Here is a 72,089-nt window from a genome sequence, read left to right on the forward strand (position 1 = left end):
TGTCGATGATGTTCCTTCTATAGGTTTATTAGTTCTTAATACTTTTTTGCTATTTTCAGTTAAATTTGAAAATCGTAGTTTTACTGATCCTATTAGTGTTTTTTCTATATATTCCGGTGCATCCGTTATATTTATATTATTATCTAATAATTGTTTTGTCATATATCCTATCCATAATTGTATTTTTTTCTGTATCTATTACGCAGTCTAGGTCTAAAAAGTTATAATTTTTATGAACTATTTGTTTTAGTGTCCATTTGTCATATTCATTCTTTAGATTATATTTTTTAAACTTATTCTTATAATATGTAGGTTTTCTTATTTCTGATGTTCTAGGTATTATATTTTCATCTTCTTTTTTATCAAGAGTATTTATTTCTGTGTTGATATTTTCAAAGTTTTCTTCATTAATTACTTCTTGTTTTTCATTGATTTCTAAATTTTTTGTATTTGTTAATATTTCTCTATATGTTTCACTATCTTCTGAATCATAATTATCTGTCTCTTCAACGTCTATATTATTTATTTCTAATTCCTTATTTTTTATTTCTAATTTTTCCTTAAATTGATTTATCTCATTTAGTAATTTTTGTTCTTTATCTTTTTCTTCCTTTTCCTTTTGTCTTTGTTCATACAAATCTTTTAATATTTGTAGTTTTTTTTTTCTAATTAAGCAATCCTACTATTTTTAGTTTCTTCTATTTTTGTATTTATTCTGTAGTTTGTTGTTGTTTTTTTTCTATTTCCTTTTTCCTATCTATTTCTTCATTTTCTCTTTCTATTCTTACCATAGCTATCAATTTATCTTCTAATTTTAATTCTTCTTTTTCTAGCATTAGATATAAATGTTCACCTATTTTTTTATACCTTCTTCCTAGATTAGAAAATACTATTTTTATTTTTAATCCTTCATGATTTTCATATATTTTTTCATCTATTATAAATTCTTCTTTGTTCATTTTATTGTGAATAGTTCATGTTGATATATATATTCTAAACTATCTATTTGTGATTCTGATTTTGATATTTCATCTTTTTGTGTATTTATTGAGTTTTCACTATCTCCGACAAATATATTATAATGTAGTCTTTCTATTCTTATTTTTAATTCTTTACGTTTTTCAGAAATAATTTATTTTAATTCTTTGTATTTTTGTACTTTATTCATTCAAACCATATTTATTATATCTTGGTGGATATTTAAATCTAATTTTATCATAATTAGGTGGTATGTGTCTCATTTTTTAGATTTTAAATGGATTATTAATTTTGCTTCAATACTAGATATTAAGGTAATTAGGTAGACTAATCTTTGTGGGTTTTTTTTTGTTTTATTTAGACTTATATATTCTGAATAATTACTAATTAATGATTCTTTGATTTTTATAAAAGCTTCTCTATTTTTAAATGGTCTTCTCATAATTAATTCAATCCAACATAAATTCAAACATATATACTACTGCTGTATTTTTTAAATAACTAGACTTTGATACCATTTGTAGGGGGGTGCGGATCTATGCGGATAACTAACTTATGAAATAGATCTATTATATGTATAATGAATCTATTTTTCTTTGTGCGTGGATATTTCTTAAATTTTGTTTCAATATCTTTTAATGATTTATTCTTTTTGTAAGATGTATTCATTAATTTGTGTGGTTTATTATTTTATCCTGTAGTAATTGCAGAGTTACAGATTTCTGTCTAATAATTTATCCTAATTGTACTATAATGTATATCTAATTCTAGATTTTCAATGTTATTTATTATCTTGTGTTGTTCTTCTCGTGGCGAGTTTTTTTTTAAATTATATAAACTATCACATGTATTTTTTTCTAAATTTCTAAGGTTTCTTCTATCCATATTAATTTTTCTTTTAGATTCTCCATTATTTTTCTAATTCGATTTCTATAATTAATTTCTTTATTTAGATTATCTTGATTTTCTCTAGTTTTTCTAATATATTCTAACATCTCTTAATCTGAATAATATCCTTCTGGGTAATTATCTAGGTATAACTGTGCTATCCAATTTATGGTTTCAATTTCATAGTCTAATACTTTTTCTAATATTATTTTCTTAATATCTATAATTTCTATATCTCTAAGTATATATAAGATTAAGACTTTAAGATTATCTATCATTTAAAATTGACTAAATATTTTACTATAATATTTTGTAGTTGTTTGTTTTAGTCTTAGTAGTTCTTGCATATTTTCATTAAGAAATTCTATATATTTTATATCTTTAGTTTCCATGTATTTGTCTAAATTTAGTTTCATCTGTTTTTCTATTAACTGTATGTTTCTCATATCTTTTTCCAAAAATTCTATGTAATTTATCATGGTAAGTATTTGTAAGAGTAGTTAGGTAGGTATGGTATGTAATTTATTCTAGTCATATAATATTTATCAAATGCTTTTTCTAATATGATTTTTCTTATATCTACTACTTTTATATTTTTACGTGCATAAAAAATAAGTATTTTAAATTTATCTACCATCACATCAGATAAATAATTATTTATTTTCATAAAATTGCTATTTTCAAAATATTCCCTTCAATCATGTAAATAACAAAATATGATTATCTTAGATTACTATATACTAGATTATTCTTAAATAACATGTTCTTCGGTCACTATTAGCATGGTAATCTGGATACTTTTCCTTTAAACAACGCCTCTACTCTGGTTACTCTCCACCACGGCTTCTTGCCTTATTGGTTTCACCTTTAGGATGACAGAGTTCGTAGGGATTTTTCTCCGTTTCGACTTTGCTAATAAATATCTTAACATATTATTCTTCGAATAATTCTACTATAAAGTAACTAATATGAATTTATTTTATCATACCTGATTGTTGAGAATTATGAATTTAGCTATTCATAATCATAATAAATATACTTGTTCGGGTAGGTTTGATACTTCTGAGGTTTGTTCCTCCATAGCTTTTTCCATTCAAATATATCTGTTTTTTAATTAACTAAGCAAAATATTTGTTGCGGACAGGAGAGAGTATTTGTGCTTCAACACATGAAGGCTTGCCTTGCAATGCCTTCGGTTCCTCTCATTTATAGAATGAATTTTTTACAAAAGTATTTACATTACTTACACGTTTTCTAAAAAATCCTAAAAAGTCTCCTTATGAGACAAGAATTAGTGCCATAGCCTAAAAGGCTAAAAAGGCTACAAGAATTAGTGCTATAACTTTAAAAAGTCAAAAAGGCTAAAACAGGCTAAAAATTTATACAACAATTTTACGTAAAATTTAATATCTTGTCTTCCATTATTACTCCGTTGATATCTTCTCGTTGTCGTATCTGCTATTTTTCCATATCTCCATTTATCTTATCTTCCAGCTGGCATGCTTATCTTCTTGATTCTTTTATTCTAGGTGGACTTCTGGGATAATATTATCTTCTCCATTACATCTTGAACATTGATGGTCTGGATATTTATGTCCAATTATCTTACAATATCTTGTCAATAATCCGTCTAAAATAAATCCTTTCTTAATTGCTTTTGCAGTAGATTGTTTTTCTGGGTTAAGTAATGTCATTATCCATTGCCTAACATCTTCCATATCTGCTTGTCGTAGTTCCTTTGAATTTGAATAAATCATCTGATGGTCTCTCGAATAATAGCTCCATATTGGGTTTCCATTGGTATAATTATTTGCTAATTCTTGAATAATTGTATCTAGTCCAATGAGTCGTTTATTTGCGTAGAAATTAGGTATCTCAATTCTGGGTATCTCTGGTTGCTGCGTAATATCTTTCGGTATAATCATATCTCTGGTTAGTCCTATTTTTACAACTTGTATAACTGGTTTTATTTCATCGTATAATATCTCTGCTGGTGCAGTATAACACTTTATATAAAATAGATTTCCTTTTGTTATCCTTTTATAGGTGGTGAATATTTTATGTAATTCTTCCATAGCTGTTAGTTCTTCTCTGTCTTGGGTGTATATGGTATTTAATAATCCATAGTCAAAACAAGTTTTCACTAGGCTTGGGTTGGTTTTGGGTAGTGCAATTAGCTTGTTGTAACCTTGTAATTTTTGGGTTATATAATTTGTGTTTGGTTCTTTGATATTTGTAGCTCTGGGGTTAAGGTTTAGGAAAGTGTGTACTCTATAGATATTTTCTATGTATTTTTGGGTTGTATAGTTGTAAACTTTTTTATCTTGGTTCAGACTATCTTGGTATATGGTAATTTGTGGGGGTATGAACAAGGGGTCATTTTGTGTTTTTGGTATAAATGGTTTCTCAAATATCTTAGTCATATTCATGTTCTGATATCTTTGTCTACTAACTCCTCTGCTTGTACCTGCAAAAGTAGATTGATAAACGTTATGGGTTTTATGGAGTGTCCTATCGTCTCCTTCTAGCTCTGGAACTTTAATGTCTTCCGATCGACATAGCTCTGCACACTGCTGAGTTAGCTGATTCGTAGCTATAGACTTCAGTTTATCTTTATTAGTCTTTAGCTTTTCTATCTCATTACCCATACTGTCCACTTTCATTGAAAGCGTAGTTAGGGTGTTGAGTATTTTTCCTAGAGTATCTTCTTCTATTATATCAGTCTGTGTAGCTTTGTCTTGATATGTAGTCTGCAATAACATTTTTGTTAGTACTAATTACTTCAATTATAAATGTGAAATTTAATATATTCAAGACTAGTCTTCGAATCTCTTTTGTTGTAACTGAATTTTGTATTTCTTTGTTAACCACCAGCGTACCTGTGTATTATCTGTTCGTACAATAAATTTGTTATTACAATATATGGCTCAAATGCTAACAAACATTTATATAATGAACATAATTCTTTCCTATTTATTTCCCATTTTATTTCTGTTTCATTGAACGTACCTGAGTAGTATCTACAATGGTGTTCTAATTTTTCTGCTTCATATCGGTATTTAAGTACTCCTCCATAACTATATTCACTAGCATCTGCTTCTACTATATATATAAATTTTTTATTTTCATCTGGAAATTGTAGTTTTGGTAATTCTTTACAAAGAAATTTTATTTTCTGAACTTGTTTTTTATCTTCTTCATTAAAGTTATATTCTACATCCTTTTTTAATTTTTTCTGTAGAGGTGTTAAAGTTTCTGCTAATTTTGGAATATATTCTCTAACTTGGTTTACTAATCCTAAAAATGATTGTAATTTCTATTTTGTATCTAATTCTTCTATCGAATTCATTATTTTTTGTACTATATGTTGTTGCATTTTTACACTATTCTTATCTATTTGTATTTCTAAAAATTCTATCTGATTTTTCATAATTTCAGCTTTCTTTTCGCTTAGACTTATTCTCGATTTTTCTATTATATCTGTAAATTGTCCTAATAATTTTAAATGTTCTTTTTTAGTTTTTGTATATAATAATATATCATCTATGTATACTATACAATTAGATAATTGTTTAAAATAACTATCCACAAAATGTTGATATCTACCTGGTGTATTTTTATATCCAAATGGTAATACGTTCTATTCATAAAATCCTTGTGGTACCGTAAATGCGGTTAGTTCTTTAGATTATTCTTCTAACTTTAAATGGTAAAATCCTGATTTACAATCGAATTTGCTAAAATAATTATATCCCTGTATTTGCCTTATTATTAATATCTTATTTGGTATTGGATAATTATATGTCATAGTTTTTGCATTTAAATTTCTATAGTCAATAACCATTCTACTTTTTCCTCATTTTTGTTCACTATGTTTATTTACTATAAATGTTGGACTATTATGTTTACTATTACTTTTTTGTATATATTGTTTTTCTAATAATTCATCTATATGCATTTTAAATTCTTTTAAATCGTCAAAATTATATGTTAATGGTTTCTGGGTTATTATGCTATTTTTATCTATTAATTCAATTTTTATAGTAGTTTTATGTTTTTCCCATCCTTTTAATGGATCTTCACTATATAATTGTTCTAATTTTTTCTTAATTATTTCTATCTTATTTATTGAAAATATAGTTATTTCTGTTTTATTTATCGAAAATACTACTAGTTCTATTGTATCTTCAGTATTTTTTATATTTTCTAAGTTTTGTGTAATTTTTTCACTTCCTTTTATCCAATCAGTTTTCTTTCTTATTTTATTGATAACTGTTTTAGCTCTCACTTTCTGTTTACATGGTGTTGTAAACCACCAGTCTGTTCTAGTTATTATATGTGGGTATAAGTTATCTAAAAATGGCATTCCTAAAAGTATATCTTTTGATGTTAGTTCATAATTATAAATTTCTTCTATTGTTAATATCTTATCCCATACTTGTATTTTTACATTCCTAGCTTTATAAGTAATTAAGCTTCCTTCATTATTAAATCCTTTAACTATTATTGGTGTTTTTAATTTATCTCATTTACTTTATGGTAAGCAATTATATCTACATAAATTAGCTTCTGCTCCTGTATCTATCATAGGCGTATAATATCAACTGTAATATCCTTCTACTACTATCTTCATTAATACATATATTTTCATTTTATGTTAAGGCTCTTCTTAAGAATAATTTCTCTTTGTTATATGTTAAGGTTAATTGTGTGTGTTCTATATTATATGGTTTTACTTGTTCTAGCCATTTTATTCCTAATATTATATCTGCTTTTTGCATTTCTTCCTTTTCTTCAAATTCTATTTTTATTTTTCTAATTCCTATTATTATTTCTTTTTTTGCTATATTTTTACTATTTATTAAACTTCTTGGTAGATCTGGGCACATATCATTATCAGTTTTTATTTCTTCATTTTTTACTAGATATTTTGCTATATAATTTTCTTCTTGTCCTGTATTCAAGAGTATTAAATATTCTTTTTCATTTATTTTTCCTATTATATAATATTGGTTTAAATTACTAGTTGAATTTATTTCATAACTTGTTCTTTTTTATGAGCTTGATGATTCTGGTTTTTCATTAGCTATTCTTTTCGTTGTACTTATTCTATCATTTACTATTTCTAAATTTTCTTCTATATCTATGTCTCTATAGCTATAATCATTATAATCTATTGTTTTTACAATTTGTTCGAATGGACTTTCTATTCGTATTTTGTTAATTTTATTTTTTCCTGTTATTTTATGTTTTGTTGTTAATACATATAAATTTTTGCATCTTGCTGTAAATATTTTACTTCCTGGGGTTAATTCTATTCTGATATTTTCCAATATAATACTAGTGATTTATCTATATTTTTATCTGTTACCGCTACTGAATAATTTGCACTTATTAAAAATTTGAATTTTTGGTATATTAGATTTCCTTTTACGGCAGTTATTATGCTTTTTTCTATAGGTCTTATAATTCTATCATCTGCTAAATATAATTCTATTGGTGTATCTATTCCTTCTCTAAAACATGCTTTTATTAATATCTCTGTACCTCCAAGGTGTACATATTTTATTGGGTCTCCTTTACTTTTTATATCATTTATCTCTTTATTAATTATTCTTTTTGTTACTAGTGGTATACTAGCTTTGCCTTTTGCATATCTACAGTCTTTTACATGTTCCTTTTGGCATACTACATAATATTCGTCCTTTTTCCTAGTAAAAATATTTTTTATTGTTGGTATTTTAAATATTTTTTCTACACTTAAATATAATTTATAATCTACATAATCTATCTGCATATATTCTGTATTATCTATTTTTATTTCTGATATTTGTTTATTTTTTGGATTTTAAGTTAATTTACAATCTCTAGCTAAATAGCCTAATTTTCCACAATTATAACGAGTGCATTCTTTTATAGATTTCTTCTTTCTATATGGTCTTTTGTATTTATAATTTTTTACATAATATCTTTTTCTTGGTTTCTTGTATTTATATTTTGATTTTTTATATTTCTTATATTTCTTATGTCTTTTTTTTTCTTATAATATCTTTCTTCACATCCAAATTGGGGGCTATTTTATTTTTGCAACATGCTAAATTTCTTATCAATGTTTTTTCCATTTTTAATTCTTCTCTATATTTTTCACATAAGTTTCTATACCATTGTTGTAAAAATTTTATTCTTGCTCCTAAAGTATCTACTATTTTTGCTTCTTCCCAACTTTTTATTATCTTTGAACTAAATGGTTCGGGTAATTTATTAAAATATAATTTTCTTATCTCTTTACTTTCTTCTATATTATATGTTCCTTTATAATAATATTCTTTGAATGCGCAAGTATATTCATCTATATAACACATATTACATATTGCTAATTTTAACATTAAATTCCTATTTGTATCTTTTTCTTCATCTTGTTCTTCTTCTATTGTTGTCATACTACCAAATTCATCTTTTATAGCTGTTTCATATTTTTTTAATAAGTTACAATTTTATACATATTCATTAGGTAAATTAAGCTATTAATGAACATAGATCTATCCAATAAATAATTTAAGCCAAATACAAGTCGATAAATTGACTGTGCTAAAACCACGAAACTCAAGGGATGCTTAACATCTTTCCGTTAGTCAACAAAATTTCTTACCCGAATTTTTAGTTTGAAGACTAATAGTAGTCATTTCCTTTTCAATGGGGATCCAAATAAGGTGACTTGAAACATTATAACTCAATTTCATTTGACAGCTCTCTCTGTAGAATCAAAATAATCCATATTCAAAATCGTCGCTTTAAGTGAAAAAACCCTTTTCTTTGCTTCTTCGCTTCGATCTAGAAAAGAGGTGTGACAATATTTTCAATTGGATATTGCTTGTTTTCCTTCTTCTTTGATCCGTGAATTGCTATTTTCCCTCTTTATCATTCTTGTACTCTTTTTCACAATCTTGTCATTTTTACCCTTTTCAATTCTTGTTTTTCTTCTTCTTTGCTTTATTAGAAAGGTTTTTTGAACTCTTTAAACATTGTTTCTTTTATTTTTTTTTGGAGAAAGATAAAATCTTTGATTATGGGTGTGTGAAAAGTCTAGCTAGGATTTTTTGGTGTTATTTTTCAATAAAATCTGAAAAAATAGATCCAATTTTTGTTATTTTTCTGTTCAATAGATTTTTCATTAATTAAGGATTGAAACTGTTACTCCTAGAGATTCTTAGAATAACTCTTTCTATTTCTATTTAGGGTTGAGATCTCCGATATTGAATTGGAACTCCGACTTTTCCTTCTCGTTCTCTTTAACTCTGGCCAAAAAAAGGTAAGTTGATTTTCCCGTAGTTTGTTAAATCAAGGTTATAAATGTACATTGTAGTATTAAAATTGTTTAATCTCACTTGGGTATGATCTTGTTTGAATTATATGGTGTGATAGGACATGAGATGCCACAACTTATTTGATTGAATTATTTGACTTGTACTAGAAACGAATAATTAAAATACTTGTTTGACTTGTGAGTTAACCATCTAACCCCTTAATAAACTTTCCAATCCTCTCAGACTCAGTGAAGATTCTAGCGGTTGAATATCTAGATAAGGTGTGAAAACGTGTCTTATACTCAGCATTAGACATGGAGCCCTGGTGATCAAGCTCATCCCTCATCGAGTCTCTCAATTAAACCTCTCCAGGAAGGCCTCAAAAAATTGAGTCCAAGTTATAGTAGGAAAACCCAAAGGCCTACAACTAGTAAAAGACCTCCATCAATTCCTAGCCACATCCGTCAACTGATAGTTAGTATAAGCAACTCCATGTGACTCAAGGGATCCAAGATTATGTAAATTATTCTAGTAATCAATCAAAAACTCATAGATATCCTCTCTAATAGCTCCACTAACTTGGACAGACCCAAGTGAATAAACCTCTCAAATCTCTTTTGATCATCAAAAGAAATAGCTTTACCTGAATCAAGTAGAAGGATAGTAAATCTGGTGATCTTTGGCATATTAATACACGTAAGTGTCATTATCTACACGTGTTTAGCTAACTTTTGAGGATAACATGATATGCTTAATCAGGTATTAAGGGAGTAATTATGTATCTATATGTTAAGTTACATTTTTAGAGTGCTTAAGGTGCATTCAAAACAAGTCAAGAGTCAAAATGATCAAATAGAGTTGAGACGAGAAAACAAGTGATACTAGATTGAGCTATGCTTGTTCTAGTGTATCTTGATGAGCTCTATTGTGTTGTATAGACTAATGATTGTTATATGATGTTGTAGGATACCATTAGAGGTATTATTGAAGCTAATTTAATCCTACAAACAAGTCATAAGAAGTGGAGAAACAAGGAACAAGAGTACAAGGAGATAGCAACAAAAATAAGACGATACATCACCCTTAGGGAGGGGCCTTGTGCCGCACCCCCCAAAGGATGGGAGGGGACCTTGTATTGCACCGCCAAGGGAGAGAGAGAACTACCTCAACCCTGATATAGACCTGAACCTCACCCCTATCCATGCAATTGGCTAGTGGCGCAACCCCCTCCCCTATTCTTTGGACATCGAAAAGTTTATTTTTTACTTCTTTAAGTTGGGCGCAAAGTTATAAATACATATGTTTTGTATTTGGCAGCCTCTAGAAAACTAAAATACTATATAAGGTGTAATTATCCACAATTACACATCACTTTTCGAAAACCACAAGATTGGAGAGAGGAGAAGGCATCAAAGGGGCTCTATGCTAGGGTTTTTCTTCTTTACTTTAGTTTTCTTGTAGTTTTTACTTATGAATTCAATTAATTTGATTCTCTGTATAACTATGAGTGACTAAAATCTCTCTTTCTAGGGTTGAGGCTACGAACATGAGTACTTATCATTCAATCAAGTTGGTCTAAAGTTGATTATTATATTTGGATGTTCGTATGTTCTTGTAATTACTATTCTATTGACATACCTCTGAAGTCTCAAACCAAACAATAGGAGATCGATAATGCCTACCATACAGTGCCTTAAAAGGTCCTATCTCACAGCTAGAATGGAGGCTATTAATGTTATCAAATTCCACTAAGGCCAAATGCTGCTCTCACTGACCTCCAAAGTCCATAACACATGCGCATAGCATATACTCCAAAACCTGAATAGTACGCTCCGACTGACCGTTTGTCTGGGGTTGGAAAGTTATACTAAGACCAATCTGAGTACCCAACTCCTTCTAAAATGTTTTCCAGAAGCTAGAAGTGAAAAATAATCCTTTATCTAAAATAATGGACATGGGTACCCTATGAAAATGAACTATCTCCCAAACATAGATACGATCTAGTCTCTCGACAATGAAGAAGATCTAAATAGGTACGAAATGGGTCAATTTGGTCAACCTATCCATGATGACCCAAATGCATTTAGAACCATAAGAGGTATGAGGAAATCTACTTACAAAGTCCATAGTAATCCGCTCCCAATTCAACCCAAGAATGGGTAATCTCGGAAGTAAACCACTCAGTCTCTGATGCTCACCTTTGCCTACTAACAACATAAGCAGTGAGCTACAACATATGCCTCACCCATCTTCGTACCACCCCAACAATAATACTACTTTAAATCACGATATATCTTAGTCATCTCTAGGTGGATGGAGTACCTAAAATAATGTGCCTCCTCCAAAAAATCAGTATTACCCATCCACCAACTCTTGGTATACAAAATCATCCTCTAATCTTCAAAACACCATCAGAGTCAAGAGATGTCACCTCAGCCTTGCCACTCAATAGCCAAAAACTATTATTATCAAATTGATGATCTTGAATTTGCTCTATTAAAAAAGATCTAGCATCAACAAAGGATAAAACACATCCACATGTCAAAATATTAAGCCTAACTATATGGTAATCTAAACACTGAACCTCTAATGCAAAAGGCCACTCATGGCTAAAGAAATGAGATAAACTCCCCATATTAGTCGACTTTCGGCTTAAGGCATCCGCAACCACATTGGCCTTATCGGGATAATATAGAATGGTGAGATCATAGACCTTATGCAACTTAAGCTAACATCGTTCTCTTATATGAAGATCCCACTGATTGAAAAAATACGAAAGGCTATGATGAATCAAGAAAATCTCAGAAAGAACTCCATCAAGGACTGATGCCACAACATAAGCACAAACACTATGGTTGTAAACTCTACAACATGGGTAGGGTGATTTCTCTCATGAGGCTTAAACTAAAGAGAGGCATAAATAATCACCTAATCCTTCTACATTAATATTACACGTAAACCAACACCAGAAGCATCACCAAATATGATAAAACCCACTCATTGGAAAAAGTCAAAAGAGGAGCCAAAGTCAATAACTCTTTGATCTTTTGAAAGATCTTCTCACACACATTCGACCACTGAAATACCATATTTTTCTGAGTCAACTTGGTTAAAGGGGCTGCAATAGATGTGAAACCCTCCAAAAAATGCCAATAATAACCTACCAAACCAGTGAAACTCTAAATATTAGTAGGAGACTCACGTTAATCCCAATTATGAATTGTTGTTATATTGGTCGGATCAATCATAATACCATCGTTGATCACCACATGACCCAAGAAAGAGAAAGTGTCCTACCAAAACTAAAACTTAGAAAACTTGGCATGCAATTTCTCATCATGCAATCTCTGAAGTATATTCCTCAAATATTTCACATGGTTGGCCTTACTCTTATAATAAACTAAGATTTCATCTATAAATACAATCACAAATGAGTCGAGATACAGTTGAAATACCTTGTTCATTAAGTCCATAAGCATTGTAGGAGCATTGGTTAGTCCAAAAGACATAACCAATAACTCATAATGATCATATCATCTGAAAAACTATCATAGGAACATCTAAATTTCTATTCTTAGACTAGTGATACACGAATCTCATATCAATCTTGAAAAATATCGAAGCACACTACAGCTGGTCAAAAAGATCATCAATGAGTTAAAAAGGATATTTGTTCTTAACTGTCACTTTGTTCAACTTTCTATAATCTATACAAGAACCATTTTTTTTATTCACAAACAAGATAAGAGCACCCCAAAGAGATATACTAGGTCTAATTAACCCCTTACTAAATAAATCTGGTAACTACTTCTTTAATTTTTTTAACTCAACAAAATGCATCATGTGGGGAGGAATGAAAATTGGCTTAGTGCCCAGATCCCCATCAATAGCAAAATTAACAACACAATATGGAGGAATATTAGGCAGATCCATAGGGAACATATCCATGAACTCGTAAATAACCCAAATAGAATCTATTAGAGGTGGTGAGGCACTAGTATCGCACACATAAGTAAAATAAGGTAAACACCCGTTCTCTACCATGAAACGAGCATGTAGAAAGCATATAACACCCTTCAGACCTAAAGTAATTATACTTTTTCAAGCTAACCTTGAAATACCTAACATAGCTAAGGTCACGGTCTTTGCATAACATTCCAAAAGAGCATGATAGATAGCTAACCAATCCATACCTAGAATAATATCAAAATCAACCATATCTAGGATAATCAAGTCTCACAACCCACAAAGGTAACCACACAAGATTTGTACACTTGATATAGTATTAAAGAATCTCCTACAAGGGTAAAAACATATAGAGGCATAGCAAGGGGCTAACATCTAACATCAAATCTAGAAGTAAAATATGTAGACATACAAGAGAATGTAGACCTACAGTCAAATAACACAGAAGAAGATCTATATCAAATTAGGATGATACCTATAATAAATACATTAGAAGCCTCAATCTCTGGTCTTGCAGATATAGCATAACACTGACCACGCTCGCTCCCAAATTGAGTAACCCCACAACCACCACCACGAGCTCTCCTAAAACTCCCTCTAACACCTCTAGCACTACTGACACCACCTCTAACACTCTATGAACCACCTTTGATTAATGATATAGGGGTAAGGAAAAGGTGAAGCTGAGATCTTAACTGAGCAGTTCCATATACACGCCAAGCACAATCCTTGGCCACATGTACAAACATATTACATACAAAACATCTTTTGTAGCCTGACTCAATCTGAGAAGGTATGGATAAACAAGAATAATCGGCCTTGCCTTAAACTTTAAACTGGGAACCTCTACTTGCATGGCCTAATACCTGGCTACCAAAAGTCACAAAACTTAAAGATCTACCACCTTATCCCTTCAATATAGCTTGAATAGGACCATGGTAACCATAAGAACCTTTACTAGATAAATATCTACTTTAAGAAGCATGCCCACTAAACTCACCCTGATGGCACACCTTCTTTGTGCCTCCCTGAGTAGCCTGGATAATAGACTTGGTAATCTTAGCATGGTCAATAATACTCTAGAGAGAAGACTCTAAAACTACTATCTAGGTTATCTCCAGCTGGTTGAAATGTAATAGAACTAAAGTTTTGGATCTTACCCAAGCTTAAATGGTGAAAAAAGCAAAAAATACCCAACTCAAAGCTTAATGTCCAAAAATAGTGAAAGATCATGAAAATAAGAGGTCACATATAGCGGTTACTGCTTAAGCGGCTAACTAGCCACTTAAGAAATTATCGCTAAAGAGTTACTAAGCTACTAAAGTGTCTAATGCTTAAGAGATTTTTGGCCGCTAAAGCGGCTACTACTTGAGCAGTCTTTGGCTGGTAAAGCAATTGTCTCTTAAGTGGTCTTGATTCATGGGGTTAATAACATGATTATAGTCTTTCGAGCATTTAATAATCTATCCAAATTATCCTTACAACTACATTAATTAGTAGGGATATGTGAACTAATTCAAACGCATTTGTATGCCATTCCATATTTGAACCAAATGAAGAGAATTAGGTATATTCCTATTCTAATCATGAATTCTATATTTAATTTCTCTAAAAGACAAGAACCCACTCCATATGTTCTATGTTCTAATCTTCCTACTTTCAAGATTATAATAGAAATATAAATGTATTATAAACTCCCCGTGCCCCTTTTTTACCTCTAGATCAATAATGGCCCCTACCTTATTCTCAAATAAGAATTCCTTATCGAGTGTTAACTCAATATCTATATCTTCTATAGACCTAATCCTCACCATTTTCAAAGAAAAGAGTAGAATACAAGTTTAGAACATTAGCTATGAATAACCCATATGACAAGAAATCAAATTAGAGAAGCTTTTCCTGTAGATATCTTATAGACTCTCAAAGATAGATACGGACGTCTACATAATGATCTGTGAGACTCTAATAAATATTCTACGCTTACACTTATAAGACTGGTGAACCTAGCACTCTAATACTAATTTGTCAAGACTAAAAAATAAGGTAATGATAGAATTAATCTGAAATGCCTCAAAGTTTGGCCTTTCCATATTTCCTAAGCTTTAGGCTCTCTGCCCTTCTTACGATTCACACCACGAGTTGTATGGTGTGGTTATGGGTCAGGTGACCTCAGTCATAATTTAACAAGTGTGTTATTGTCCAAGTTTTATCTTGGTTATAAGAGACCCCTAACGAGTCATATGATCATGTAACGAGGGTTCAGCTATATGTTGTCTAGTTTCCAAGCCCTTGATGTTCTGTGTTGGTCACGACTAGACCATATGAGTCATATGGTCTAGCAACGAGTAGGATCAGGAAGTCATAAGTTGGATAGTGTGTGGTATCTAATTATCTATCTAGGTGATAACTCAATGGTATGAGTCATAAGTTGAGGTGATGAGTTAATGCATTGATTCATAACCAAAGACGGGATTTTTATAACTTTATGTTGGGGGTACTTTGAATATTCCCCACCCCAAACCGTTAAGACCCCACATCTTATAGCACCTTTGGTTCTTTCATTATACCCTTTACAAGATTAAAACTCCCTCTAAACTCTCTCTAAAAAATCTCAAGAAAGATTAGGCAAGGGTTCCTCAAAGTGGTCATATAAGGGCTTAAGGATCAAATTCTCTTTGTGAATATTTGTAACTCAGGTATATGGCTCTTCCTTCATTGTTAGTTTACTAGAATCATATTTTTAAAACATTGTTCATGAGTAATTAATGGTGGTTTTGAGAATCAAGGTTGAGGGTTTGAATAAATAGTGTCTGATCTTGCTTCTCGTTATTTAATTTATGATTATGTATGTATTAATAATGGTTTTTCACATGTGGGTACATGTAAATTGTGGTCTAACTAAGGGGTCATGTTTAACCCTAAATTTGATGGTTTTTAGGTTTAATAATGGCATGCCCTCAGCTTGGTTGTGAAATTATCAATGAGAATGATCTTGTCACATATTGTATTATGTTTTGGACCAAGGCATTGGCCTAAGAATGTTGATGATTGGTAAATGGTTTTATGAATGCCTTGTTTGTCCATAAATGGATTTGAAATACTAAATGGGTTCAAGTCCTTAAATATTGAATTAAATTAACATCTTTTTTTAGACAATGGTTTGAGTCTCAAGTTGGTTAATAATGATTATGGCATGTTGTACGCTTGCAAGTGGAGTTTGTATGACGATACTAATGGGATAACTTTGGTAAGTAACTAGATTAATGATTTTGTATATGTAATGAATTTTTTAATTGGGCTATAAAACAGGATGTTAGCTGAGCCATGAAAGTGGAGTCTAAAGGAATAACACTTGAAACCGCAATAGTTGGTACGGGTTTCTATATGATCGGGAGGTTTGAGTCCCCAGAATGAATATATGAATTGGAGATTCTAGTCCCTCATATTGTATACATTGGTGCTTAAGTCACCCTGATTATGCCGGGAGCTTCAAGCCCCTCGTAAACACATATATACAGATATAGATATTCTCTAGTTCGTGCAGCTATATTACTAGGGCCCTTCCATCTAGGGGAGAGTTGGGCCTATATAGCCCGTGGGTGCCTTGTTATATAATAGTTATGCTACACAACCTAAGTTAAGATTTTCAAATTTCATCCTAAGCCTTGTTCCCTACCCCAACATGTGATGTTATATTTATATATATCTACACGTATTTCACATGATATCATTCTTTGGATGTTGTACTTGTTTTGAATTTTTTTCATGGCATTATTTTTATTCCTTTATCCCTGAGTTACATGCCAGCGCTCCAAATGCTAAACATCTTCGAACATTATATCCCCACGCGATGTAGGTACCAAAACTTCTTCTACTTTTTCTTCATAGTGATCAGGTGTTCGACTTAGTTAGAAAGTTGACATTTACATGTGAGCTTTCATACTTTGAAAGGCTTCATTCCATGGTCCTTATTTCCTATGTCTTAGAACTTATTTAGACTTTGTTTTGGCTACTATTGGGGGAATAACCCAATATTTTATTGATTTTGGTTTTACAGAGGCTTTGTTGGATTACTATGGACTTGGGTGATTTTGTTGATTGTTTCAGTAATGGACGATTGTCTAGTTACCGATCGATGGTATAGATATATAATGAATTATTACTAGAGGGTACAGGGCACAGGGTGCCCAATCTCAGGTTGGTGGGGCTAAGTATACTCCATCATAGCTTTGTTGTAGATTTTGTTGTTAGCCACAACATGGCCAATGTGAGAAAGAGAGAAACCAATGTTTTAATTGTGGTCATATTCACCATATGCAGGGTGGTTGTCCTTCCAGGGTTGATTTTAAGGCCAATAAGATTTATGTTTCCTCTTCATCGGCTCTTGCACCTAATGGTTTTGCTTCTTCTTTGGGTACCAGCACTATCCGAAATTGCTTATATGTTCCTGCTTCTTGTTAGGACTCTGAGGAATATTTTGATATTGTTACTGGTAAGTTAAAACTTTTTTCTCATAATGTGTACTATTTACTTAATCCAGGATCCTTTCTCCCTCATGTGACCCCATTTATGGTTATGTATTTTAGTTTATGTTCTAAGTGTATTTTTTATTCTTTTTTAGGTCTCTACCCCAGTAAGTGATTTTGTGGTTGCTAGAATAGTCTACAGAGGGTGTGTGGTATCTGTGGGTGATAGGGAAACTCTGATGGATTTGATAAAGTTAGACATGATTAACTTTGATGTTATTTTGGGAATGGACTGGTTGTACTCGTGTTATACTTGTTTAGACTGTCAGACCCATAAGGTCATGTTTAAATTCCTAAATGAACCAATTATTGAATGGGAGGGAATTTCCTTAGAGCCTAAGGGGAGTTTCATATCATATCTTAAAGTTCGAAAGTTAATTTCTGAGGGATGTCTCTATAATTTGGTTAGGGTTAAATATTCTAACTTGGAGGGTCCTTCATTGATATTTATTCCCATGGTTGGTGAATTTTTGGAGGTTTTTCTTGAGGACCTCCCTAGTGTCCTTACCCATAAAAAATTGATTTTGGTATTAATCTTGTTCCGAACACTCGTCCTATCTCTATTCCCTCATATAAAATGGATCCAGTTGAGTTAGAGAAACTCAAAGAGAAGTTGAAGGATCTCTTAGACAAAGGTTTTATATGTCCTAGTGTGTCCCCGTGGGGTGCAACTGTCTTGTTCGTACACAAGAAGGATGGTTCCCTACGAATGTGTATTGATTATCGACAATTGAACTAGGTGACGGTAAAGAATAAATACTCACTTTCGAGAATTGATGATCTCTTTAATCAGCTTCAGGATACCAAGTTCTTCTCTTAGATCAATCCTCGATCTAGGTATCATCAGTTAAAGATTAGGGGGTAGATATCCCTAAGACAATTTATCGTACGTGATATGGGTATTTTAAATTCTTAGTCATATCTTTTGATTTGACTAGTGCCCTAGTAGGATTTATAGATTTGATTAATAGGTTCTTCCATCAGTTTTTGGATTTGTTGTGATTATTTTCATTGATGATATCTTGGATACTCTAAGAGTAAAGAAGATCATATTTTTCACCTTTGCATTGTGTTGCATACCTTGAAAGATCAACAATTGTATGCTAAGTTCTCTAAATATGAATTCTGGTTTAAAGTAGTTACATTTCTAGGTCATGTTATATCTAGTGAGGGGATCATGGTGGATCCACAAAAGGTTATAGTAGTTAAGAAGTGGCCTATACCCACAAATCCAACTAATATTCAGAGCTTCTTGGGTTTAGCTGACTACTATAGCAGATTTGTGGAGAGTTTTTCGACTATAGCTACCCCATTGACCAAGTTGACTCAGAAGAAGGTGAAGTTCTTATGGTCTGATGCTGGCGAGGGTAGTTTTTAGAAAGTGTAAGAGAAGCTTACTTCAACTCTGGTCTTGACTCCATCAGAAGGCGCGAAGAGTTTCGTTGTCTATTGAGATGCATCCCGGGTTAGTTTGGGTTGTGTTTTGATGCAACATGGCAAGGTGGTTGCTTATGTCTCTAGAAAGTTGAAGGTTTATGCGAAGAACTATTTAACTAATGACTTAGAGTTATTATTCGTGGTGTTAGAGTTGAAAATATGGTGTCACTATCTTTATTGGGTCCATGTTGATATCTTTTCTAATCATAAGAGTTTACAGTACATATTTACTAAAAAAAAGCTTAATCTCAGACAAAGGAGGTGGCTTGAGTTACTGAAGGACTATGATATGAGTCTTTACTAGCATCCAGGTAAAGCTAATATAGTTGTTGATGCTCTTAGCAGGTTATCCATGGAGAGCCTAGCCCATGTGGATCATGATGAGCGAGAATCGGCGAAGGATATTCATCGTTTGGTTAATCTTGGAGTTTGTCTCTTAGACTCTGAGGATGGTGGTGTGCTTGTGCAACAGGTAGACTAATTATCTCTTGGTTTCAAAAAAATAGAAGCAGGTATTAGACTTTTTCTTGATGAAGATCAAGGATGATATGGATAGGCAGAAGGTGATGGCCGTTGATATCGGTGGTGATGGTATCTTCAGGTACCAATGGAGGTTATGTGTCCCCAATGTTGATGGGTTACAAACAGGATTTTTGCCGAGGCCCATCAATCACGGTATATGGTTCATCCAGGTTCAATAAAGATGTATCATAATCTCAAGGATGTGCATTGGTGGAATAATATGAAGCGGGATGTAGCTAACTTTGTGGCTAAGTGTATAGTGTGTCAATAAGTGAAGGCGGAGCACATAAGGCCCAGTGGGCTAATCTAAGAGATTAAATTTCTAGTATAGAAATAAGAGATAATTAATATGGATTATGTTACTGGTCTTCCACGTTCGCGGAATCAGTGTGACTCTATTTGCCTCACCGTGGATAGGATGACTAAGTCTGCTTACTTTTTGCCAGTTAGGATGAATTATTCTGTCGAGGCTATGCAAAGTTGTTCCTTTCAGAGGTTGTAAAGTTGGATGGTGCGCCTATCTTGATCATTTTGGATCATGGTACTCAGTTCTCATCATATTTTTTGTGCTCTTTTTAGCGTAGTTTGGGGACTAAAGTGAGACTTAGCACCGCCTTTCACCCTCAAGTGGATAGGCAAGCAAAAAAACCATTCAGACTTTGAAAGATATACTGAGAGCTTGTGTAATCAACTTTGGTGGTAGTTGGTATGACCACTTACCTATCATTGAGTTTTTCTACAACAATAGTTACCATTCTGGCATTGGTATGGCCATTTGAGGCATTGTACGGTAGGAGGTGTAGATCTCATATTGGGTGGTCCAAGGTTGGTGAGACAGAGATGTTTGGCCCGTATTTGGTTCACCAATCTATGTAAAAGGTAAAGGTGATTTAGGATAGTCTTAAGACTGCCCAAAGTCTCCAGGAGAAGGAACTTGGAATTCAAGGTTGGAAATTATATGAATTGCATGTTAAACCCATTAAATTGAATTTAGGATTTATGAAAATAGAATAGTATTTAGGGGGAAATTATATGAATTGCATGTTAAACCCATTAAATTGCAAGTTACAGGCATTATAGTTGCCATGTTTAGTGTTATCCATGATTATGTGCATTAAGTTGTGATCCGCAAGTGTTTAATAGAATGTCCATGTGAATAAAGTGATGAAATCTTGACATGTTAGTATATGTACAAGCTTATGCTCTACAAGTGTTTGATAAAATATCTCTATAGATGAATTATGAACATGTATACATTGTTATGCATTGCAAAATCATGTAATGCTTTACTTTTCATTCTATCAAGTCTTGGGGGTATTTAATACCCGATAATTTAGCTGTTTATTTAGAGCCAGTGTCAGTTACAGAATAGTATCAGTCTTGTCATGATCAATGGTACTCTCTGTTAGATACAAAACTCAGTAGAACTCAGTCAGTTATAGTACTCAGAAAGCACAGTGAATTTAGTTCGGTTCAGTCCAGTATAATAGTTCAGTGTCTATTCAGTTGGGAGTAGGATTTAGCACCGAGCGAGTGTAGGGATGATAGCTTCCCTGTCAGATAGACAGAGTCATTAGCAGAAGTCCCTGTACTCCAGAACTGCATAGCCAGCATAGGATGTGGAGTCACCCGTTAAATTAGGCTTGACTATCTCCCAGGGGTCACCCGTCAGATTAGGCTTGGCTCCGCCTAGGTGTCACCCATCAGTTAGGCTTGGCATCCTGGTTTTGTAGTGTTTGTCCCCGTGGAATGGTAGTATCACCCTTCCATCTAGGGTTACAGGTTGGACCCCAATTAGTTCAGAGAGGGGCATGTCGATTAGGTGATTTCCTCCCACAATTTCAGTTTTAATCTTCAGTAGGGAACTCAGTTTAGTTCTACTGAATCAAGACTGCCAGACATAATCAATTCAGAACTAGTAATTTAGTTATTAATAACTTAGATATCAGTTACTCAATTATTAGAATTTAGTACTTAGCTTCAGAAAAGCTTAGGTACAACATGTATATAAACACACAGTATTGCATACTGAGTATTTGTCATAGTTCAAATTATCCACGTACTCTCATGTTCAGTTATTCTATATCATTTAGTCAGTTATTATTCATGCATATGAACCCTTGCATTCAGCCTTACCTCATCTAGCATACCAATACATTCCCATGTACTGATGCATACTTTCCTGTGCTATGATGTTTCATATCATGGGTTTGGACACTCAAGTTCATGACCACGCATAGTAGATTCAAATTCAGCCAGCAGCAGTAGATTTAGTAGTGAGTCATCATCATTCGAGGATATTCTATTATTTTATATTTTTAATAGATGAAGTTAGCTGGGGAATTGTCCCATCAACTCTATTTTCAAACAGATTCAGTTAGAAGCTTTTTAGACTAGACTTTTAGATAGTATTCAGTTTTACAGATGTTATATTTTATTATTATTTTAGATATTTTGAACCTTATGGCATTTCAGCCCATTTTTTGCATTAAGTACAGTATTATTATTTAGTCCATAGCAGATATCATTCATTAGTTAGCTTGTGGTCCTTCAGGGTCGTAAGCACCGTGTGATAACTAAGAGGTAGTCTTGGTTCATTACAAACTTGGTATCAAAGCCTAAGGTTCAATAGAGTCCTAGGGAGTTTAAAAGACGCATTGCATAGAGTTTTGTGCATGGGTGTGTAGCGCGCCACACTTATGGACAGGAGGCTATGAGATGTTTTAGGAAAAGTTTCCCTTCTTTCAGTATTCATGTCGTGCAAGTGAGAATGAGCCCATGTTAAAATCTCAGTCAGATTCAACTCTTCCTTATGCTTCCAGAACATCCCTTCTAGAGAAGCTAATGAAAGAAGTAATGAAACCAATCAGCACCTCAGCCCGTTCAAGTAGATCCCTTGGACGAGCATGTCTCTCATGCAAAATTCATAGCTGCTTTCACTGCTTTAGCCTATTCAGTAGTTTCTCAGAACAACCTACAGGTTGTTGTATTATCTAGGCTTGAGGTTCATACTCAGTAGAGCAAGAGGAAGAAGCATAGGAAAAAAGATAGAAAGAATAAAAATAAGAGAGTCAAAACAAGTGGTTTTAGGCCAAGGTGAGAGAGTGGTAACTGGTTCCAATTCTATCTGAAATTCTCATCCCTAAATCCTTCTGTAGCTAGTGCTTCAGTGCCAAAGTTTAGCAATATTATTAGAGATAGTACGTCAGACTCCAAGTCTCAGGGTAGCATGAAAAGAGGTTGTACCCACCCACTTTACAAAAAATATGGTAGAAATCATCAGGGTGTATATAGAGCTGGTAGTGGCATATGTTTTGGGTGTGGTAAGTTAGGCCATAGAATCAAAGATTGTCCTCAGTCAAGTTCACAGGGTTAGTACAATCGTCTTTCAGCTCAGTCCAGTTGCTCAAATCAGCAAGGTACCACTTCCAATGCTGCTAGTGGGCAACGCCCAAACAGACTTTATGCACTTCAATCTAGACAAGATCAGAAAAGTTCTCCTAATGCGGTCACTGGTACGTTACAAATCCTCTATTTACATATTCATGCGCTATTAGATCCAGGAGCTTCTCAATCTTATGTAACTTTTTGCATAGCAGACAATATTAAAGTCAGACTATAAATCTTAGCAGAATCTTTCTTAGTGCTCCCTTAGTGAGAAAATTTATTCCAGCCAGATGAGTATACAAGAATTTCTCAGTTACAGTATTTTAAAAAATCCCTTCAGTTAATTTCAGTAATAGAGTTATTCCATTTTAGTTTCTTGATAAACCAGTCCTTGAATGAATGGGTAGTACCTTATGCCCTAGAACTACGTGCCACCATAGGTTTCTAATTTGCCAATAGTGGGCTAAGATAGTGATCACTTAAGTTAAGGTTCTATTCTGATGGCAAGGGTAGAATAGCTCTCCCCAACCTGGGTAAGATATTGGACTCCATGTCAGCACACATGGTTTATGTCGGTTAGAAGAAACTCCCTGAGTTCCAAAGTCCCTAAGTTTGAAAGTTCCCAGATTTCCAAAGCTCCCAAAGCTTCTTAGTTTCAAAAGAAAAGAATGATAGAAAAGCATTTATAAGACTAAGTGTTATGACTCACTAGATTTATAAGTATGATTTTATATTTTGATATTTTAGATAACCAAGCTTATATGAGTCATATACATCTACATGCATTTACTTTCTAATTATGATGATGTTTACTTCTGCATTACACCCCCATATACTCAGTGATCCTCAAAGTGCTGATCCACATATATGTGTATGTGCTACATTGTCTTATAATATAGGTTTAGGTGCTCAGTATCTGCAGTGTGAGTAGTTCAAGCATCTCTATCTACGCTCCCACAGTTTAGCCCTAGTCTTAGTATTACCTGATGGTACGGATGGTTTTTTGTGTATTGTGATGCCTCTAGAGTTGGTTTGGGTTATGTTTTGATGCAGAGAGGTAAGGTCATAGCCTATGCCTTTAGTCAACTTAAGCCTCATAAGAAGAATTACCCAACCCATGATTTTGAATTAGCTGCTGTGGTGTTTGCTTAGAAAATCTGGAGACACTACCTGTATGGTCTGCATGTTGAGGAGTTCATGGACCACAAAAGCTTACAATATGTGTTTACTCAAAGGGAGTTAAATCTCCATCATAGAAGGTGATTACAGCCAATGTAGCGGTAAACACCCTTAGTCGATTGTCTATGGGTAGTGTTGTTCATATGGAGAATGATAAAAAAAGAGTTAGCTCAGGAAGCTGAGGGTAGTGTTTGGTTAAGTTGAAGAAGCCGGTTAAATACCAAAAGGTAGAAGTTTTATCCTAAGGGGGAGATGGTGTGCTGAGATACCAGAGTAGACTATGTGTACCATGTGTAGATATGTTAAGACAACGGATTATGGATGAGGCGCATGGTGCGTGTTACTCCATTCATCCTGGTGCTACTAAAATGTACTGTGATTTGCGAGAAATCTATTGGTAGAGTGGTATAAAGAGAGATATAACAGAGTTTGTAGCCAAGTGTGCAACTTTTCAATAGGTTAAGGTAAAGCACCAAAGGCCTGGTGATGTTTTGAAGAGTTCATTATTCCTACTTGGAATTGGGAAAAAGTGAATATAGATTTTGTAACAGGTTTACCCCATTCGCATTGTCATCATGATTCGATTTGGGTTATTGTGGACAGATTGACTAAGTCAGCGTATTTCTTGCTAGTTCATATGTCCAATATAGATAAGGATTATGCTAATTTATATATTCGAGAGTTAGTTAGATTGCATAGAGTGCCCTAGTCCATTTTCTCAGATAGGGGTACTTAGTTCACCTCTCAGTTTTGAAAAGCTTTTTAGAAGGGTCTTGGTACCCAAGTTTATCTTTGTTCTTCTTTCTATCCTCAGATCGATAGTCAAGAAGAGAGGACCATTCAGACTCTAAAAGATATGTTGAAAGTGTGTATCCTTGATTTCAGGGGTAGTTGGGATGAGAATTTGTCATTGATTGAGTTTTTCTACAACAACAATTATTATACTAGCATTCAGATGGCACTATTTAAGGCACTTTATGGAAGGAGATATAGATCACCTATAGGATGGTTTGAAGTGGGTGAGTCCGTGTTGTTAGGGCCATATATGGTGTTAAAAGCTATGGAGAAAGTATAGTTGATTCGAGAAAGTTTGAAAATAGCTTAGAGACTTTAGAAGTCATATGCAGATGTTAGAAGAAGAGATCTTGAGTTTGAAGTTGATGGTTTAGTCTATTTAAAAGTTTTACCCATAAAAAGGGGAAAGAGATTTGGCAAGAAAAGGAAACTTAGTCCCCGTTATATAGGTCCTTTATGAATTTTGAGAAGTGTTGAGAAGGTGGCATATGAGCTTGAGTTACCTACAGAATTATCGTCCGTACATCCTGTGTTCCATGTGTCTTTCTTGAAGAAGTGTATTAGTGATCTAGCAGTTATAGTACACTTAGAAAGTACAGAGGTTCATGATAGCCTCTCTTATGAAGAAATTCCAGTTGAGATCATTGACCATCAGACTCGTAGACCCAAGGAACAAAGAAGTCCCCCTTGTCAAGGTTCTTTGGCGAAATCAATCCGTTGAGGGAGCCACTTGGGAAGAAAAAGCAGATATGAGGACCAAGTAGCCTCATCTTTTCACTGCGGATTCAAATTCAATTTAAGGTAATAAGTTTCCTTAGATCATCTCTTTTTAGTCTAAGTTTCAGCTTTATATAGCCATTCATTCGATAGTTTATGCATTTACAATCAGTTGATTCGTACTTTCAGTTATATATGCCAATTATGGCTTCAGTTTTTAGAATCTCAACTTTGCTAACCACATTCGAGGATGAATATTACCAAGGGGGAGATATTGTAATAACCTTAACTTTTTTTAGCTTAAATTTATTCATAGAATGTTAATGGATGTCTCCCAAAATGATTAATATTTGTTTCGCATAGAATTTTCTAGATTTTAACTTTTCATTGTGTGGGAAATTATATAAGCTTTCCATCGATACCAAATTTGTCCAAATCCCACACTCGGTGAAAAAGTTAGAGCATTTTTAAGTTAACAGCGTGCCAACTGGGCAGTCAACATGTCGCGGTAAAGGACAATTTCATAATTGTCACTTTTCACTGGACCATCGCGATGTTGGCGCATTGCGGCTAGATCCAAATTACCATTTTTTAATTTTTAGTGGACCTCTACGATATTAGCGCATCACGAAGAGGTCCATTTTCCCAATTGTTGAATTCCAGTAGCCCAACGTGATAGTGGCGCGTCGCGCTGAAGGATAAAATGGCATTTCTATAGGGCACCGCGATGGTGGCGCATTGCATTGAAGATCTAGGTCCTAAGTATCAAAATCCAGTGGGACAATGTGATAGCTCCGTGTCGTGGAAGACCCCAATTTCCCATTCATCAGTTTCCAGTGATCCACTGCGATAGTGGCGTATTGCGATGGCCCATTAAATTGGGACCCCAGTTCATTTTTTTGGTTTTGTTTATAAGTTAAAATGGGTACTTTTGACTTTTCCCAGCCCCCAATTCCGTCCAAACACAAGATTTAGGGAAATTACAACCATCTTATGATATATTTCTCAAGATTTCTCTCAACCAAAAACCCTAAGCTTCAACAATCAATCTCAAGAATCCCAAGATTCCACCATTCTTTTTTCAAATTTTTTCAAGATTCAAGATTTCCAACACAAGAATTCCAAGAACCATCATTCAAGAGAATAAATAGAGTCTCAAAAGTAAGTTTGTTCATCTAGTTCATCTTCCAAGGTATGTGGGGTTTGAACAAGGACAAATCTTTCGTTCTAGTGCCCAAAAACTTGAATTTTATTAAAGATTACATGATTTACAAGTTGGGGTTTAAACCCAAACCATCTTATTTTAAGTTTATGAATATATGAGTGATTTAAGCCTTGAATTGCATGTTTATCCCACCTATTTATGCTTTGAATTGAGGATTTCTATCATGAATTGTACATCCCTATTGTGAATTGCTATTTTCAAGTATTTCCAAGATAATTGTTGAGAATTAAGCTTCATTATAAAATTGTGATCATCTAAGTACATATGCTTTAAACCTAAGTATGAATTTTGATAGTTTACGAAGAGCATATTATTAGCATGCTTTAACAAGCAAGCATTTAAATTTTAAAGAAATATGATCTTTCAAACCTAAGCTAAGATATGAATCCACATTATTTATTATTTAAAGCAAAGAGAAGTATAATTGGTTTTCATTATAAATCCTTGTGCTGTTTAGAGGTAGATTTCCTAAAAGTTTTGAGCAATAAGTATGGGAGTAGTATTTAGCACCTAGTTGGGTATGATTCTAAGGTCTCATGCCCCAAAAATACGTGCCACCGTAGGTTTCTAATTTGCCCATAGTAGGCTAAGATAGTGATCACTTAAGTTAAGAGTCTATTCCGATGGCAAGGGTAGAGCAGCTCTCCCCAATATAGGCAAGATGTTGGACTCCATATTAGCTCACATGGTTTATATAGGTTAGAAGAAACTCCCCAAGTCCCAAAGTTCCTAAGTCTCAGAGTTCCAAGATTTCCAAAGCTCCCAAAGCTTCAAAGTTTCAAAAGAAAAGAATGATAGAAAAACTTTTATAAGACTAAGTGTTATGACTCACTAGATTTATAAGTATGATTTTATATTTTGATATTTTAGATAATCAAGCTTATATGATTCATATACATCCATATGCATTTACTTTCTAATTATAATGATGTTTACTCATGCATTACACCCCCATAAATACAGTACATCCTCAAAGTGCTGATCCACATTTATGTCTATGTGCTACATTGTCTTATAATATAGGTTCAGGTTCTTAGTATCAGCAGCGTGATTAGTTTAAGCATCTCTACCTATGCTCCCACAGTTGGTGAGTCCTCATGATTCGAGGGCCTACTTTTTCAGATTTCCAGCTTTCATAGTAATTGAGTTATCATTTACAATTTAGCCCGAGTTAGTTGGGGCTCTGTCCCAATGGCTCTCTAGTTCTTTAGTAGTAGAGGCTTGTCGAACTACGAGTTTAATTACAAACTTTCAGTATTTGTTATTCAGACAATATCTACAGTTTATTCAGTTCAATTTTTGGTATAATACAACATTATTTCTTGATTAGATTATCTTAAAGTTAGGTTCAGATATAGTAGTAGGCTCAAAATATTAGCTTGGGGATACTCGTAGCTTTAATCACCGTGTGACATCTCAGGATTAGATTTTGAAGCATTACAGGTGGGTGCTTCAGATTGATAATTCCTTTGTGTCCACCTAAGAATAAAGTATTATCCATCAACGGTTAGGTATTTTTAAGTGTTTAATATACACTTAGGTGCTAATCTTTAGGGTTGGTGTATGTTTCATTACTATCTTTCATTTAATGCAATTTTCTTATTGTTTCTACTTCATCTCCTCTTTCTTTAGTTGCTGATTTTTGCTTCGTTAGTCTTTAATTTTTGTTATAGCATTGTTTTATATATCATTTGGTACCAAGAGCTTTTCTTAGAGTTGCTCCCACAACTCTAATCCTTGGTTTTAGTGTCCTTATTAAGAAAATCTCAACAAAAAAAGAGTCAAATCCAAAGAAAAATCACAAAAAAGGTAGATCTTATAGTGTTTGTTGTAGATCCAAAAATTCCAAGCTAGATCTACACATTGTTGTTCTATTTTGAAGGTTTTAAGTGCTATATCCTTTCTCTCTAGCACCTAGGGAGTCTAGATCTAAGTTTGGAGCAAGGTTTGATTGAATTTGAGCTAGATCCACCCTTTTTGTGCCTTGTTTGAAGCTTTGTGGGGTGGAATCTCGTGGTGAATATCTTTTTTTTTTTTGTGGTATGTTGTATCTGGTTTGTTGTTATTTGAGGTTGCCTTGACCCAAGGAACCTAGATCCAAAAGAAAAATTAAAATTAGAGTTTATTTGCCTTGTGGTCAAACTTTGGTCAGCTCTTGAATATTCATATTGTTCTTCACCATCTTCATATCTTGTTGAAGAAGAATATTCAAAAAGGGTGTTAGATACACAAAAAGAAATAAAGAGAGTGAAAAAGTTGTTTGTACAAAAGAATATTCCAAGAATATTCAAGTCATCCAAAGAAGAAGAGACAAAGGGAATATTCAAAGTATAATTGAAAGTACAAGTAGGGGACCATTGATTTCAAATCCATTTGAACTTGCAAAAAAGGATCCAATCCTCCATTTTCACCAAATTTCGTTCAAACACTCTTTCTTAAGTGGATCCTTGGCCGAAACACAAAGTTGGAAATTAGAAAATTTTCGCAAAATTGACAACCAATCATATTGTGCCACGTCATCACTAGTTGATCAACCTAATTAAGATCTAAACTAGATTTCTTAGTTTCTAATTTTTTATTCTAGTTTTTTGTTTGTTAAACTCTATCACTAATTAGCAAACTAGTAAGTACCTACTAGGTTGATAATTAGTCTTGAGTCCGTTTGTTTGTGTCTTTTCTTTTGTGTGCTTTTTTTCATTTTTAAGTCATAGTAATTTGTTGGTTCAGGTTCGTATATCATTTTTATTTGAGTCACATCAAACAAAAATCAATTTCGGGCCAAAGTAGATTCATCACTCATTCAATTGCCAAATACATGCCAAGATTTCAACTCTTGTGAGACCAAGTGTGAGGTAAGAACCGAGTGTGAGAGTGGTGAGGATTTTTATGGACTAACTTGTTTGTTCATTTTGTACGTGCTTAATTTGTTGTTTCTTGATTATTCTTTAGGTACTTTAATCATGGAACCCGAGGGTTCAAGTACTCAACGTTTGGTAATGATGCTAATGGGTTCATGATGGCTAAACTTGAGGTCATATCTCGTGATATGGCAAGGTTACACACAAATTTGGATGAAGTAAAGGGTGATTTGGGATCATTGAAAGGTGCGGTGTCCACTATTAGTGGAAGGCTTGATTGTTCTGAGAGTAGAAGAAAGTCATGGCCTTCTACTCCTAATTCCTACCATGTGTCTTCAAGTGTTAAAGCCAACAACTCCTCCATGACCATGACACCCGAAACTCTCCACCAAATGCTTTATCCTCAAAGAGTTCCGCAAAACCAGCCACTAAACCAAGCCCAAACCTCTCCTAACCGAAACTAAAAAGTCCACTACATCCCTGAATGAGCCAAGTCCAACAAGAAAGACTTGGAACTTAAACTCCACCACAAATTCGAGTCTACAAGTACCAAATCCTTTTGACCAAAGACCAATTCATCATCAAAACCAAATACCTCCACCACATCTAATACCAGAAGTCCAAGTACCAAATAATTAAAAACCATACCCTCCTTCCCAAAGACCTCAAATCTGAAATTCACCCATCTAAATTGAAGACTATGGTAGTGGGGAGCAAGAAGGATATGATGTTCCTAATGATGACTATTGGTTTGAGGAAGAAATAAGGGCAAGACATGATCAAAGAGGCCATTATGGAAGAAATTAAGGCCAAGAAGAAAGACAAGGAAACTGAGAGGTAGGCATCAATTCAATCAAGGTTGGCATTCCAATTTTCAAATGTGAGAGTGATCCGAAAGTGTACTTAGCTTGGGAATCTTCTTGTGAAAATCGTTTTTAAGTGAATGACCTTTCTGAAGGGAAGAAAAGTTTCTATGCTATTGCTCAGTTTGAAGGATATGCAAACACTTAGTGGGATTACACCAAGTGATTTGGTGATGTTTTAATTAGCAGCCAACCACCTCCTTAGGAGATATTTGTGAGAGAAAGATATGTCCCAGAGCATTATAGTCATGAGCTCCTTCCCAAGCTCTATAACTTGAGCCAAGGGACCAAGAGTGTTATGGAGTACTATAATGAATTTCAACAATTAGTCTTGAAGCTTGATCATTAGGGTGAACAAGTCCAACATGATGTCATATGCTTTAATATTCATTTGAATAGGGATATATCCTCACGTTTGACTCTCCATAAAATTGAAACAATTGATAGTATCTTCCAAGTGGCTATGGAAATTGAAAGGGAAAATAAAGAGAAGACGTCCTACAAACTCAAGAATCATCAAGGGTCCTTTGGTTTGTCAAAGAAAAAAGAGGTAATTCAATCTTCTTTGTGTTGGAATGAGGAAAAATTCTCTTCATCTCAAGCTCCACAAACTGTGACAACTCAACCCTTCAAGGAATGAAGGTAAACCTACTTCTACTTCTCATTTTAAAGGTCTATAATACTTCAAGTGTCAAGGTTGGGTTATAGGGAAAGTGAGTGCCCTAACCGACGTAATATGATTCTAAGGGGGGGGAAAGTTGAACTATCTTTGTGAAGAAGTCGAGTTGAAAATTGAGGGGAATGATGAAAACTCTCAAGATAGAGAGTGCATAGAACTCGAAACTAAAGGTGAGGTTAGTGAAAAAGATGTGTTGCCTTGTGAAGGGGAATGTGATGTCCTTAGTTTTGTTGTTAGAAGGACTTTGTTTAGTAAGGTCTTGGATGATTAAATAAAGAACCTCTTTTATACCATATGCCTTATTAAAGAAAGTGTCGGTTCAATGATCATAGATAGTGGGAGTGGTGTGAACATTGCTAGTGTTACCTTGGTTAACACCTTAAAACAATGCACTACCCCTCACTCGAACCCATACAAACTTCAATGGTTGAACAAGTATGGTGAACTAAAGGTCAATCAACAATGTGTTATTATGTTCAAGGTAGGTAATTACAAGGATGAAGTGTTATGTGATGTAATCCCCATGTAAGCATGTCATATATTGTTAGGAAGACCTTGGCAATTTGATAGGCACACTATATATGATGGAAGTACTAATAGTTATACCCTTGAGCATGGTGGTGAAAAGTTCACTCTTCTTCCTCGTTCACCATCTAGTGTGAATGAACTCCATGTGAAAACCAAGGACTTAAATGAGAAAAAAATAATGAAAGAGCAGGGAAAGCCACGGGTTGTGAAGATGAAAGGGGAACAAAGCATGTGATTGTGGGACTTTCCCACAAAGGACCCTTATTACTCACTAACCCAAATACTAGCATTTTTCCTATTATTTTCCCTTATTATTTACAGGTTCAAGGCCTTATAAGACCCAAGGAGAAGCCCAATAAAGTTCTCTCTTATCCCTTGGCCGAAAGTCCCAATTTTGGGATAAGTGATAAAGAAGTGAGTCCAAAGAGAAACCTTGACATATTCCCTTGTTGTGTGTAGAATGAAGTCTACCCAAATAAAACACAAGATGAAAAACACACTTCATATGATATACAAGGTGACATTACTACACTCTACCCTTTCTTGAATTTAAAATATTGTGATGTGACTTCTTATGAAGTGATCTCAGAATTGCTTAGTGTAGAAGTACATGCTTCTTGTTTTGGTAGTTCTCTTGTTGTGTATAATGATCAATGTGCTCTTAAGAGTAGTTCACTACTTGAACATTTGAATGGTATGATTGAAAACTTTCAAGTTAGTGTTGATGCTTGTGCTATTGATATTGATAATGAATATGGTCCTTTGAACTTGTGTAATAAAGGTCATGATATAAGTCTTGTTCATAGCGTCCATATGTGTGCCGAAATTATAAGTAATACCTTTGATAATTTCAGGTGGCACTCTCCTCTCTTTGATGCCTATCTTATTTATGTCCTTTGTGATGCTTGTAGTAAGTGTTTCATGATTATAACAAAGGATTGTTGGCTATATTCTAAGAGTATGCCCCCTTGATGTGTTCATATAATTGTGGTACTAATGCTAATCCTCCTATTATGAGGATTGTATGCTTGTTGTTCCTCTCGTTGGTTTTGCAAGGTGTGAATTTGAGGTTAAATTCCTTTCAAGATAGAGAGGATGATACAAGCATAAAGAACACAAGGAGTACAAGGACTTGTAGAAGGTTCAAGTTTTGGATTGTGCAAGTGATTAAGACCTTTTGGAGCCTTTTTAAAGCCTTGTCCAAGTGAAGAAATTATGAAGGATCTTACACTCCATAGGCACCTCTCATTAAGGGCATGATGGACTTTTTACACTTCAAAATAACACTCCATAGGCACCTATTTCCCTAAGCTCATTAAGGGCATTTTAGTCCTTTGTTATGTAATAGAATAAATAGACATTTTAGCTTCTATTCTATTAAGTTTTTGACATATTGAATGAATACACTTTGAGATTGTAGAGTTCTTCTTCTCCTTAAGAGAATCCGAAACTACGGTCTATGCAAGTGAGGGGGTTCTTCACTTGTGTTGACAAATTGGCAAGAAAGGTGGGTGCTTGAGATTGATAATCCCTTTATGTCCACCTAAGAATGAAGTTTTATACATCAATGGTGAGGTGTGTTTAAGTGTTTAATATACACTTAGGTGCTAATCATTAGGGTTGGTGTATGTTTCATTACTATATTTCATTTAATGCAATTTCCTTATTGTTTCTACTTCATCTCCTCTTTCTTTAGTTGCTGATTTTTGGTTCTTTAGTCTTTAATTTCGATTATACCTTTGTTTTAGATATCATCATCGAAATAAAGATACATGTAAGACATTATCATATCAACCCCTAAATCAAACATTTCTATCATGACAAAAGTAATCAATTCTCAATAATGTCTATAATAACAATTCAAGCCTTCGTGCAGGCATTATATCTAGACTAAAGGCATTTACATGAACCAATAAGGCCAATAATGTCAAACAAATCCCCTACATGAGCAACACACAATACATTATCACAAGTCAACAACAGAGTGTAAGCCTCCACTCAGGCACACAATAGTAATAACACTCTCAAAATATAAACCGCATAGTTATTTCCCCTAATCCATACCATGTTTTACTTATTTATTAACTATCCATCTTAATTTGAAAGAAGTTAAGTCATAACCTACCTCAAAATGATGAAATTCATGCCTAAAGGCTTCAACACGAATCTTTCTCCTTTCGAACGGCCTAGAAATCAACTACAACATTCAAATATAGTAACTATATGTTAAAATAAAACTACTGATATCTATATTGCCTATATTTGAGTTGAATCCAAAACAAATTTGAAAAAAAAATTGAAAATGAAAGAGGTAAGAAATGAATTTTTTTAAAAAATATATTTTTCAAGGTTAAAGAAATCTACCGATGAAAATCCATGCAAAAATAAGTTAAAAATGAGGTCTAAATTGAAGAAAAATTATTTTTAAGCTTTTTCAAAAAAGTCCTCAAAATTTTATGTTGAAATCAAGATTAAAAAGTATTTTGATGATATAAATCAATGAAAAGTAGTAGAATTAAGGTTTTGGAGCTTACACAAGCTCAAAAAGTGAAAAAAACCTTAAGAATCACCCAAACTTGAAGCTCAAAGTTCAAAAATGATAAAAATCCAATAAAAGGGAGGTTATATATAGTGGTTGTTGCTTAAGTTTTTACCGCTTAAGTGACGCATGAATGCTGAAGTGGCTACCTCTTAAGTGGTCTTGGGCTGATAAAGCGGTTGTACTATTTATATGCAAATATTAATTTTGGTGCAAACCTACCAAGCCCCGATCGGACCCTTGGGATTTGATCGGAGCCCCACAATGTTAAATCATACATGCCACCAAGCTAATTTTGACGTTTCGGACTTAATGGCTACGTCAGATATTTAAGAAAATATCATTTTCAACCAATTAACTCTGGAATTCTATAAGGCAAATTTCATTAGTTATTCAAACGGAGGGTCGAAATGCAAACTAAAGGCCCCAAACGAGAACCAACCCCGCGACTAACTCAAACTGCCATCCAACACTAAGAATTACAAATGTTAACCAAAGTCAACTATGAAACTTTTAAAATGCTCAAAATTACAAACTCTCCCAAATCACTTTTGATTGCATAGGGAGTCGTGTCAACCATTCCCACACCCCAAAATAAACATAAAATAGCTATGAAAAGGACAAATTTATCAAAACACATAAAAAGAAAGATTTCATACTACAGGTTATTACACAAGGTAAAGTGAGATCTTGTAGAAACCTTGGGGGTTGCACAACACAGTGAGGGACCAGGTCTCTTAGAATCAATTATAAGCGATAGAACTGTAGGGCAAGTATGAGGTACTAAAAATAAGGGCAGTGCAGAAATGTAAGAACACAAGATTTTACATGGAAACCAAACATGAGAAAAACCGCGGCTTGCCCTACAAGAACCTCCAAATATATTATAATCTTCCTCCTGATTACAGTAGATTTTAGCCTACCTCTAGGATCCTTTCGCTTATAGCAACTCCACTATAAGCTTATCTTGGTAACTCTACCAAGGACTTTCTCTATTGATTAACTTTAATCAGCAACAATGCTTAGATAATCTACCTAAGCAGATCTCACCAAAAGAAAAATACTACTCTTATAGCATGAGCAGCTCAATTACAATTCAGTACTCACTCAAGAACAAGAACAAGTTCAATTTAAGCATAAACAGTCAGCTAAGAACTTGAGGAGTAATTAAATGCGGGTTTGTTGCCTCTCTTCATTCTCTGTAGTTTTTGGAAAAACCAATTATTGTAGAGGCATCTCTTTAATTTTAAAGATGGGTGATATTAGGGATGGAATATTATTGGACCAACTGTCTAAGTTGGTACAAGATAACACCTGTAAGTTTGTTATAAAAAAAAGGCAATACTATGTAGATACTGTGTGCCATCTGTACAGTACTTTGCACGTCCAGGGACCTGGTCCCTTGCAGTTTAGTTGCTCATCATCAAAACTACATATAGCAATTTTCTCCCTTTTTGATGATGACAAACCAAACCATACAATTGAGCATCAGTGCATATTCATCATATTTAATCTGAGTGATTACCACCTAAGGATGAATGTTCCCCCTATCATCATGCTTCCTCTTTCATACAACATAGGGACCTGGTCCCTTATTATCATTTTGCAGCAAAAACTTCCCCATGTCATTATTCACCTTCAGTTTGTACATTTGAATTTATTTGCATTTCTTCCCCCGTCATTTCATCCTTGTTATTGTGATGCTAGGTCCTTTAGGTCCTTATATATGAAGTCAGTATTCTCCCTTTTAGAATTATTAAAAAGGATGAACAGTAAACTAAGAGTAAAAATAAGTTCAAACTAATTAAAGCATGGACACTAAGGAAACACTATTATGATGAACAACCTTAAAGAAAGAACAATGCAAGCCCAAAAATTAGAATTCATTCATTGTTAAGCAGTTGAGCACAAATACAAAATACCAAAAATAAATTATAAAACTATTGCTTTCAGTGGCCACAAATATATCAAGGACTAGAAACTGACATAGAAAACTGACACACTAGGACTTAGGTAGAAGGGGGTTTGAGAGAGAATGACTTTAGCACCATGCCTAGTCTTTCAGCTGTAGCAGCATGAGCATCCAATAATTGTCTGGTGAGAGTCTTTACTTCATTGTTCTGTCTTTGTAATTCGCCAATTAGTTATGCTACCTTTTCCAGGAGTGTTGTATTTTTTGCTGCAAGCTCATTTCTGGGACCTGGTCCCTCTGAGGATATTTTTTGATTCTGCAGTTTTAGATGAACTATTTCAATGTCTTTTGCAACTAGTTGCATCCTCAACTCTTCCATTTCTTTGTTTAAATTTTCTTGAGCAGCTAAGAGCTCTAGTATTTAGGACATAGTTCTAATCTTTCCTTTAATGCATTCATTTACCACCAAGGTTGCTAAACTAATCTTATGTTTGACTGTTCCAGGGTGCCATTTGCTCCAATTACTCCTTAGTGATCAAACACTTTGTTTAAGAAGTACCCGTAAGGCATTGCATGCTTTCCTTATTTCTGATAGATTACTTTCTCCATGTGCTCTATCATAAAAGTAGGTAATCTTATCAACTCAAACTTACTCAAACATTCTGTCAGGAACAAGTCAACACTAGAGGCAATGGTTCTTTTCTCTAATCTTGATAGAAAAACTTTGTTGATAAACTTAAAATACTAGCTGAAAGTCACCAATTAAAAACTTCTTCTTCGCAGCATCTATTGAATTTCCACCTACTTTTAAGGCTTCAATCATAAATTTAGTGGTAGGCTGCTCCTTTACTAAAGATTTTACTCCCATAATAGGTACATCAAGAATTTTTCCCAGTATTTATTCATCTAGAAGGATAGACATTCCTTACACCTAGGCAGTTAAACTTAGCCCATTTTAAAGAATTTCATTATGTAGTAAAATTCTCTAACCTTATTCTCAAAGTAAAGAAAGTGTACCTTGATGTCTCATAGACTCCACCAATTCTACCATCCCTTATTTATCATAGATTTTTGGATCAAACATTCTCCCAGTCAACACTTTCTGAGTATCTAAGACAGCATTTTTTGCTTCTCTAATGACAACTTTCTCTTTATCCTCTTTTCTTCTTCTTTTTGGTTCCTCCTTAATTTTTCCTCTGTATCAGTTTTTCTCTTTGAGGGACCAGGTCCCTTAGAGACTTTTTTCCTTTTCACAGCTATATGTTTCTTTTTTCTTACACTATGACTCCCAGACTTTGAATTTAAGGTCTTGGTCCTTTCATCATGAGTTTCTAGACTTTTCTTCTTGGATGTGATAACTATATCAACATCGACATCCTCATCTTCTACTACTTCAACATTTGTCTCTTCTACTGTGACAGCTTTCTTGAGTCTTATTCTTTTGGTGGTAGAAGACTTACTTTTCTTCATGGCTTCTGCTAGCAATTTATGTTTAGATCCTCTAGTGGAATTTGATCTTTTAACCTGCACATCAGAGTCAAGTCATTTTCCCTCTTCCTTTACTTTTCTTTAGTTTCCTTATTTTTTAAATCAGAGGTTGTTCATCCTCATCATCTCCATCTTCCTCATTTAGAGGTAATGGAATTTCTCAATCCCTTTTTCAAGTTATCCTCTTTCCTTGCTAATTGAACTTCTACACAAGATGAACTTTCTATAGGCTCATAAGCAAGCAAGTGTAGATTCTCAGCTACCCAATTTATGCTACGTACATAATTAGTTTTTTTTATAGGAATTTTTACATTATTTGGAGTGGCAAATATGGAGTATGACTCAGAGAGAGTAGGAGAACCAGGTTTTTGAAGAATTTTGAAAAATTCAATGCCTTTCACTTTCTCAAAGGGAACCCAAATTTGAGGAGCATTGGAGGACTCTATTTTTTATGAATAAAGAAGTCCTTCAATTTGAGGAATCTCTTGCTCAATTGGTGATTCAAAACCTATATTTAGTTCATCTACTAGGACAGGGCACTTACTTAGGCTTGGAGTTTTGACTGAACCCATTTCAATTTGGGTTTTAGGGGTCTCATGAGAGGGACTAGCAAATAGTGCAGTTTGTAGTTCTTGAGACTGATCTAAAGATGAATTTTTTATGAGATTTGAAGAAGAGGGAATTTCAGACATTTTGAATTTTTGATAAGAAAAGAAGAAGGACAAGTTTTGATTAGGAGAAAGTAGTGTTTAGAGATGATTGAGGAAGGATAATTTAAATTTTATAAATAAAAAGATGACTGTTTGGCATTTAAAAGACACCCCTTTTGAATAAACACATCTGATGACAACTGTTGAGACTCTTCATATTTGAATTTAACTTTAGAAAACTTTTGTTCATAAAGGGTTGGATAATTGGCCTTGTCAAATAAAAAATTTATAAAAAATTCAAGTCACATAATTTTGGTACTCACCTAAGATATGGGACCAGGTCTCTTTCCTTTTTGAGTGAGATCTCAACTTGTGTTTGCTTCAATTGTTTTCTTCCAAAGTTGTTCCCTTGGGTGTATACCTATAAAGATATGATATTGAGTTAGATTAGCATACACCTACTTTATCATGGAAACTTGTCCCCTTCTCATAGCCAAATTTGGAAGGAGACACTGATTCATATGATAGGTCAGGTTGTCTTGATCAAATCATAATTCAGCCTCCATACACCTTTTTGATATTTCTACTCATCTTTTGTCAGTGATCAAGTCCTTTGAAATCGACTATTTCAAAATATGGCATCTTCACTAGAAGTGTCTTGAGTGAGAGAGACTGACTTTAGACTTTTTAAGCTTAGGCTTTGATCACTACTCTTTGAGAATATTTTTAACTCCAATCCTCTTTTTCATACCAGAAGCCATGATCACTTGTTAGATTTGGGGATCCACTTTCTTTAGTTATCTCATATAACATGATATTCAGATTTTAATTTAATGACCTTTTTTTAACTTCAGATATACTGAGGGTTAAGACAATCAATTTCTGTTATTGAACTTCAGTTTTATCCCCTCCTTTTCTTTTTTGCCTGCTGTGTTTGCCAAGAAGGCAAACAAGGAATCATAGATAATGGGATTATCTTTTACTGCTAGCATAGATTCACCCCCGGTCTTCTTATCTCCATCTAGACTGCTAAATAAGTCTTCCCATACTATTAAACACTGCTTTATAGCATTCTCAACTATTGCTTTCCTTCTTGATTTTTCAGGATTTTGATTGCTCTTTTATATTTGGCACTTTTTCATGAATGCTTTTGAACAACCATCTTAGTGACTGCCTTGAATCTTACTATTTTTTTTTTCCAAGATGACCACTCCTTTTTATAGTTCTAATAATTTTTATGGACAGAAGTGCAAGATTATTGTCTTCTTCACCTGGATCAGACTCCAAAGCCTTCAGGGTCAAAAATCCTTCCCTTTTTGCTTTCTCCCTAGTTTAGTTAAAGCGGCTATTATGATCAGAACAATCTAGGCGTAAACCTTTTAGAGTGAATCCGATCTGATATCAATTGTAGAATCCTTGGGGGTTGCACCACAGTGAGGGATCAAGTCCCTTAAAATCAATTATAAGCGATAGAATTGTAGTGCAATTATGAGATACTGAAAATAAGGGCAGTGCAAAAATGTAAAAACACAAAATTTTTATGTGGAAATCCAACATGGGAAAAACCATGGCTTGCCTTCACAAGCACCTCCAAATCTACTATAATCTCCTCCTGGTTACAGTAGATTTTAGCTTACCTCTAGGCTATTTTTGCTTATATCAAGTCCACTACAAACTCATCTTGGTAACTCTACCAAGGACTCTCTCTATTGATTAACTCTAATCAGCAGCAATGCTTAGATAACTCTACCTAAGCAGATCTCTCAAAAAGGAAAACACTACTATTATAGCATGAGTAGCTCGATTACAATTTAGCACTCACTCAAGAACAAGTTCAATTTAAGCATAAACAGTCAGCTAAGAACTTGAGGAGTAATAAAATGGGATTTTGCTGCCTCTCTTCATTCTTTGTAATTTTTGCAAAAATCAATTGTTGTAGAGGCATCTCTTTCCTTTTATAGTTGGGTGATGATTAGGGATGGAATATTATTAGACCAGCTGTCCAAGTCGGTACAGATAGCACCTGCAAGTTTGTTACATAAGAGGACAAAACTGTGCAGATACCATGTGCCAGTTGTACAGTACTTTGCACGTCCAGAGATCTGGTCCCTTGCAGTTTAGCTGCTCACCATCAAAACTACATATACAAGATCTTAGAATTAAGTTTAGGATAATATTTATATTGCGTGTGATACATGGTATAAAGTTATTCCAAAAAAATTTATACCATCTATCAAACACAATACAAATCTTATCTTGCGCTTAATTGGATATCCCACCTTATCCTAATCAATTTGGGATTATTTTAGCCCATCTTCTAAATGGAAAAAATTAGACCAAAAATTTTAATCCCACAACTATATAATTGTCGTACCAAACGACACCGAAGTTCTTCTGAGTGTGTATCTTTTGTAGGACCAACGGTTATAAATTTGTCAACGACCTTCTAGGCCTATGTCGCTGGTAATAAGACATTGACTAATTGTAGAATGAGCTATACACTTATTCAAGAAGATTGCAACAGTCGAGTCTAATCCAGAGAGGCACTCATAACCAAAAGAAGATTGCATTGGTCCATTGGAGGAGAATGAACCCCCTAGATTAAACTAGGTTAAGTCTACTTTCAACTATTTTAGTCTAAAGCAAAAAAAAAGAAAAAAAAAACTATTTTAGTCAATAAATTAGAAATCTTTGCCTTTAAATGTGTTATTTTACTTTACTTTATTTCATTCTAGTCAAATAGTCATTCTTCAATTAACTGATTTCTTGAACAGTAATAAGCAACTAATACCGCAATGGATATTAATTTATACCCTCTTTTACAAGTACGAAGTTTATTTATAAGCTAATTTTACACTCGTAAATTCCACCTTCCTTGCTAATTAACCATTCTAATCTTTGATTCCGTTCTTCAAAACATGCATTGCCCAACTTGGACTTGACTTTGAAATTTAACTACTATAGATCAGCCAAACTGTCTTTGAGTTGCTTCCAAGTGTAGAAATCTGAACTCAAAAATATCATTTCTAGCATCCCTTCTCTTTGATAGATGCATTCAAGAAAACTTCACGTAACTTTCGTAGTTTTTTGCTAATAACAACTAATTGCACTTTAATTTAATTTGTTTCAGTTTTGACTTTTGTTTCAAGAGGTTAGTGTACTATGTTTAAGTGGAATTATTATGTGGAAATAATTAACTAATGAGCAACAAAAAAAATTCTCAGTGTCGTTAAAAACGACTATCAACTTCCATCACCATTAGTTCTTAGACTATGCTTCAACAAACAAATATTTTTTTACAATATTATGTCAATTAAGATTTTTTTTTTAATATTTCTCTCTCTAATTATAACTCCAATTCCTTCAAAATTGGTAATCAATTCTATTTTCAATAGACATTTAACAATTGAATTCAATTTTGAACAACTTGGAGCCTAATCTTCTTTTTTGCACTATTATGGATATGAGATTTTGACTAATTAGTTTACTTTAATTAATTTTGCATCCTTCAAAGTTAATAAGTATAAAGTGAATACACATATCTAGCTCAAAAATAATATTAAAGCTGCTCTTTTTTTCCTATCTCGTGGTTTGATACCGTCTAGCCTCTAGCTAAGAAATCTTGAATTCGTATATCATGTTGGTGAGAAAATCGTGCGTAACTAACTATGCTTATGGCATAGTATTATATGCTTATCAATCGTCTTTGAAGAAATAGTAAAAATATCTATTCAATGTATTCATAGGAAATTGTAATTGATAAAGATTGTTTCAGAACGTGCGAATCGGGTAAACTTGAAAAAATAAAATTTATATTTTTTTAATTATATGAAATATCACTTATTATAGATAAAACAAAATCATAAAAAATATCAAATAATATAAACTAGAGGAAATAAAAAGATCACGTCTAATCAAAGCATAAGAATTCATCATCCATCTGATGTTTTAGCAGGGTATTGCGTATGGAATTGTCCCAAAATTGGAAAGGGTAATTTGCACGGCATGCCAACCCTTGTTGTACTTCATTCAAGTAGTGCTCGTATTTCTTTCTACTAGTTTAGGTGTACGCGCGCGTACGAGTTCAAATATTTCATTAAATAAGATATTTATTTAAATAATAAAGATAAATATAATAATTAAATTTATTATCTTTTTAGTATATAAGGATGGAGAATTTATTTATTAAACCTAATCTTTACTAAAAATATTTTTAAAATTCGATCGACATTCATCTACCATATGTAAATTGCAACAAAACAATATAATAATGAAGACATCAAAATAATATAATTAAATCTAATCTTTACGCTCAAAAATTTTCTCAAAGTCGTCCGACACTCATCTACCACCTATAAATAATAACAAAATAATAAGATAATAGAGATATCGAAATAATACAACTAAACCTAACATTTACTTAAAAAAATTTCTCAAAGCCGACCAACATTTATCTATCACATGTAAACTGCAACAAAATAATACGATAAAAGTGATACCAAAATAATACAATTAAATTTAAATTTTACACACAAATTTTTTTTTAAAATCCAATCGAGATTCATCTACGAACTGTAAACTACCACAAAATAACAAACTAATAGAGATATTACGATAATACAATTAAACCTAACCTTTACCTAAAAAAATTTCGAAGTCGACTCACATTCATCTAGCATCTGTAAATTAAAATAAAACAATAAGATAATAAAGATATTAAAACAATATAATTAAACCTAACCTTTACACAAGAAATTTTTCAAAGCCAGCTGACATTCATCTACGACCTCTAAACTATAAAAAAAAAATAGTGATCACAAAGCTTCAATTTTGATCCAACGAATTCTTGTTTGAGCGAAAATTTTGACTCTGAAGAATGATTTTGAATGAAAATAAAGAAGATATATATATATATACATGTTGAATTCTATTATGCTGACAAAAATAGTGAATAAGTTGAGGGTTAGAAAATCAAACATCCACCAATCTAGACATGCAATCGAATCAGGTTAGATGAGCATCAATCATATTCTCCCAATAGGTAAACCGGTTTGTTCTCTAGTTTAACGTACATTTTAATATTTAGAAAAATATTTCCTTAGTCCTATTACCATATATTTTAGGAGTCTTATATATTTTAGGAAGTCTAGTAGAAGAAAAAATCAACTCCAAGGCCATATATTTCCCAAGTTTCATAGCAATAGCTGTTGTTTTGGCATCAACTCATTCCTTCAATCTTCCTCAAACGTACTTCAACTGCATTCATGATCATTTCTCCACAGGTTTATCGTTCGGTACTGTTAATCGTCGTCACCATCATGGTCATCATCGTCATGACACTGACGAAGATAAGGAAAAACAATCACCCTGTGACAAATTTTCACCCAATTTCCCCACTATAGACCCTAGTACTACGTCAATTTTATGTGTTGATCGGAACGGATGCTGCAATTTCACCATAATGCAAGCTGCAGGCCTGCAGCTGATTCTGTTGAGAATTTTAGTGCCAAAATAAGCTTAATGTGGATAAACAACAGCATGTATTTCTAAGCAATACAATTAGTTGTTCCTTCCTTCCCATTTTAACGTCCTTCAACTTTTTCCCACAAAATAATAAATACATAGTATATTTTATTAAGTTACCCTAATAAAAGTTTATTGACCTATTCTTCGTAGAAACTATGTCAATAATAGTATATTTGAAAATCATTACTAATTTTAATCTTAAATTTCTAAAATAACCATTACTTTGTAATAATTTTCTTGAACTAAAATGACTTGTTTTATTATGTACGGATTTTTGTTTTACTAGTTTAGCCGTACGTGTCTTGCACATGTAACTTTTGATTATTTAAAATTAGACAATTTAATCTATTACGAAGTTTTTTAATGAAGTACAAAAAGTTTAAAACATATATTTTATTGTAAGCACATATATATTTTACCACCATAAATTTCAAGTAGTTAATGGATTTAATATATTGTAGATGTAGATGTAGATTTATAAACTTTTTAAATCTTCTTAAAATCAAATTTAGTTGATTTACAATTCTTAAACTAATAAAAAAATATTAGTTGTTATTAATTCTAATGACTTCTAATAAGGAAAGATTTTACCATAAATATATTTAATTAATTTTCAACTCTTAAATATTAGAAAAAAATAGTGAAAAAATAATTTTATCTAAAGCAAAAAATTTTAATGAAAGACAAAATATTCAAACGATATTTCTAAGGCCTGTCACACTTTTAATATATTACAGATTCGATTAAATTATGGAGTGAAAAGGTGATTATTCCAAAAACAAAACCTAACATCACATTTCAAGGGCAAGGGTATACGACCACAGCTATCGTATGGAATGACACATCCAATTTGCAAATGGCACATTTTATAGTGGCTCTGTCCAAGGTTTCTCTACCAACTTCATTGTCAAGAATGCAAGTTTCATGGTATACAAATATAGCATGAAGAATCCTTTTCTTTTCTCTTTCATTTTCACGCAGAAACAAAGTATAACTATTTATTTCACTACTTGTGATTCCATTGTCCAGAATACTTGCATCCAATGGCAGGTGAGGAATTACAACAAGGAGATTCGAAAAAAAATAAAATTCTAAATTACACACAGATCTTGTGAACTAAGTTTATGACAACCTTTGCCACTACATTTAGAGACTTTCCTTATGTTTCAATAATTTATATATGTACACGAAATTCAACAATTGGTTTGCATATCAGAATTTTTGGACGAATAGAGTTCAGACTTTCAGTTGATTATCATTAATTATACATAGCTATGCTTTTGCATGCTCGCACACCCATACATATTTTTATGTTTTTCAATAAATACAGAATGTAGCTCCAATGCCTGTGCCAGGGGTGGTAGGAGCACAAGCAGTGGCGATTAGGATAGCCGGAGATGAGGCTGCCTTCTGAGGTTGTGGATTTTTAGGAGCTCAGGATACCCTACATGATGATAGGGGTCGTCATTACTTCATGAATTGTTACATTCAAGGTTCCATTGAATTTATTTTTGGCAATGGAAAATCACTTTACGATGTACATAAATTTAATTTCACCTAATCATGTCACGAGTACGAAAAAAGTATCGCTTATGACTTCAAAGTATACATGTTTTCTTTAGGAATTCAATTAATTTTAAGTGCATGTATGTTGGGTACTATATAGTTTTGATGATTGACAAACTAACACATGAATGAAAAATGTTACTTGAGTTGTTCCACGCATAGGAAACTAGATTTTCAGTTTCACTGATATATGCAGACAAGATTGCTTAAAGACAAGAACGAATAAGCAAGCCTAATTCTGATATACTCAAGCTACTGATCATGTGGGGAATATAACAAGTTGAATTTGATTCAAACACTTAATGATAAGGAAAAACAATTTGAGTTGAAAAAGGAGTCCTACGTGAAGAAGGAGTTTCACTTCTGAGTATATCTTGAAGAGTCCTATGTGTGCGAGGAGAAAGATTCTGATAAATAAAAATGTGCTAATTTAAAAGAGTTGGAGTTTTACTACAACACTAAGGAGACAAGAGTTGGAATTAAAGAAAGAGTCTCACTTAAAGTAGAACTCTATGCAATGAGAGTTCCTAATTAAAGGAGGAGTTTGAAATAAAGAATGACTCTTTGAAGAGTTGTGCTTAAATAGAAGATGCATCAGTCAGAATAATTCACGCACTTACAAAGCAGAAAAGCACAATCGACAGATTGACTTCACGAAGTGCTACTCAATCACTGAAGAAACACATTGAAGAACCTGGTTCTAAGTATAGAATCTAGCTAAGAGTTTTAGCTTTGATTTTTAGAGTTGTTCATTGTGTTTGAGCTATTGATGTAATATTAGTTTCAGTATGTTATAAACTGAATTAGGAGATAGTCTTCGAGTTGGAAAAAACTCAGAGACTTTGGAAACGCATAACTTGGGAGGTGTGTGTAGTTAGGAATTAGAGTTTATAATTCCTAGTTGTTGAGTCAAAGAAATTAGAGTTTATAATTCCTAGTTGTTGAGTTATAGGGATTAGAGTTTATAATTCCAATTTGTTGGTTACAAGAGTTTTGTAATCAGTCGTTGTTGAGGCTTAGAGTTATTTAGTGAAGTTGGGGTTAAATATTGTAGAGGTACAGGTCGTGGTTTTTTTAAACCTTTTGAGCCGGGTGTTTTCTACATAAAAATCATTATGTTCTTTACTTTCTGTTTTACTATTTCCTTGGAACACGTTAGTGGAACACGTCAGGCAACCTGTTCCATCGATAAGCAACAGTTAGGCAAAAATAAGATAATCAGTAGGGCACGAACTCTAACAAGTGGTATCAGAGCGAGGTTGTCTTAAAAAGGGCTAGCACCTAAGACAAAGGTCAATATGATGAATTCCACAGCACCTACTGGTCACAGTGAAGGTCAATCCACTATTAGGCCTCCATTCTTTGATGGTTCTCACTTCAATTGATGGAAAGCTAGGATGAAAATATCCATTCAAGGGAAAGACTACGAGTTATAGGATAGGATCACTGATGGTCCTACTATTCCAATGAAGTTAGAAGATAGAAAACATGTTAAGAAAGTAAGAAGTGAATTCACTCCTGATGACTTATTGGCATTAAAGAAAAATGCTAAGGCCAAAAATATTTTGGTCTGTGGATTAGGACCTGCTGAATATAACAGGGTATCAACATGCACCACTGCTAAGAAAATTTGGGATGCTCTAGTAAATGCTCATGAAGGCACATCTCAAGTAAGAAAATTCAGAATTTCTCTTCTTTTCACTGAGTATGAGGCATCTAAGATGAAGGAGAATGAAACCTTGTATGAGATTATGACAAGGCTTACTGCCTTAACAAATGAGCCGACCTTAGGAAAAGCTATATCTGAAGGAGAACAAGTCGAGAAGGTACTGAGGGTATTACCAAAATCAAGGTGGAATTTTAAGGTGACTGCAATCAGGAAAGCAAATAAGGATCTTGCAGGCATGACCTTGGATGAATTAGTGGGGAATTTAAGAACTTATGAAATGGAAATTGATGGAACTAAAGTGATAGAAGCCCCAGAGGATACCTTAGCTCTGAAGGCATCTTACAGTGATGAAGAAATTAAACTTGATAAAGAACAAGTTGCCTTTATAGCTAAAAACTTCAGCAAATTTTTCAAAAGGAAGAAGGAAACAGATAGCAAGAAATGGCCAAATGACAATCTAAATGGATGCTACAAGTGTGGTAAAACTGATCATCATATCAAAACTTGTCTTGTCTGGGAAATAGAATAGAGAAAGGAAAGGAATGAAAAGAAATTGAAAGAAAAAAAAAACAAAAAGAGGGAAGAATATGTAATGGTAGCAGCTTGAGGATTTGACTCAGATGATGATGAAGTTGATGAAGCAGCACTCATGGCTCTTGAAGATTCAGACGGAGGAAGAAGATGATGCTTCTGAGGTAAGTATACTTGAACTTAAAGAAAAGTTGCATTTGTTTTCTAAAATAAAACTTATTTCCTTGATGAGTGTACTAATTGATGACTTCCAAGAATCAACTTCTAATAGGGATGAGTTGTTCAATAGTCTTGCAGGAATCAAATTTGATTTTATTGATTTAGAAGCTTGCAAGAACACTATTGAACAGGAAAACTGCTCTCTCAAGAAACAGGTTGAGCAACTTGATTTTTCAAATAATGATTTTAAGTCTGAAGTTCTAAAATTGGCACACTCTAAAAAAAGAAAAAACACTAAGAGTAAAAAACAAGAAAAAGTTGAACTTGAATTGGTCAAGTACAAAGAACAGTGCAATAATGCAACAGAAATGGTAAATAAACTGAGTCAAGAAGTCTCTAAACTAAAACTTGACCTTGAAAGAGCAAACAGGTGGACAAATTCCTCAAGAATTATTCATAAGTTGAGTGAAATATATCACAGTGAAAAAGCTGATTTGGGTTTTCACAAAAGTCTTGATGCTTATCAAGACTTGTGCTATATCTGTGGAAACCTTGGACAACTAACCACTGAATGTCCAGTTGCTGCCAAAAGTAGATTCAACAGTCTAAATCTGGCAAATAAACTATCTCAGATCAAGAAAAGGATAACTAAACCTAGTCAGAGAAACAGGTCACGTAACCTATTGCCTGTATGGGATAGAAAAATTTGATTCATCTATTTACTCAGAAGAAAGGACCCAAGCTTGTCTGGGTGCCTAAAGTTAACCCCTAATTCGTTTTGCAGGTAAGAGTGAAAGGAGGAAAGAAAAATTTATGCATCAATAAATCTTGCTCAAGGCATAAGACTAGAAAAAAATAAAGTTTCTTTCACTCACCACATTTAAAGGGGGAATAGATCATTTGAAAGATGGCCAGATTTGTAGCGCTCGTGTAATAAGGAAGCAAGGAAGATTTTAAAAAAATGAGAAAAGAGGATGACTGTGAAACTGATGAGCATGCACAGGAACATGTTGTACCACCTGGTTTAACTGTTGTACAGACTGAAGGCATATTGATAGGGGGAACAATAAATAAAGAAATGGATGCATCAATAAAACCAACACAAGTTGCTGGTAATTTTGTTGGTAGTTCATAAAAATTGGTGTTGTCAAAAGAATCTTAAGATATCTCATGTGAATTAATGGCTTGAGACTATGATATCCAAAGGAAAGTAATTTCACTCTTGAGGGCTATAAAAATATTGACTATGTGGGTTACTTAATTGACTGGAGAAGCACCAAAGGCACTAAGTAGAGAGCATTTTGAAAGGAATAGGTTAGACTTGAGGATGATTAAAATTGTATGAAATCCCCTCAACGATTGACTAGAATAATCATTTTTCTTTTTAATATTATTAGCTAAAAAGTTATTCTATTCAGTCTTGCACATTTAGTTGTGTCCCAATTCCAAATTTTTTACTTTTCTAACCTAATTTTGCATTAGATTGTGCAAGCAAGCAATTGTGACCACAAAGTTCTTATTATCAGGTATGTTCTAAACTGACATAAGCATAGGCTGTCTAAGTTTAAATAGTTGAGCACACCTGTTCAATTCCACACACTTCATCCTCTCATTATCTAATAAGCTAATGAATTATTGACTAAACTTTCGTTGATTCTCTCCAAATGGGTGTGCACAAATGTGTTAATCCTATACCAGAAATTCCTACTTCTTTCTCAACCAAAATATCAGTTGTGTACCATGGATTTGTCAAGCTTGATCATCAATCACATGCAACATATATTTCTGAAGAATGAAAAGGAACATGCTTTCCCTTTTAGTTCCTAATTTTATTTTTTTTTTGGACTTCTCAGTCCTAAATCAGGTTTGACTTATAAAAAAATAGTTTTTCTTGAACAGATGAATCATATTGCTCTACTTATTTCAATAAAGAGGGCTAACACTCATTTGAAAAAAAAAAATCTGAACTAGAAGCTGCACAAAACAGTCATGAAGTGGAATAAGAGAATCTTAAGGCTAGGATCATGACTTTGAAGCTTGACCTTGATTGATAGAGGGATAAAAATGTTGAAGTCATTCATCAATTGACACAGTTGATATCACCTGTTCCACCTTCCTCATCAGCTCCTCACTATTTGTATCCTTAGCCATGTCCTACTTTTCTATCATATTTTTTTAATGCTAAATTATTTTGCTTTGTTCAGTACTAGCTTAGGTTTAATGTTGAACATGCTCTGTCAGTTAAATGGAATGGTTATCTTTGCTAAATTGACTCATATTTTTGCTCTCTTTAATACATTACTAGGTTGGCTAAAGTCTTTGTCTGATTGTTCTGGTGATAGCCCCAGTGGTCCTGAGTAGCATAACAAATCACTTTGGCTAGTATATTACTGCATTGAAATGGTTTTTTGATGATGCCAAAAGGAGGAAGATAAGAGGGTTGTGTAATGTTTATAACCCATTGACTAACTTTTTTCATTCTAGTGTTTTATACATTAGTGCCTATAGGTGAAGATATTTGAATGCACTAAGACAAGAGGTTTGTCATCATCAAAAAGGAGGAATTTGTTGGGTACTATGTAGTTTTGATGATTGAAAAACTGACACATGAATGAAACATGTTACTTGAGTTGGTCCACGTATAGGAAAATAGATTTCCAGTTTCACTGATAGATGCAGACAAGTTGCTTAAAGACAAGAATGAATAAGCAAGCCTAATTCTGATATACTCAAGCTACTGATCATGTGGGGAATATAACAAGTTGAATTTGATTCAAACACTTAATGATAAGGAAAAACAATTTGAGTTGAAAAAGGAGTCCTACGTGAAGAAGAAGTTTCACTTCTGAGTATATCTTGAAGAGTCCTATGTGTGGGAGGAGAAAGATTCTGATAAATAAAAATGTGCTAATTTAAAAGAGTTGGAGTTTTACTACAACACTAAGGAGACAAGAGTTGGAATTAAAGAAAGAGTCTCACTTGAAGTAGAACTCTATGCAATGAGAGTTCTAATTAAAGGAGGAGTTTGAAATAAAGAATGACTCTTTGAAGAGTTGTGCTTAAATAGAAGATGCATCAGTCAGAATAATTCACACACTTACAAAACAGAAAAGCACAATCGACAGATTGACTTCACGAAGCACTACTCAATCATTGAAGAAACACATTAAAGAACCTGGTCCTAAGTATAGAATCTAGCTAAGAGTTTTACCTTTGATTTTTAGAGTTGTTCATTGTGTTTGAGCTATTGATGTAATATTAGTTTCAGTGTTTTATAAACTGAATTAGGAGATAGTCTTCGAGTTGGGGAAAACTCAGAGACTTTGGGAACGCATAGCTTAGGGGTATGTGTAGTTAGGAATTAGAGTTTATAACTCCTAGTTGTTGAGTCAAAGGAATTGGAATTTATAATTCCTAGTTATTGAGTTATAGGGATTAGAGTTTATAATTCCTATTTGTTGGTTACAAGATTTTTGTAATCAGTCGTTGTTGAGGCTTAGAGTTATTTAGTGAAGTTGGGGTTAAATACTATAGAGGTGCAAGTCGTGGTCTTTTACACCTTTTGAGCCGGGTGTTTTCCATATAAAAATCATTGTGTTCTTTACTTTCTGTTTTACTGCTTCCTTGGAACACGTCAGTGGAACACGTCAGGCAACCTGTTCCATCGATAAGCAACACTTAGGTGAAAATAAGATAATCAGTAGGGCACGAACTCGAACAATGTAGAACTGCCAATTTATACTAATAGCAAGCCCAGCAGCCATAGGAGTGAAGTCGATAAACGAGGCAGTAACAGCATACGGAAGTGCTACCAAAGACGAAAATAGTGGCTTTGTATTCGTGGACTGCACTTTGGGTGGCACTGGTCGGATATGGTTGGGGCTTGCATGGAGGCCCTTCTCTACTGTCGTCTTTGCTAACACTTTCATGACAGACATCGTGGCTTCCGGGGGCTGGAACGACTTCAATGATCCTTCAAGAGACCAGTTAAGTCATTGTATAATCATTTCATCTAAAAATTTGAATTATAGAAATGTATGACAATGAAGTTTATTTGTTTAATTAATTTTCAAATTAATATTAGTTACTATCATCGACCTAATTATATTAATTACTCACTATATATTGACCATAAGTTTAATTGATCGGAATGATTAATATATGCAGGACAATCTTCTATGGGGAGTACAATTGCACCGGAGCAGGATCCAATATGGCGCTCAGGACACCATATGTGCAAAGACTAAATGACAAACCAAGCTCTCCCCTTCCTCAACTCCTCTTTTATTTATGCTGATTTCTGACTCCAATATTTCTCCTCTTAGCAACTCTTCCTTCTCCTTCTTCGTACTTTTTCTTTCTAATTATAACTACATGTGCGTGCATTCGATCACATGTATTTTAGTATTGAGCAAGATTGTTGTAATATTATTCTGGATTTGTCTTATATAAAAATCCACTTATAATATTATAAATGAACTTCTACTTAATTATTAGTGTTTTAATTTAATTTGTTGTATAGATGATCATCTATCTTATTTTTCAAGTCATTAATTCTACTAACTTAGATATATGGTTATCCTTAATTACCTTTAAAGTGTATACACAATATTATACATTATCAAAGAACATTTCTAATTATAAACAATAATTTGACGATGAATTTTGTTCTATTATACTATCCCTAATTAATCTTTAAAAAGAAAGGAGTTCTCTTACTCATGTTTATCATAGTTCGTAGCTTGGCTTCTGCTCCCTTTAAATGTTAACAGGGAACTTTTTAAGATAACTAAAACAACCGTACTATATATAAAGTAAAAAGTGCAAGAGGTGCTTTCTCCCTAAGATTGTCCCACACATTTAAAATTTTAGGAAAATAGTACTTTAATGATGAAATACGTGCAGCTTAGGTGGGAGTTGGGATTTAAAAGGGGAGGGTGAATTGTGATCTTTTCTGAGTTAGGATTCAAAAGGGGAGGGTGAATTGTGATCTTTTCCGAATCAACTGATCAATCTAATCTGTTGATGCCTTTGCAGGTTAGTATAAGCGGTAAACTTGAGATAAACTAAAGGAAGGAAATAAAGTATAAACGAAGACGAAGAATTTCATACTAGGTTCAAATCATCAGTGTGGTGTCTATTCCAGTCTCTTTGGGTTGTAAGGGCTTTCTTTAGAGCTTGACATGAAATTTGAGTTAGAGCGTATATGGATAAGTCCTGGATCTGAACTTAACAATGTCCGACTATTGTAACATAGCCTTAAAACTATCAATCGGGCCGGTCCGATCCAACCCGGCATCGGCCCATATTTTCTTACCGGGCTCAGGTCTGATCCATTCCAGTTTTCATCCTTAATGGGCTGGTCCACGTTGGACCCGACAGTAAAAAAATTTCAAGCGGCCACCACCGGCCCACATAAGTTATTAACCGGTTTGAGCGATCTTGAACCAGGTCAACCCGGACTGGTTCAATTATGGGCCGGTTACTGGTCCTTAAAGTACAAAAAAAAGGTTAAATTCAAATTTTCATGATTTTTTCCATATATATATATATATATATACACACACACAAATATACATATAATATATAGTTATATACTAGAAATACTACTTGAAACAATATACATTCAGTATATATTACCTAAAATAGTATTTGAAACAACATATATACGTACAATAAATACTACTTAAAATACTACTTTAAACAATATACATACACATATATACATTCATTATATATTACTTTAAAAAATATATGCAGACATATATATATATATATATATATATATATATATATATATATATATATATATATATATATATATATATATACTAATTACTACTTTAAACAATATACATTCAACACATATACATTACAAATTATACTACTTTACAAATATACATACAATATATAGTTATATACTACTTGAAACAATATAAATTCAATATATACTACTTGAAATAATATACATACAACATATATACGTACAATAAATACTACTTTATAAAACAATATACATACACATATATACATTCAATATATACTACTTTAGAAAATACACACACACACACATATACAGTATATACTAAATATACTACTTTAAACAATATACATACAACACATATACATTACATATTATACTACCTAAAAAAATATACACAGAAATATACATATAATATATAGTTATATAATACTTGAAATACTACTTGAAACAATAAACATTCAATATATACTACTTGAAACAATATGCATACAACATATGCGTACAATAAGTACTACTTTAAATAATATACATACACATATATACATTAAATATATACTACTTTAGAAAATATATACACACATATACACAATATATACTAAATACTACTTTAAACAATATACATACAACACATATACATTACATATTATACTATTTTGAAAAAATATACACACAAATATATATACAATATATAGTTATATACTACTTGAAATACTGCTTGAAACAATATACATTCAATATACACTACTTAAAGTACAACTTGAAATAATATACATACAACATATATACGTACAATAAATACTATTTTAAATACTACTTTAAACAATATACATCACATATTATTACTTTAGAAAACATATACACATATATACATTAAATATATACTACTTTAGAAAATACATACACACATATATATACAATATATACTAAATACTACTTTAAACAATATACATACAACACATATACATTACATATTATACTATTTTAAAAAAATATACAGACAAATATATATACAATATATAGTTATATACTACTTGAAATACTGCTTGAAACAATATACACTACTGAAAGTACAACTTGAAATAATATACATACAACATATATACGTACAATAAATACTATTTAAAATACTACTTTAAACAATATACATCACATATTATTACTTTAGAAAACATATACACATATATACATTAAATATATACTACTTTAGAAAATACATACATACATATATATACAATATATACTAAATACTACTTTAAATAATATACATACAACACATATACATTACATATTATGCTACTTTAAAAATATGCACACAAATATACATATAATATATAGTTATATCCTAGTAGTCTAAGACTCTAAGAAATATTTGCTAACATTATTTTTCAATTTTCATTGTATGTATATATGTTTGTTATGTTTATGTAAAGTTTGATAGTAATGTATAAAAGGTATTTAATTCAAATTAGACACTCAATTTGAATGAAAAAATATGTAAGGAATGAATGAATCTTGTATTTGATTGATTGCGAAATGATCCAAAACTTATAAGTTACAAGATTGACAATTCTACAAATTTTGCATTATTTTTTTTAACTCATTCATGTTCATATTAACGAGAACTGCCTAAGGAATGTCAAAATCAATAGGGCTAATGATACGATCCGACCGGGGGCCTTTTTGTAATGGATGTTCCAAGACCGGAGACCACCCTCATTACCCAACCCAATCTCCAGCCGCCTGCCCTGAGTTGGATGAATTTTGAGGATATAACAAGGTAGTGTAACAGCTCATATGAAGACTCTAGGATGGGATCACAACTGTGACTGATCCAACCGAGTCCAACCATCCCATACCAACCGTCCAACCATACCAAACCAAACCAATATCGAAACAAGGACCATAAATCATGCCAAAATCAAATAAGTTCCAAAACATAATATGATTAATTCCAAAATCAAATACGATGAAACAACTAATAATATCATCAATCAGTATCATCCCCAATACCAATGCCAATGCTGAGGCTAACACCAATATCGATCCCACTCATTTCAACCCATAGCAGTACCACAAAGCCTCTAACCAAAGGAGTAAGAATATTTAGTTGGGACATGCCCCCAACCATAGCCAAAACCAATATCCATAGGTAAATCAGAATGTCTAAAAATATCCATAATATGAAATGGAGACTTTTGAAAAGAAAAAAGCTCACGACTTCAATCCAACTTCATCCGCGAGTTAATCACTATATAGGAGGAGTAGAATATTTAGTTCCTGTATAACGTGGGTATACAACCGCCCGAAGATGTATTAGCGAGTGATCGCTAACATGAACTCAGCATAAGGATAAAATAATATCATTTATAAAACCAAGTAAAACCATCCATATACACACAACCATATATATATATATATAATATATATATATAGATATAACCATACAGGGAAAGCAGACCGAGTTTATCATGCCATTAAAACCTTTACTTGTACTGTGTAGCTTTGCCGTCCTAAACCTCCCACGGGCTATATAGGTTCAGCTCCCCTTACTGAAAGAGCCCAGTGCCTGAAGCCGCACGACCAGAGAAAAAAACCTGGGATGACTAGTACATCCCCAATTATAAAGTATGACATCATGATACGGTCACCAAGACCAACCTCACATCGACAAATATGAGTTTCTAGTTCTGGTCCCCCGGGACCTCCACCTTTCACGAATTTCCTACACACCCTGCTATTATTGCCCAATTAAAATCATAACCAACCAACCAATCAATCCATTAACCATTTATTAACCAAGGCCATTAGTAGTGGTATTGTCATACCAACTATAATTGTAATTTTTGTCCATAGATAACCATATATAGGTTTAAGGGATTTCATGTACCCCTCATGATTTCCAATTAAACAAAACCATGGACACCAAGGCCTTTCTAGTCCACATAAAATTATTTAAATCATTCATACTATTTAGGGTTCTATTACCAAGTTTAAACCATGCATAAGTTCCATTAAAAAACTAATATTATGATTGAAACATTGTTAAATGCATTTTATCAAACACATTGGGGGCATAGTATTTCCAAAACCAAAGTCCATTACCAAAGAACTATTTCCATGCAACCAATTATCCAAAACCACAATTAATGCATATAAAAGCATAATTAAAACATGGTAAAATCATAATCAAGCATTTATAACCAAAAACCCCAAATCATATTTGAAAACCCAAAATTATAGAACATTTAAATCATGAAAACATTGTATAAAACCATGCCTTTAATTGGAACTAACAACGAGAGAAGAGAACATACCTTAATTGACAAAGTAGACAGAGAGAACCCACCAGCAAGATCTCTAGATTAGTTCTCTAGTTGAAACCCTATCTTTCTTCCCTAAAAGCTTTTGAGAGAATTATAGAGTATTTACGAAGAGTTTCTAAGTGTTAATGAATAGAATAATAGGGTAAATAGCCTCCCAAGAGAGTTAGAAGTCATGAAAACTTATTATGATAAGTGAGAAAATGTCTAGAATACCTCCACTTAATTTGCACAAAATCCTATCATAGGTTACGATTGACCCCACGAGTCGTACCCTTCGATACGAGTAGAACCCACCACTTGTATCCTAAGCCTTAACCCTTGGATCCAACACTGTCCAGTGTATGACTTATCCTACCTAATTTGTATTGATAGCAATGATTCATACCCTTCACCCATATCCCTGGCAAGATAGAATCAAAGAAAGTTTGAACACTATCTACCATATGAGTCTTGGGTATTAGTTGTACCCTGGATTATGGCTCCTGGTGAGCTACTCATACTTATATCCAAATTAAGTTACCAAGTCTAAGGTTACGTAAAGGAACAAAATGATTTCTATCTAACCATACGACTCGTACCACCAAGTCATACCCATTTCAGTAACCAAAATCTATTCCACTAACCAACACTGGTCATCATATGACTAGACCATACCATTTGTACCCCAATATATGGATTGTACCCATGCATTATATTGGGTCCAGACACCAGAATTCCAGGAAATTTTCTAAGATTTAGAAATCAAGGTGTTTCAGCCAAAGTCATGCATTGGACTTGATTGTGTTGAGTTCTCCCTTGAAGTAATAATTTCTTCAAGATTTTGTTCGACTACTGGTTTTATCTCTATTCCTTGATTTCTTCATTCTTCTCTAATACAGTTTCTAAGGCAAATTAGAACATTCATAGAATTATCTCCCAATGAGTATCGGTTGTCTCTAAGTTGTTGTCGTCCTTAACTAAAAGCACTCTCTAATGCAACAGCTGACATTCAAACATTTAATATATCTCTAGCTAATCTTAAAATTACATGATATTATCTTTCATTATACTTCCACCAATCCAGTGTGTTGATCCTTACTTTACTTTATCATTTGTCTAAGATAATACTTGAGCTCTTCTCGAGAAAGGGTTCTATGTGTTGACGGTGGCACCCTACCCTAAATATTTCAATTAAAAAAGTGATCAAGATAACTACTATGTGTCTGTCTTTTAGAAGATAATAGATCTTTGAGAGCTTAAGGGGGCGTAATGAAACACCCTAGTTAGTGGACCTTAGAAAATTTCCTGAAATTCTGGTCTTTGGACCTAATACGACTCATGGGTATGAGCTTTATGCTGGGGTATGAACGGTATGGTCCATTTGTATACTGACCAATATTGGTTAGTGAGATAGATTTTGTTCACTAGAATAGGTACAACTTGGTATGAGTCATATGGTTGGATACACATCATTTGGTTTCTTCACTTAACCTTAGAATTAGTAACTTAAGTTAAATCTGGGTATGAGTGTCTTACTAGAAACCATAATCCAGGGTACGAGTCTTACCCAGGACTCGTATGGTGGATAGTGTTCAAACATTATATGATTCTATCTTGCCAGGGATATGGGTAAAGGGTACGAATTATATGTTGTCAACACGACTTAGGTAGGATGAGTTGTACACTAAATGATATTGGGTCCTAGTGTTTAGGATTAATATACGAGTAGTGGGTACCACTCGTATCAAAGGGTACAACCCATGAGGGTCAATCATACCCCTATGGCTGGATTTTGTGCAACTTAAGTGGGGGTTGCTCTAGATATTTCCCCACTTATCCTAATAAGGTCCCATGTCTTTTGACTCCCTCGGGAGGTTATTTACCCTATAATTCCATTCATTAATACTTAGAAAATCTTCTTAAACACTCTATAATTCTCTCAAAATCTTTTGGGAAAGAAAGCTAGGGTTTTAAAGAGGACTAATTTGGGGATCTTCTTGGCGATTTCTCTCTGTATACTTTGTCAATTAAGGTATGTTCTCTTTCCTCATTGTTATTTCCACTTAAAGGTATGATTTTATACAATGCTTTCATGATTTGAATGTTGTATGATTTTTGGTTTTCAATTATAATTTAGGGGTTTTGATTATAAATGCTTGGTTATGATTTTCCCATGTTTTAATTATGTTTTTATATATATTAATGGTGGTTTTGGATAATTGGTTGTATGGAAATGGTTCTTTGGTAATGGACTTTGGTTTTAGAAATATTATGCCCCAAATGTGTTTGACAAAATGCCTTTAACAATGTTTTCACTATAATATTGATTTTTCAATAGAACTTATGCATGGTTTAAACTTGGTAATTGAACCCTAAATGGTATGAATGGTTTAAATAGAATAGAAAGTCCTTGGTGGCCATGGTTTTAGTTAATTGGAAATCATGAAGGGTACATGGAATCCCTTAAACCTATATATGGTTGGCTATGGACAAAACTTGTAAGTTATTATTGGTATGATAGTACCACTATTAATGGACTTGGTTAATAAATAGTTAATAGATTGGTTGTTTATTTGGTAATGGTTCTAATTGGGCAATAATGGTGGGGTATGTAGCAAAGCCGTGGAAAGTGGAGGTCCTAGGGGAACAAAATTAGAAACTCATATCTATCGGTGTGAGATTTGTCCTTGGTGATTGCATGCATGATGTCACACTTTATATTTGGGGGATGTACTATTCATCCCAGGTTTTCTTCCTTGGTCATGCGGATTTATGCCCTGGGGCCCTTTTATCAGGAGAGCTGAACCTATATTGGTGTGGGTGGTTTAGGATGGCAAAGCTACACAACCCTGGTAAAGGTTGTAATGGTATGATAAACCCAATCCCCTTTCCCATCATGGTTATATACATATATAAGTGTGTATGGTTGTGTGCATATGGATAGTTTTATTTGGTTTTATAAATGACATTATTTTATCTTTATCCTGAGTTTATTCTAGCGATCACTTGTTAATTATCTTCAGGTGGCTGTATACTCATGCTATGTAGGAATCGATCGTTCTACTCCTCCTATATAGCAATTGACTTGGGGACAGCTGTTGGATTGAAGTGGTGAGCTTCTATCTTTTTGAAAGGCTTCATTTCATATTATGGAAATTTTTAGACATTCTAACTTATTTATGGATATCGGTTTTGTATATGGTTTAGGGTATGTCCTAATTGGATATTCTTACTCTTTTAGTTAAAGAATTTATAGTACTACTATAGGTTAGAATAAGCAAGATCGGTATTAGTATCGGCCTTAGCATTGACATTGGTATTGGGGATGATACTAGTTGATGATATTGTTGGTTATTCTATTGTATTTCATTTTGGGAGTAATCATATTATGATTTGGAACTTATTTTGTTATGGCCTAGTTTATGGCCCTTGTTTCGGTATTGGTTTGGCTTGGTGGTTTGGTTGGTACATTTTGGTGTGGCAGGATAACTTGGTAGGGTTGGTCTAGGAATGAACCTATCCTATAGTCATTCCTTGTCCAGTTATGCTATCTTGCTATTTGTTCGGTACTCAACTAACTCAAGGTATACTAATGGTAGTTGGATTGGGTAACAGAGGGTGCTCTTCGATCTTGGTTGGACTTGGGATACCCATTACACAAGGTCCCTATTTGTTTCGTGTCAAGTTGGTATCAAATTTTTAGGCTTATGGTCAACTGGGAGTCCACAAAGACGTGTATAGTAGAGTCTGTTTTAGGGGTATGTTATGTACCTCATTCATAAGAGAGAGGCTACACGGCATTTAGGAATATTTCACTTTCTTGGTAATCTACTTTCAAGATTGGAGTCTAAGTCTTGAAATTCTTCTCTAATCCTTGGATGTTCACTTTTCAGATCATGCCTCGGCGATCTAGAACACAAGAAACTCTTTAGTCCCATCTGGAGACAATGTTGATGGGGTACCTCCTGCTTCTGAAGTTCATCTTCGATCTCAGGGTCCTATCCCCTATAGTTATGGAGTTTCTTCGGTAGCTACTAGTCCTCCTCAAGGTAAGGTGACTAATGCAGAATTTTATCAGTTTATTCATTCTATTACTAAATTGGTTGGTGCTCAGGCTGAGTGGGATATGTCTGGTAGGTTATCTACTGATGCCATAAGGGTTGGTTAGCTTATGAAACTGAACCCTCCTACTTCTACTGGTGTAAAGGTGGAGGATGATTCTACGAGTTTCTTGGATAAAATAGAGAAGATATTCAGGGTGATGTGAGCTACTAATATGGAAGGTGTAAACTTTGTAGCTCATCAGCTCAAGGATGTTGTGTACTAATGGTATGAAGAGTGGGATAGGGATAGAGAAGATGTGGAGTCATCCTTATGGGATGCTTTTTCTGGAGCTTTTCTAGAACATTTATTTCCTCAAAAGCTGAGGGAAGCAAATATGGATAAGTTTGAAAATCTTAAGCAAGGGAGAATGTCTGTTAAGGAATATGCCTTGAAGTTTTATCAGCTGTCAAGGTATACTCCTGATTTGGTAGCTGATATGAGAGCAAGGATGAGAAAGTTTGTTTCTAGGTTGAATTGGGATTTGATCTTAGAAAGCAAGACTGCCTTGCTGATTAAAGTTATGGATATTTCTAGGTTGACTATTCATATGCAGCAGGTAGAGGATGAGAAGAGAAAACAGGCAGAGTTCAGAGATCGGCAGGGTAAGAGGAGCATGTTTTCTGGTCATAGAGGTGCTCAATCACAGGGTAGTCAAGATGGTGGCAAATAATAGAAAAAGAAGTGGCGGAGTTCAGGATCCTTCTCTACTGCTAGTGCTCCTTACCTAAAGCAGTCGAGTGACAGGCGTTATTAAGGTGATGATAATTTTTAGGCATAGGGTGCCTAATCTCAGGAGAGCAGGGGTTAGTTGGTTTCTCCATGCTCTTCTTGTCGGTCCTGTGGTCGTCCTCATTGGGATTATTGCAATAAAAAGAGGGACAAAAATTTCAAGTATGGCCAGGTAGGCCATTGGCTCAAGGATTATCCAGTTAATAAGGTTGATACGAGAGAAAATAAGGTATCAGTGGCTTCATCTTCTGCTCCTGTAACCGATGGTGCTATATCTTCTTCTGTTACTGCTCCTGGTGCTAATGTTATCCGGACCAAGTTGTATGCTTTGGCATCCCAATAGGAATTTGAGGTATCGCCTGGTATCATTACTGGTACATTAAAACTCTTTTCTCGTGACATGTATTATCTTCTTGATTTGGGGTCCACTCTTTCTTATGTTACCCTATTTGTGGCTGTATGTATTGATTTTGATCCTGAGGTTATTTTGGATCCTTTTTCTATTTCTACCTTGATAGGTGACTCAATTATTATTGAGAGAGTCTATAGGGTTGTGTGGTATCTATTTGCGGTAAGCAAACTTTGGTGGATTTATTTAAACTCTATATGGTGGATTTTGATGTTATTTATGATATGAATTGGTTACACTCTTGTTATGCATTCTTGGATTATCGAACCCATAAGGTTGTCTTTAGGTTCCCTGGTGAATCGATTATAGAGTGGGAGAGTGGTTTCCTAGCTCCTAGGGGTGGTTTATTTCTTATCTTAAAGCTCAGAGGTTAATCTCCAAAGGTTGTCTTTATCAATTAGTCCAGGTTAAAGATTCTAACTTAAAAGGTCCTTCTTTGCAGTCAGTTCCGGTGGTAAATGAGTTTCATGATTTTTTTTCAGATAATCTTCTTGGTATTCCTCCAGATAATGAAATAGAGTTTGGTATTGATTTGGTTCTGGACACTCGACCAATATCTATTCCTCCTTATCAAATAGCTTCAGCTGAGTTGAGAGAACTCTAGGAGCAACTTAAGGATCTTCTGGATAAGGAGTTTATTCGTCCTAGTGTATCCACGCAGGGTGTACCGGTGTTGTTCGTGCGTAAGAAGGATAGTTCACTTTGGATATGGATTGACTATAGACAGTAGAATAAGGTAACGATCAAGAATAAGTATCCTCTCCTAAGGATAGATATGATCTATTTGATTAGTTGCAAGGCGCTAAGTTCTTTTCTGAAATAGATCTTCGGTCTGGGTATTATCAGCTAAAGATCAGGGAGGTAGATATCCCGAAAATGATTTTTCATACACGGTATGGGCAATTCAAGTTTTTGGTGATGTCATTTGGATTGAATAGTGCCTCGACGATATTTATGTACTTGACGAATAGGGTTTTCAAGCAGTTCTTAGATCTCTTTATCATTGTGTTTATTGATGGCATTCTGGTTTATTCCAAAAATGAGATGGATCATGCTAATCACCTCTGTGTGGTATTGCAGACCTTGAAGGAACAACAGTTGTATGTCAAGTTCTCCAAGTGTAAGTTTTAGTTGAATGCTATGAATTTTCTTGGTCATATTATTTCTAGCGAGGGGATCATGGTGGATCTACAAAAGGTGGTTGTGGTTAAAAGATGGCCTAGACCCATGACTCCAACCGACATCCTGAGTTTCTTGGGTTTGGCTGGGTATTATAGTCGGTTTGTGAAAGGATTTTTATCGATAGTTGCTCTTTTTACTAAGTAGACTCAGAAAAAGGTAAAGTTTTCTTGGTCGGATGCTTGTGAGGGGTGTTTTAAGAAGTTGAAAGATAAGCTAACTTTGGCTTTAATTATGACTTTGCCAGAGGTTAATGATGGGTTCGTGGCCTATTGTGATGCATCTCGGGTAGGTCTTGGTTGTGTTTTGATACAGAATGGGATGGTGATTGCCTATGCTTCCAGGCAATTAAAGGAACATGAGAGAAACTATCTTACTCATGATCTAGAGCAATTGGTGGTTGTGTTTTCCTTGAAAATATGGTGGCATTATTTTTATGGTGTACACGAAGACATCTTTTCTAATCATAAGAGTCTATAGTAAGTGCTCACTCAGAAGGAGATCAATCTCAGGCGGAGGAGATGATTGGAGCTTCTCAAGGATTATGGCATGAGTCTTCACTATTACCTAGGAAAGGATAATGTGGTTACTGATACTCTTAGCAGGTTGTCCATGGGGAGTTTGGCTTATGTAGAGAAAGGAAAGCAGGAATTGTCGAAGGATATTCACCATTTGGCTAATATTGTAGTTCGCCTCTTGGACTCCAAGAATGGAGGTGTAATGGTACAAGAAGCGGTTCAATCATATCTTAGTGTAGAGATCAAGGAGAAGAAAGTGCTAGATCCTGTCTTGATAAAAATTAAGGGTGATATTGGTGGGCAAAAGGTAATGGTGTTTGAGATCAGTAGCAATGGTACTTTACGATACCAAAGAAGGTTGGGTGTTCTTAATGTCAACGATTTGTGACAAAGGATTTTGGATGAGGCGCATGAGTCGCGCTATGTTATTCATCCTAGTTCTATGAAGATATATCATAATCTTAAGGAGGTGTATTGGCAGAATGGTATGAAAATGGACGTGGCTAATTTTGTGGCCAAGCGCTTGGTGTGTCAACAAGTTAAAGTTAAACACATGAGACCTGGTGGGTTATATCAAGAATTTATTTTGCTCGAATGGAAATAAGAGTTAATCAATATGGATTTTGTTACCGGTCTTCCTCAGTCTCAAAATTAATATGATTAGTCATCATGGATAGGATGACAAAGTCTACTCACTTGTTGCCAGTGAGAACTACCTTTTCGGTGGAGGATTATGTGAAGCTATATCTTCAGGAGATTGTGAAGCTACATGGGGTACCTATTTCAATTATTTCTGATCGTGGCACGCAATTTACGTCTCACTTTTGGCGGTCTTTCTAGAAAGAGTTGGGGACTAAGGTGGGTTTAAATATTTTTTTTTATCTGCAGACGGATAGGCAAGTAGAGATAACTATTTAGACATTGGAGAATATGCTTCAGGCATGTGTGGTTTATTATAGTGGTAGTTGGGTTGAGCATCTATCTTTGGCGGAGTTTGCTTACAACAATAGCTATCATTCTAGTATTGGTATGGCTCCTTTTGAGGCATTGTATAGTAGGAGGTATAGATCTCCCATTAGTTGGTTCGAGCTTGGTGAGGTAGATATATTTGGTCCCGACTTGGTTTACCAGGCTATGGAGAATATGAAGGTGATTCTATATAGGCTTAAGGATTCTCAAAGTCGCCAAAAGTCTTATGAAGATGTTAGGCATAGACACTTGGAGTTTGAAGTTAGGGATAAGGTTATTCTCAAGGTATCTCCCATTAAGGGAATAGTGCAGTTTGGTAAGAAGGAGAAGTACAGTCCTCGGTATGTTGGTCCTTATGAGATTTTGCAGAACGTTGGTAATGTTTCTTACGAGTTAGAGTTACCTTCTAGCTTGAGTTTGGTTCATTCGATATTTTATGTCTCCATGTTGAGGAAGTGTCTTGGTGATTCTTCTTTGATTATCCTTTTGGAGGGGTTGGGAATCTCGAACTCTCTGTCTTATGAAGAGGTCTCGATCGAGATCTTGGATAGGCAGTTTTGTCAGTTGCAAACCAAGGATGTGGCTTCAATTAAGGTTCTATGGTGGAACCCTAAGGTGGAAGAAGCTACATGGAAAGTGGAGAAGGATATGAAGTCCAAGTATCTGCATCTAGTTTTTGCTCTTGGGATTTGTGCGAAAGGTATGTGTCTTCAACTCATCTTTATTTTCTGAGTTTGTTAAAGGAAAGATTAATATCCTTGCCTTTATATTTTCAAACTTTGTTAAGGATTGGGAATACAGTTCATAATATAAACCACTCATGCGTGTGGTTACCCCTACCTTGTCCATTATTCGGGGACGATTGTTCCTAGTGGGGGAAACTGAAACACCCCGGTTACTAGACCTTAGAAAATTTCCTAAAATTCTAGTCTCTGGACCCAATACGACTCATAGGTACGACCGTTTACTGGGGGTACAAATGTTATGGTCCTGTGGTATGCTGACCAGTGTTGGTTGGTGGTATAGTTTCTGGTCACTGGAATAGGTATGACTTAGTGGTACGAGTCGTTTAGTAGGATACAGATTATTTCATTTCTTCACTTAACCATAGACTTGGTAACTTTAGTTGGATCTAGGTACGAGTGGTTCACCAGGAGCCGTAATCCAGGGTACAAGTCATACCCAGGACTCTTATGGTGGACAGTATTCAAACCTTCTATGATTCTATCTTGCCAGGGATACGGGTAAAAGGTACGGATCGTATGCTGTTAATACGACTTGGGTAGGATGAGTCATATACTAGAAAGTATTAGGTCCAAGGTTTGAGGCTTAGGATACGAGTAGTGGGTTCCACTCACATTGAAGGGTATGACTTGTAAGGGTCAGTCGTACCCCTGTAGTAAGATTTTGTGCAACTTAAGTGGGGGTACTCTAGACATTTCCCCACTTTCCCTAATAAGGTCCCCACAACTTCTAACTCTCTTGGGAGGTTATTTACCTTATTATTCTATTCATTAACACTTAGAAAGTCTTCCTAAACACTCTATAATTCTCTCAAAAGATTTTGGGCAAGAAAGCTAGGGTTTCAACTAGAGGACTAACTTGGGGATCTTGTTGGTGGTTTCTCTTCATCTACTTTGTCAATTAAGGCAGGTTCTCTTTCCCCATTGTTAGTTCCACCTAAAGTCATGATTTTATACAATGCTTTCATGATCTGAACGTTGTATGATTTTGGGTTTTCAAATATGATTTAGGAATTTTAATTATAAATGTTTGGTTATGGTTTTTCCATGTTTTAATTATGCTTTTATATGAATCAATGGTGGTTTTGGATAATTGATTGCATAGGAATGGTTCTTTGGTAATGAACTTTGGTTTTGGTAATACCATGCCCCCAATTTGTTTGATAAAATGCCTTTAAAAATGTTTTCACTATAATAATGGTTTTTTAATAGTACTTATGCATGGTTTAAACTTGGTAATGGAAACCTTAATGGTATGAATAGTTTAAATGGTTTTAAATGGATTGGAATGACCTTGGTGGCATGTTTTGGTTAATTGGAAATCATGAAGTGTATATGGAATCCCTTAAACCTATATATGGTTGTCTATGGACAAAACTTACAAGTTATTGTTGGTATGACGATACCACTATTAATGGCCTTGGTAAATAAATGGTTAATGGATTGGTTGGTTTCTTGGCATTGGTTTTAATTGGCAAATAATGGTGATATGTGTAGCAATGTTGTGGAAGGTAGAGGTCCTGGAAGGACCAAAACTAGAAACTTATATTTACTGATATGAGGTTTGGTCTTAGTGACCGAGTGCATGATGTCACACTTTATATTTGGGGGATGTACTAGTCATCCCAGGTGTTTCTCCCTGTTCGTGTGGCTTCACATACTGGGGTTCTTTCAGCAGAGGGAGTTGAAACCATATAGCCCATGGGTAGTTAAGGAGGACAAAGCTACATAACCCAGGTAAAGGTTTTAATGGCATGCTAAACCCAGTCCCCTTTCCTGACATAGTTATATTACTATATATAATAAGAGACAATTTAGCAACTGAAGCAAGTAGAAGGTCGACATGTCTGCTTCAGCTGCTTCAATTGTAATTTTACTGTATCATCCCTAATTAATTATTATAAGTCATTTATGTAGTAGTAAATTAATAATATTTATTACTATACATAATAAGAGGCAGTTTAGCAGCTGAAGCAGGTATGAGGTCGACATGCCTACTTCAGTTGTAATTTTACTATACCACCCCTAATTAACTATTATAAGCCATTTATGTATTAGTAAATTGATAATAGTTAATAAAAAAATTAAAATAAACATTTATGACATCTGATTTAGTTGCTTTAATCATAATTTTACTATATTACCACCTAATTAAATATCATGGGTCATTTACGTATTACAAAATTAATAATATTTAATTTTAAAAAATATAAAATAGAAATTTATGACTGTTTTAGATGCTTCAATCATAATTTTATTGTATCACATGTTGAAGTTGGCGTAAGATTGACATGCCTGTTTCAGTTGTTTCAATTGTAATTTTACTATATCGCCCGTAATTAATTATTATAAATCATTTATGTATTAAAGAATTAATAATATTCACTAAAAAATAAAATAGACATTTATGACATGTCTGCTTCAGCTGCTTCAATCGTAATTTTACTATATCATTTCTAATTAATTATTATATCCCTAATTAAATATTATAAGTAATTTACATGTTAAAAATTAATAATATTTAATTTTAAAAAAGTAAAATAGACATTTATGACTGTTTCAGTTGCTTCAATCGTAATTTTACTGTATCACCATTAATTAATTATTATACAAGTATTTTCTATAGTAATTTTATTATGTTGCTTCTAATTAGTTATTACAGGTCACTAAAGACATATTTGCTTTATTGCTTTCATTGTGATTTTACTATATTGCCCCTAATTAATTATTATAATCATCTAAGTGCTGAAAAATTGATAATAGTTCATAAAAAAGGTTAAAGAGACATAAGATGATATGTCAACATAAAAAATTTGATTGACTATCAAAATTATATTAGTGCACATAAATTGGGATGAGACAGATTAAGACATAAAATAACATAAAGTTTTGAAAATGAAATAAAAAGTATTATAAATCACAATAATTAAGAACTTAACATAAAAGTATATATGTAAAAGAATTTTGATTGACCTTCAAAATTTTATCTGTGTCACGTAAATTGAGACAGAGAAAGTATTCATATATTATTAAAAAATAATGTAACAGACATTGTAAATCACATTATTAACAACTTAAGAAATTAAAAAAATATAAAATATTTGGCTGACTCTCGAAATTATACCAGCATTAGTTAAATTGAAATAGAAGAAAAAAATATTATAAATCTTAATAATTAAAAACATAAATTATTTTAATAATTTAAATTGAGATAAAAAAGAGCATATATTGGGCCTGTGCTGGCACAGACCATCGATATCTAGTATATATATATATGATTTTGTGCAAATGGGTGGTTTTACTTGATTTTATAGATGACATTATTTTATCCTTAACCTGAGTTCATGCTAGCAATCACTTGCTAACCCATATTCGGGCGGCTGTATACCCCTTCTATGCAGAAACCAATCGTTCTACCTCTCCTACATAGTAATTGACTCGGGGACAGCTGTTGGATTGAAGTGGTGAGCTTTCATCTTTTCGGAAGGCTCCATTTCATATTATGGATATTTTTAGACATTCTGATTTATTTATGGATATTGGTTTTGGCTATGGTTGGGGCCATGTCCCAATCAGATATTCTTACTCTTTTGGTTAGAGGCTTAATGGTACTGCTATGGGTTGGAATAGGCGGGATCGATATTGGTGTCAGCCTTAGCATTGACATTGGTATTGGGGCTGATACCGGTTAACGATATTATTAGTTGTTCCATCGTATTTCATTTTGGGATTAATCATATTATGATTTGAAACTTATTTGGTTATTGCCTAGTTTATGGACCTTATTTCAGTATTGGTTGGGCTCGGTGGTTTGGTTGGTACAATTTGGTGTGACGGGATGACTTGGTAGGATTTTCTAGGAATAAACCTATCCCAAAGTCAATCCTTGTCCAGTTATGCTATCTTTCTATTTGTTTGGTACTCAGCCGACTCAAGGTATGCTAATGGTGGTTGGTTTTGATAGCAGGGGTGGTCCTCAGTCCTTGTTGGACTTGGAATGCCAATTACGACAAGGCCCCCGATCGGGTCGGATCAGGGAGTTAGAGTGATATGTGTCGGTACAACATCATCATTTAAATTGACAAAATAGTTGTATAATGCATCCATAAAATTGTTCGCATCACCCATAGCCATAAATAAAGAAGGTTATAGCTAAAGCATTAAAAATAATAAAAGTAAATAGGAAAAAATGGATAAAAATATTTTATTAAAATTTATCAATTATTGCAACAATAACTTCTTTGTAACCTTTTTTATCCTTATATTCGTTAAGCAATGTCGGCTAAATAAGCTAAAACATTACAAAATGTAGGATAATAAGCATCAAAAAATTCAACCGTCGCTGTATAAAATATTTTCAAAAATTTAACAAGATCAGTAATCTTAGCCCAGTTAGAATCATGTAACAAACACTCAAGAAAAGAACTAGCAAATTGATTAGAAGTCATTGTAATAGGATCTTTATAAATAAGGCAAGTTTTTAAAAAATTAAGTAGCGATCCATATACAATCTAATTCTTCCGGCATCACAATCGGTCTAAGTCCACTTTGTTCACATTTTATTTTAAATCCTATCTTTCTAATTTTTCTATGATTTCCTTGAATTAAGCAACCGCAAGCCTAATCTTTTCAATATAAAACTCAAAAAAATCAAGACTATCTCTTACGATTAAATTAAATATATGTTAAACACACTTAACATAAAAAATTTATATAACGGTGGAGAAAGTTCAACTTTTAACAAGTCAAGACCAGTCTTGTTATTAGATGCATTATCAAAAGATATGCATAATACTTTTCTTTCCATACCATAATATTTTGTAACTTTAGAAATAGATTTAGAAATAAATCTTCCAGTGTGTCTACGATCTTCATCATATAAAACTGTTAAAATACGTTTTTGCATAACAAAATTACTATCTATCTAATGACAAGTAATTTTTAAATAATTATTTTTATTAACAACACGACCAAGATCAGAAGTTAGAGCAACTCTACATGGAATACTTTTTAATAATGTAGATAAATAATAAATATATTGTGCAAGAATTCTAAAAATATCGGACCAACAAGTACTTCTAGGAATACCTTCAAACATAGGATTAGAAATTGTTTGAATATAATGAAAAAATCTTTAGATGAAGCAAAAGAGAAAGGAAAATGAACTATAACTATCATTTCGGCTAATTCTTCCCGATCCTTCATTTTATTATAATTCTTAACTAATTGACTGGTTCTTGGGTTCAATCTACTTTGAGTTGGCCCCCCTAAAAGTTTCACCATCTTTTGTTGCCGCTAGCTCTATTGGGTGTTCATTTTTCAAATATCTCATCAACGCACCCGTACCCCCGTTATTACCTCCAGTCTTATGCTCATATATAGCATTTGATAAATATTGCATTGGACCTTAGTAGTTCCTTCTACTTCCGTAATAAATTTCCATACAATGCTAGTTTTTCTATGAGATCTTACAGGGAGACGGGGAGAAAAATCAATCAATTCAGGTCTAAGATTAGCATTACCAACTTTGGAGTATCACCAATAGCATCATCATCTACATTTAATCAACTGCGTCTACTTCATTCTTTTTTTTCTATACCATAATTTTCTTGAGCTTTTAAATAATTCATATCGTGAGCACCTACACCTATTTCATTATCAAAGGATTCACCAGTTGATACCGTAGGCACATGGGTATTTGTAGACAGGTAAGTAACGGGTATTCATAACCTACCAGCACTGAATGAAGGTATCAATAAGGATATGTAAAGCTTGAAAACCCATAATAAAGGACCATTGCTCAAAACTCAACATTTAGGCATTTCATCAAACACATGGGAGTCATGAATTTAAGCATGGGAATGGGTAATACATGTAATTGAAAACATAGTTACAATACTAAAACCATGAATTAGGGATTTAACATGAAGATTTCAATAGTCAAACCACATAAGGGCCCATTCCATCGAAGAACACTTACAACGTAACTTGTAATCAAAATCAATAACAACTTTATGGAGAAAATTCATCATAAACATGTAAAAACTCATAATTTGATATAAAAAGGGGATTCTTGGACTCCATGGGTGAAAAAGGCCCATGGATGAACATCACACATACCTTAAACCTTAAATCTTGAAAGAGAAACACAAATATTTGAGCTTCCTTGAAGGTTCTTGGATTTGGGAACTTGATTTCTTGGTTTTCTTGAAGAGAAGGTAATTAAATTTGATAAAATTGGGGGATGTAGGGTTTCTTTGAGAGGAGAATTGGGGAAAATAGGCATATAATGCCCTAACCTACATTTCAATTTGTGATTTTACTAATTGGATTGTGGGGAAAAGACAAAATTGCCCCTTAGACATTTAAATTTGCAATTGGAATGCAGATTAAAGGCTTACTGCGACGTGGTGAAGTCTCCATCGCTATAACCACCGTGACACACCACTATCGCGGTGAGCTATTGGAATTGAAATCCAA

The 72,089-nt window shown here is 33.7% G+C and overlaps 1 pseudogene; it reads left to right on the forward strand.

The window, feature by feature from the left end:
- Positions 1-17,394: 17,394 nt before the first annotated feature.
- LOC107876622 lies at positions 17,395-52,196 on the forward strand (annotated as a pseudogene).
- Positions 52,197-72,089: the final 19,893 nt, after the last annotated feature.

Source organism: Capsicum annuum, chromosome 7 (genome assembly GCF_002878395.1).
Source record: "Capsicum annuum cultivar UCD-10X-F1 chromosome 7, UCD10Xv1.1, whole genome shotgun sequence".
Classification (NCBI taxonomy): Eukaryota; Viridiplantae; Streptophyta; class Magnoliopsida; order Solanales; family Solanaceae; genus Capsicum; species Capsicum annuum.